General features: G+C 32.3%; 3 protein-coding genes and 1 long non-coding RNA gene across 5 annotated transcripts; 3 read left to right on the top strand and 1 right to left on the bottom strand.

Moving 5' to 3' along the window:
- Positions 1–38038: 38038 nt before the first annotated feature.
- On the top strand, positions 38039–41427 carry LOC120219221 (inactive glucose-1-phosphate adenylyltransferase small subunit 2, chloroplastic-like). The gene is made up of 10 exons (XM_039216069.1): positions 38039–38108; positions 38198–38367; positions 38450–38740; positions 38804–39073; positions 39783–39950; positions 40040–40143; positions 40220–40331; positions 40426–40524; positions 40620–40739; positions 41311–41427. Exons 1-10 carry the CDS (start codon positions 38039–38041, stop codon positions 41425–41427), a joined length of 1521 nt encoding a protein of 506 aa, XP_039072000.1.
- Positions 41428–42698: 1271 nt separating this feature from the next.
- On the top strand, positions 42699–46171 carry LOC120115304. Of its 2 annotated transcripts, none has more exons than XM_039136041.1 (3): positions 42699–42798; positions 43316–44238; positions 46113–46171. In XM_039136041.1, exons 2-3 carry the CDS (start codon positions 43318–43320, stop codon positions 46128–46130), a joined length of 939 nt encoding a protein of 312 aa, XP_038991972.1. In that variant the 5' UTR covers positions 42699–42798; positions 43316–43317; the 3' UTR covers positions 46131–46171. The 2 variants fall into 2 exon arrangements, with proteins under 2 accessions (XP_038991972.1, XP_038991976.1); XM_039136045.1 differs by lacking the exon at positions 46113–46171 and adding an exon at positions 44352–44577.
- A 3420-nt stretch (positions 46172–49591) lies between these two features.
- Positions 49592–54251, bottom strand: LOC120115294 (guanosine nucleotide diphosphate dissociation inhibitor 2-like). Its single transcript, XM_039136033.1, is given in 15 exon segments — positions 49592–49660; positions 49914–49988; positions 50081–50291; positions 50819–50943; positions 51404–51505; positions 51621–51683; positions 51780–51836; positions 51838–51861; positions 51954–52065; positions 52334–52506; positions 52616–52723; positions 52815–52898; positions 52996–53058; positions 53941–54052; positions 54147–54251. Coding segments are annotated over 14 exon segments (1335 nt in total). The 5' UTR covers positions 54028–54052; positions 54147–54251; the 3' UTR covers positions 49592–49609.
- Positions 54252–58125: 3874 nt separating this feature from the next.
- Positions 58126–59694, top strand: LOC120219557. Its single transcript, XR_005525312.1, has 3 exons — positions 58126–58279; positions 58921–59410; positions 59509–59694. It is a non-coding gene; the product is annotated as an uncharacterized LOC120219557 (long non-coding RNA).
- Positions 59695–72089: the final 12395 nt, after the last annotated feature.

Raw genomic sequence — 72089 nt, 5'->3', positions numbered from 1 at the left:
TGACATATCTTGATAAGACCATACAAAGATGTCCATAAACACCTGAAAACAAATCTATCAATTCTTGTCTTATTCCTGCAGACAGAGTAGTGTTGATCTTCACCTCTCTTCTTCCTTATTTGGTCCCCAAATTCATAATCTCAATATTTTCTTTGTGAGGCAAGATCTGTTTATCTTCATTTTTCGTGAGCCTTAGTAATTCGTTAGGAACATCACATTCTACCTCATTCTTAAACTCATTGACCTCTTCTAAATACATGGGTCACTCAAAATTTATCTCTTGATTGGATTCAGAAACGTTCATGCAATTGACATTGTGTCATTTGTAAGGAAAATTTGAATAGAATATATATTTGGGTAGAGACCAAAGTTTATTTATATAATTACCAGATTTTTATTTTATTTATATTAGCACTTGCAATCACTCTATTCCTATATACATATACAAATATTAATATAAATATTCAGTAAAACCCTTAAATATATATATTTATTTATAGCTAAATGATAACTCAATAGTTCAAATTTAATTTAGGACGAAAATAAATGTTTACAATTGCCCATCTTTCTCCATTATCATGTAACGATAATAGGACAAAGACGAGAAAACAAAATATTTTGTACGAAATCAAATTCATATGTTTGAAATTTTAGAGCTAGAAGTTATTCACATTATGAACTTTTTAATCCCTTATAAGGTTAAGCCGTTTTCCTTTCTCGGAAAGATTAAATAAGCTCTCCTATATGCACTCATCGTTCTTCCACAACATGTCGATCCACCTTCTTCTTTGATGGAATCTGGAAAAAAAGGTTGAACAAGTTCTTCTCATTAGGAACTTCTTCTCCCTTATTGGACGAGTTATTCTCATTAGGACCCCTTCCACTAAAAATGCTGAACCAACTCCTTCTATGATGAATGAGCCAAGGTTGAACAAAGTCTTCTCATTAAGAACTTCTTCTCCATGATCGGACGAGTTCTTCTCATTATGAACCTCTCTACTGGAAATGTTGATCCACATCATTTTGTGATGAATGAGCCAAGGTCGAACAAGTTTTTCTCATTAGGAAATTATTTTCCTTGATCGGACGAGTTCTTCTTATTATGAACCCTTCTATTGAAAATGTTGATCCACCTCCTTCTATGATGGATGAACCAAGGTTGAACAAGTTCTTATCATTTGAAACTTCTTTTCCCTGATCAGACGAGTTCTTATTATTATGAACCCTTCCACTGGAAATATTTTATCTATCTTCTATTTGAAGAATTTTAGACCTACAAAAAGAGTATCATGTGTCATTGATACATGATTAAGGTACCTGAAAGTAGTGACCAGAAGGTCCTTGATTCTTGCTGGGATCCACTTTTTCCAATAGTGAAACCGTGGATTGAATTTTTGCTGAAATCTTCTTCTTTGGTCTGAGATCATGCAATGAAGTCTTTGTTGACTTCGTGAATTCCTGTCAAACATCCAAAACTTGATAAAATGAATATGAATGCTCCTATTTTGCAAATGCCTAAATATGAATGCATAATGCCATTTTAGTATTGCAAGCTCCATTGTTTTGTAAATCTTTGCTTTGTTCTATTTTCTATGTTTTTATCTTTGCTTGAGTCACCATATTTACTTCTCTAAAACTTCATTTCTCAATTTAGGCTCGACCTTTTTTCATATTTCCTCTAGGTTTCTACCTCAAATGTCTTAGAGCACATCTTTCAGGTTTTCATCTTTAATTTACCTTTTTCTTTTTCTCTACAAAAATGTTATTTTATCTGTTTATGATAAGATCTTGCTAGAAATATACTTTGTAGTGAACTGAATTGTCATCATTTTACTATCCCTACTGTATTTTGGACTATAGACATTCATTTTGTCACACTTTGTCATACACTTTCATCAATTAACACTAGTGTTGACACGACAACCTACTTTGGATTCTATGCACTTAAAAGGTAACTCAAAGAAATACCAAGAAATCTTTTGTTTTCTTTTGGTCTATGTTAGCCTACTTATAAGATGCTTATAAAAATGAATAAACCTGAAGTTTGAATTGACAAACTTGGAATTTATTAATAAAATCTTAAAATTTATACAAAGTCATTGTAATCACAAAAACAAAAAGAAATCTAGAAATAAGAGACTTGTGCCCTAAGGATCTCTAGCATGAGTGTTCCTGAACCAATCAATTTAAAATAATTTGTAGCATTGAGTTGAGCTTCTATTTGAAAGATATCAACGTTGTGAAGATGTATACAGATATGAAGTTTTTCTAAAAATTCCATACTCTTGAGAGGGTTTAATTATCGAATGCCTAATACCATAATACATTTGAGTTGCCCTTTCAGGTTTTCAACTCAAATCCTTCATTTGATAAGATGTACTTTACGGATTTTCATCTTGAAACCTTATTTTCAATTTTTTCATTTTCAATCAATTTTTATTTCCCTATTTTTTCATTTTCATTTTTCTTATTCTAAGTGTAGTATTTCTTGATAGTCTGAGTTTATTGGGGTTTTGAGATATTCTCCATCTATTTCTGCCAAAATTAATGTTCCTTCGGAAAAAAACCTTTTTGATAGCATATAGCCCTTCCCAATTAGGCATCAATTTCCCACGAAAATCTTTATGAATGACCAAGATCTTTTTAAGCACTAGATCATCCTCTCAAAATTCTCTCAGACGAACCTTCTTGTCATGAGATCGCATCATCCACTACTGATACATTTTTTCATGGCATATAGCTTTCGACTTCTTCTCTTCAATAAGATTCAGAAAATCAAACCGAGCTTGAAACCATTTAGCTTCTTATAAGTCTACCTCTTTCAAAATTTGGAGTGACAGGATTTCGACCTCAATAATTAAGAATACCTCTATTTCATGGACCAAAGTGGAAGGCGTTACCCATGTAAATGTCCTCACTGTAGTTAAATAGGCATAAAAGGCAAAGGGTAATTTCTCATGCTAGTCTTTGTAAGTTTTTCCTTTTGATAATCCTCTTAATGTTCATGTTCACCGCTTTTATTACCTAATTCATCATCGGGCGACAAGTTACTGAATTAACATTTTTTATCTTAAATTGTTCACAGAGTCCATCCATCATCTGGTTGTCCAGATTAACAACATTATTCGAGATGATTCTCTCTAGCAACCCATATCGGTAGATTATCTAATTCTTTATGAATTTGCAAACTGTAAACCTTATGATACTGGAATATGAAACAACTTTTACCTATTTAGTAAAATAATCAATTACCACTAGGATGAAGTGATGCCCATTTTAAGCTTTCGATGTGATTGTTCCAACGAAATCCATTCCCCACATTGAGAATGGCCATGGTGCAATCATTATGTTCAATGTTAAAGGACGCACGTGAATCTTCTCTGCATATATCTGATATTTGAGACATCTTCTTACGTACTTGACACAATATGTCTGCATTGTTACCCAATAGTATCCATATATCATGATCTTTCTAGCCATGGAGAGGTTATTCTCATGTGTTCCACATACTCCACCATGCACTTATTTTAGAATAAATTTTGCTTCTATAACGTCTACATATCTCAATAGAATTTGATCACTTCATCTTCTGTACAAAATTTCCCCATCAAGGACATACCTAACAACCATCCTTCTGAGTGTTCTTTATCAATCTCAGATGAATGTGAGGGATAAGTTTGATACTTGATATACTACAAAATATCATTGTGCCATGGATGGTCATCTGTCTTTTCTTCTATGCTATAACAATGTGCTGGGGTTTTATATACTTGCATCTAATTTTCATTATATTAGCTTTGTTGTTTACTTTAAACATTGTAACTAATGTGGTTAAAGCATCTTCCATTTGATTATCTTGTTGGGGGAAATAAGTGAAAGTTATATCTTCGCACTCTTTTACTAGTTTGAGAATCAATATTTTGTACTCAACTAACTTTGGATCTTTCATCTCTTACTCTCCTCGTAATTGATACACCTCTAACGAGGATATTACACATTTTTCCATACATCTTGAGCAATTTAACTTTATTCTCCATGGCTTATCTTAACCCCATGGCACAAACTTCATACTCTACCATATTATTGGTGCAAAAGAACTCCAATCTACTTGTAAAATGATAGTATACATTTTCTAAAAAATTAACACTGCACCAATTCCTCATCACAAAGCATTATAAGCTCTATCAGAATAAAGCTTCAATGATTTATCATCTGAAATAATCTCTTCTTCAATTGAGATGCACATCAAATCCTCATCTAGAAAGCTAAAGTTCATGGACTAATAGTCATCTAAGGCACGACTTGTAAGAAAGTCTACTATGACACTCCCTTTTATCATTTCTTGGCTAACATGCATAATGTCAAATTCTGATAACAAAATCTGCCATCTAGCCAACCTATTAGTCAAAACTTGTGACTTCAACAGAAACTTTAGTGGATCATGCCCGGATATCAACAAAGTAGCATGGTATAACATGTATTGCCTGAGCCTCTTGGTAGCCCATACTAATGTACAACATATTTTCTGAATTGGCGGGTATCAGACTTTATAACAGTGAATTTCTTGCTCAAATAATAAATGACTCTATCATTTCTTACATATTGATCATGTTGCCCCAACACGTATCCTATTGAATTTAAAAAAAAAAACTATCAGATAAAGAATTAATGTTCTATCAGGAACGAGTGCTACTAGAATCAAAGCGTTGTATAAATACTTCTTAATAACTTCCAAAGTATATTGCCATTCATCATTCCAAACTTTGGGGGTTATTCTTTAGAAGTAATTTGAACAATATATAACATTTATTGGTTAATTGAGAAATGAATCGAGTTATATAATTTAACATTCTAAGAAAAACTTCTTTCTACGTTCGATGTGGTGGAAGATCCTGAATCATTTTCATTTTATCTAAGAAAAACCTAAGAGTTTTCTTGATGTTACTCCAAAGGTGCGCTTAGTCGGGTTAGACTTCAACTGATACTTCCATAATCTTTGGAAAAGTTTTCTTAAATTTTAAATATGCTCCTCTTCAGTTCAAGATTTGGCAATCATGTCATCCACATAAAATTTTATTTCCTTGTACATCATATCATGGAAAAAAGTCATCATTGTTCTTTGATAATTTACCCTAGCATTTTTCAATCCAAATGACATTACTTTACAACAGAAGGTTCACCGCATGGTCATAAATGTTGTTTTTCCCATGTCTTTGGTGCTCATTTTTATTTGAATATACCCAAAGAAGCCATCCATGAAAAAAACCATGAATGTCTTGTTGTGTTTTATACTAAAGTGTCTATGTGAGGTCAAGGAAAGTAATATTTTGAACTAGCATTGTTTAGATCTCTATAATCTAGGTACATGCAAACTTTCCCATCTTTCTTCAGTACGAGGACTATATTGGACACCCATTCTAGGTATTTGGATACTTGAAGAAACTTTGCGTCGATCTGCTTTGTTACTTCTTTATGGCCTCATTCTCCTGAGTTTTTGTTGAACTGGCTTACATTTAGGTATTATCTGAAGCTTGTGCACTATTATATATGTACTCAACCCTTAAATATCTTGATAAGACCATGCAAAGATGTCCATGAACTCCTGAAGCAAACCTATTAATTCTTGTCTTATTCCTGCAGACAGAGTAGTACCGATCTTCACCTCTCTTCTTCTCTATTTGGTCCCCAAATTCATAATCTCAACTCTTCTCTATGAGGAAAGATCTTTTTATCTTCCTTTTCCACCAGCCTTAGTAATTCGTTAGGAACATCACATTTTACCTCATTTTTACACTCATTGACCTCTTCTAATTACATGAGTAGCTCAAAATTTATCTCATGATTGGGTTCAGAAACGTTTATACAATTGACATTGTGAATTTATAAGGAAAATTTAAATAGAATATATATTTTGGTAGAGACCAAAGTTTATGAAATGAATGTAAAAAAATGAAGAATAAGGAATATAAAAAAATGTAAATAATGATTGCCACTTGAGAAATAAAAACATCTTTCATTAGAAATTAAGTAGATTTTAACATAACTGCCCTTACAATAAAACCCCTTAATGCACGCGGGAAAAAGCTTAAAGGTTGGTTCCGAGTATTACTCTGAGTTAATCTTCAAAACTACAAGGATATCCTCTGCAGTCTAGTTCGTGAGCTTTTCCCAAAGAGGCAAGGGCAGATTTCAGCCAAATACTTTCTAACCTTGTTGCTTTCAATAATCACATTGATGAATAGCCCTTCCATAGCTTCATCAAACATGTCGTCGTCTTTCATCTACTCCTTTTCTTGGATGTCATTAATCAATTATTCCTCCATATTTTCACCCCTTCAGATTTGGTGTTTCCTAGGTGGGGGGAAACATACGATCCATCGGGATATGTAACACCCTCAAATCAATACGAGTGGTCCGATCTAATACGAGGTTCCACATTAAGGCCACCAGAGTGACCCACGATAAAAATCCATAAAATAAAAGAATTTTGTTAAATAATTTAAAATTATAAAACAAGTTATAAATATATTATATTAGTTCAGAAAACATTAACAAATTAAATTCAGAATCCAATCATACACAATTTCAAAACAAGTTACAGACTCCGATATACATACAAAATGAGACCTATATGCCCCCAATTACAACTGTACCATCTTCCACAAGCAACACCGAAAGAACTCCCACACTGATGCCGATATTGCACATGAACGATTCTTTAACCTAAAATGGTGAGTAACAGAGTGAGCTTTGGAAAACTTAGTAATACAAAACTACCAGATGAAGCTAAACGACAAGCTGATATACGGAAACATGCTATTTTTTTAGTTATCCAGGAATATACATGTCTTACTAAAGAGTTAAGGTCTCACTAATTAATTCTTCAGGTAACAATAAGGAAACTTACAAGTTCGAGAGAATGTTTAGAGAGGCAGATTCAAAAGATGGAGTTGGGAAGTCTAATGTGTTCCAACAAAACCAGGAATAACAGTTTTTTTAGTAAAACAGATTTTTTAAAACACAGTAATACCCTCCAACTGCATCCATAAGGACTTACCCTATGCCTGATAGGTATAAGAGTCCAATAAAAATGACCAGAATATAAAGGATTTACCATCTAGTTAAACCTCAAAACATCATAACCCTACCCAATCAGTACCCCAATATAGATTAGTTTAATCGTAACCAGAAATATTAGAAATCAAAGGGCAAATATTTTTGTATAAAAACCAGAGTACAAAGATTGTGCCCTCCAACCGAACACCAATATGCATTTTCCCCAAACTATAAGGTCCGTAAGGAATTACTAGCTAGCTGAACCTCAGAACTCCAAACAATTACCTAGAAAATACCCCAATAAAACAATTCAGACAGTAACAGTAGTTCCAAGATCTATCAATCAGACATATTTAGATTTTTTTAGTAAAAATAGGTAACTAGAAATATCATAAATCAGGAGTCATATGTATTTAGTATCAGAAAATAGAGATAGGTTTTTATTTCAAATATCAAAATCATATCTTTAAAAATAAGATAAAATATCTAAATATATAGGGAACACACTAGAGGATTCATATATCTTTCCGGAGGAGCTTGGTAATTATCAGAAAATGAAACACAAAATTTTGTAATTTGAATGGATTTCGAAAATGAGATCTCTATTAAAAGGGTTTGATTACCAACATATCTAATCAGACATTTAGAAATTAATACTTCGTAACTATTTTTGATTTCAAGTGCACTAAAAGCTTATTAGGAACCTTACATAAGATTTATTTCATATTCGGATGTATAGAAGTGATTACATTACTCAGGCCATCAGAGGTATTTCAGTCATTTTGCTACTGTGAGAAAACTTGGTAATTTGGTTTAGGAGGATAAAACAAAAATTTATAATATTCCAAATATATTTATAGTTCTTTGGATTTTGATTCAAATCAAACTATACAGATCTGAAAACGACGATACTTCTCAAATATCTACAATGATATACTTCACGAATATTTACTTCTTAATACCGATAACACTGGTTGAATTGATTACCTTTAGAAACATCGTAAAACATATCTTGAGGAGACAAGTAGTTATTACAGTGGCATTTATTTTATTTATGCACTACAACAGTATCCAAGAGAGACTGACATGTTTGGGTCGTGCTCCAAAACTTTTAGAGGTGATATAACCTTTAGGTTTGTTGGTGTTTTCACAATTATCCAAAGACACTTATTTCTAGGTCACAAGGGTATTTAGGTCATTTCAATACTTGAGGCTATTTTGTTCATTTCAAATATTTCAATTCAATTGTATGTATCATTTCTAACAAATTTAATTATCAGGTGATAATTCTAGAATCGAGATTTATTTCTTTATCATCTCGGAGGTCATAATCAGTTATCAGGGTTTTCTAGACAAAACAAGCCTTTAATAGGTGAAATAATAGTTTTATCAGGTCAAGTATTAGCTTTCGGGGTTATTTACACTTTCAAGGACAATCTTTGTCTTTTTACACAACAAGGGTAATTTTGTAATTTCTTATCTATGCATTTTCAATATTAAAACCTTTTAACGAAATAATCAAAGTTTAAGGATCTTCAGGTAATTGATTTACTGATTAATTACTAGACTTGGATTTATTTCTTATCGGTCTTCCAATTTCTTCTACAAGTCATCCGAGTCTTATTCAATTTCCTAATTAATATCGTATCCGATTTAGGTATAGAAATAATTAATTAAATATAATTGATGAATCAAAATCATTCATACATTAACCAACACCAACGTGTTCCAAAAGCATACATAAGGTAGTAGAGTATTACCTCAATTTTCTAGCCACATCAATCGATAAATTAAACTCCTTTTGATCATCTTTGAACTTGATTTCGACGTCGCATAAAGTGTTGGATACAGTGCAAAATGAATTACGTCAAAAACGAAACTTAATCAAGAAAACGTATTGAATCAGAGGATAAAATATAGAAAAACAACTTATCGGGTTTGAATTTGGTGAAACAGACTTCGGATTTGGACTCAAGACATTGATAAACAATAAAAATGTGACTTTTTAGAAAATTTGACTTTTTAATCGAAGTCAAAGTTAACAAGTCTGATCAAAGGTCGAAGTTAACGTTTCAGGGGTCAGCAGTCCATTATGTTGGTTCAGTTAGATGGTTTGGTTCATTCAGATATGGTTCAGACAAGTTTGTGTCAATTCGGTTTGACCAAACCGGTTTCTAGAAAAATCAAGGCTGAAAACAAGTCCCATGCATGATGGTGGCGCGTGATGGTACGTGCGATGTTCGTGAGGACGATTTCGGGTGGTCGATCACTCCAAAAGCTTCTACTCTTTGCAATCAATCCAAATCAACTCCAAAATCCAAACCAAACACCAAAAAAAAAGGAAAAACAAATTGGAGCTTACAAACGCTGACAACAGAGGAAATGACGATGGTATAGCAACCCACATGTGAGGTTATGGTCGAGACAACGTGAGGACTCCAATGGCGGTGGCGGTGAGGCGAACGGTCGCCGAAATTGAACAGAAATCATGGAAAACCACGATGACACTAGGGTTTCTGAAAAAGCTTCACGGGGCTCTCCAAGGCGATCTACGACGGATCTCAACAAACGACCATAGGGTTTTTGGTCGGACGGGAGCAATGCTTTATTTGGTGGTGCGGTGCAAGACACAACCGGTCTGTGACGGTAGATCAAAGATGGGTAGTGATGGAGTAGTTATGAGCCTTTATGGTTTTCGAGATTTTTAGTCTGATTCAAATCATGCTTAAAATACACAATTTATTATTTTAAGTCACAAATAGTTCCCTAGTAGTGGCTAAAGGCATGACTCCCTTTATTTCCCATAATACATGGGTTTAAGGCTTCTGAACTACATATTATTTATTTTTTCTTTTTCTGATAAGGATGGGAAAATTAAAACTCATGTCCTTGAATTTTTAGAAATTTAAAAATAACCTTAAAATCTTCAAGATCTCTCAATTTGGTCCCTAAAATATACTAATTAAACATTTAAAATTAAGCTTAGAAGTTGAGGTGTGACAACTCTCCCCTCTTTAAAAGAAATTTCATCCTCGAAATTTACTCAAGTTAAAATTGCGAGATCTGAGCTTTCATCAATTCTTCATTCTATCATGTAGCTTTTACATGTCCATGATTCCTCTACTAAGCCTTAACCAATTGAACATGTGTACTCGTCAAAACTTTTTCTTATCATAATTCTAGAAACTAAACAAAATTCTCCTTGAGAAATAATCAGACGTTAATTATCAATCCTTATTTAGAATAACACTCGCTTACCTTCAGTGCAACATGCATACATAATTGTTTTCTTTTATGCATAATAGAATCACATCGGGATTTACACTTTTACCAAGTACACAAACGCTCTCCTTTAATTCCATATCGATCAAATCATTAAGGTACGACTCTCAACACTTATTGGGTTTCAATCTTATAAAATTAGAACAAGAATGATTTTAGAAATTCTTCAATTTAGTTTATCAATGCAGAACTTTAAGGGAAAACACCATGTCAGAGCTTGGACCAAATACCTTTCTCTTCAATCTGCTTGGGGAGCAAATCTAAATATCGAAACTTTACATGTAAGGTTTAGATATGAGCTTATCATCATAAAACATTTTGGATACAAAACTCAATTTCAACTCGGAAATCGGGTTAGGATTTTCGACCAATTTGCTTGTACATTACTCCCGAGAGGATATTTCCCCCAAAATCGGAAAGAATATTAGCAATGTTTCTTTTTTGCAAAGATTAAGTCATAACAAATAAGATACTTAGGTATACTTATTACAGATAGAGGACTTGACATAAGAGTTCTGGCTTAGAGGAGTACAATTATAATCAAGGGGCATGTTTTGACCAGACACCCTATGTCAGTCGATCGACCAATCTACCTAGAAGACTCAACTCAACCTAAGCTATGATACCACTAAATGTAACACCCCAAAATAGATATTAGGGCCACTAGAACGACCCACGATAAAAATCTAGAAAATAAAAGAATTTTGTTAAATAATTTCAAATCATAAAAATAATTTATAAATATATTATATTAGTTCAGAAAACATTAACAAATTTAATTCAAAATCTAATCATACACAATTTCAAAACAAGTTACAAACTCCGATATACATACAAAATGAGACCTACATGCCCCTTAATTACAATTGTATCGTACTCCACAAGTAACACCGAAAGAACTCCCACATTGATGTTGATAATGCCAATGAACGATTCTTTAACCTGGATTTGTGAGTAACGGAGTGAGCTTTGGAAAGCTCAATAATCAAAACTACCAGATAAAGCTAAAGAACAAGCCGATATATGGAAGCATGATATTTCTTTAGTTATCCAGGCATATACAAGTCATAGTAAAGAGTTGAGGTCTCAATAATTAATTCTTCAGGTAACAGTTAGGAAACTTACAAGTTAAAGAGAACATCGAGAGAGTCAGATTCAGAAGATGGAGTTGAGAAGTCTAGTGTGTTCCAAAAAACCAAGAATAGTAGTTTATTTCAATAAAATAAACTTTTTAAAACATAGTAATACCCTCCACCCGTACACCATATGCATTCCCCTAGAACTGCATCCGCAAGGACTTGCCCTATACCCATTGGGTATAAGAGTCTAATAAAAATGATCAGAACATAAAGGATTTACCAGTTAGTTGAACCTCAAATATCCAAAATCCTACCTAATCAGTGCCCCAATATAGATCAGTTTAACCATAACCAGAAATGTTAGAAATCAAGGGGCAAATATTTTTGTATAAAAACCATAGTTTAGAGATCGTGCCTTCCAACCGAACACCAATCTGTATTTTCCAAACTATAAGTTCCGTAAGAAATTACCAGGTAGTTGAACCTCAGAACTCCAGACAATTACCCAAACAATACCCCAATAAAATATTTCAGACAGTGATAGTAGTTCGAGGATCCATCAATCATACATAATTACATATTTCATTAAAAATAGGTAACCAATAATATCATAAATCGGGACTCAGATGTATTTAGTATCAGAAAACAGAGATCGAGTTTTTATTTTAAATATTAAAATCAAACCTTTAAAAATCAGATAAAATATCTAAATGCATAGAGAACACACTAAATGATTCATATATCTTTCTAGAGGCGCTTGGTAATTATCAGGAAAGGAAACACAAACTTCAGTAATTTGATTGGATTTCAGAAACTGGATATCAATTAAAAGGGTTCGATTTACCAAAAAAATCTAACCAGACATTTAGAAATTGATACTTCGGGACCATTTCAAATTTCAGGTGCACTAAAAGGTAATAAGGAACATTATATCAGATTAATTTTAGATTCAAATGTAATATGAGTGATTTCATTACTCATGCCATTAGGAGTATTTTAGTCATTTTGCTACCGAGAGAAAACTTGGTAATTTGGTTTAGGAGGATAAAAAAAAAATTACTGTAACATCCCAAAAATCAGGCTAGTGACTAAAATGTAAATTTTAAAAACTTTGTGCTCAATTTCAAAATAAGTTAAAAGTTTAGGAATTTTATTGGGAATATTTTGTAAGGGATTGTTTAGTAAATATTGAATGAAGTAAGGGGTAAACTGGACTTTTCAAAGGAATACTTTTTATCTTCCCTTTATATAGGATAGTAAGCACATGGAGATGAGAATAAATGAAAGAAAACTCTGGAAACTTGGTTGACTCTCTTCTTCTTCTCTTCCTGTGGCTCTATTAGTAAAGTAAGATGGTCTCAAGTGAATGTTTCCTTTCAATTTTAAGTTGGTTTTAATTATTGAGATGTTAAGAAAGCTTAAGTAAAGCTTAAGGTAGCTTAAAACTCTAATATATATAAGTTATGAAAGATTGAAGGTAAAGAGTTTTTAAGGGAATTATTGAGAAAAAGTTAGTAAATAAGTTTTGAAGTGAAATTTGACTTGTCATAAGCTGGAATAAGAAATTTAAAGTGTTAGAAATGAATTTGGATCATGTTGATAAATTGGTATGATTATTGAATTCAAGTGTGTATATAGGATATTGAATATTATGATGAATTAAAGTGATCTAAGTTGATTTGAATAAGTGTAGTTAAGCTTTAAGGGTTAAAAAAGAGGTTATAGTAGAAGATTTAAGTAAGTTTGGTAAATTTTTGGGTAAGATAAATAAATTCTGGGCAAGGGGTATCGGTATTGTTCATTCAATATCGATACTTCAAAGAGAAAATGAGTGATATTTGGGGCATTAGTATTGATACTTATTGAATAAGTATCGATACCATAAGGCAAAAGTTGATAAATTGTTTAAGGAGTAGTATCAATACTGGGGGTATCGATACCATTGAGCAAGTATCGGTACAATTTTGAAGATGAATTCCAAAATCGATATTGGGTATCGATACTAAAGTATAGTATCAATACCATAGGGAATAAGTATCGGTAATATACCTCAGGGTACCGATACTACTTATTAGAAATCGTTAATTTAGTACTTTGTATAGCTTAAGTTATATTGATTGGTTATAAGTAATTCGAACTCCGTTATTCATATAAGTCATATACCAGTGTAGATATCGATCGAAGACAAGCCCAAGAAGATTCGAAGCTATAAGAATGTACAATAGTATAAGTGTTTGAATTGGCTAGTGAGACCCAGGTGAGTGCATCTTATTTTGATATAGGATTATATGGAAGTTGGACTTGCAATAAGTATATTTTCTATAATTATAGTGCATGAAGTCATGAATACAAGCATGTGAATGACCCGATTTTTATGTGCGCATGATTATATGTGTTGATATGTTCTTGTATGTGCTATATGATTTATGTAAATATACAATTATGTGATAATATGAGAATATAATAGAAGTTATGTAATTATATGATCATAAGAGATAAGTCATGTGACAAGATATATGTGATACATGAAAATATGATATAAACTAAGTTTATGTGATGAGCCATGTGAATATATGTCTATGAGAAGACATTAGAATAAGATATAAGGCATGTGATATGTGAATTATATGGAAATATTCTATGTGTAAGTGAACTATGTGCCTATGTCAATATGCGTAGTGACATAAAAGGTAATGCCCATGTTATTTGTTATGAAAGCTAGGGGTATAGTTGGCATGCCAAGAGTCGAGGGTTCTACGTAGTCCTTCGGGATATATATGTAATCCTTTGGAACATAAATGCGGTTCTTCGGGACACATATTTGGTCCATTGGAATATATATGTGATCCTTAAGGAGTGGTCCTTCTGGACATCTATGTGGTCCTTCGGGACTTATATGTGGTCATTCAGGACATTTCTATGCGGTCCTTCGGGACAAATTCTATGTGCCTCTAGTGGGAATTTATACTAGCTGTGGTGACAACATATGTGCACAACCTCAATGTACTCACATATCTTTAATTCTCAGAAGTATACATGGGCTAATAAAGAGATAACAACAAATACATTGTATGTGATGTATATGCTTTGTGATATGAAATGTATTGTTTGGTTAAATGAGTTATATGATAGTTAAGAATGTTAAGTACAAGAATATATGACTAAAAGATATGAACGAATATAATATTGATAATGAAATGAGGTTGGTGATGATAATGACAAGATATGTATATGTATACATTTGACTATATGTAATGTTATATTGTTTTGTGTGATATCATTTTATGAAATGTTCATGCATGGTTAAGTAGTTAGAGTTTCCATTATAAGCATTAAATGCCTCACTAAGCCATCAACTTAGCGTGTGAATGTTTCATACGTAGGTTCCAAGAAGATTAAGAAGCAGTGATGGTTAAGACAGGTCGGCTTCTCCTTTTCGAAGATTAGTTCAGAAAAGTAATGATTTGTATGTATTGGATTTTTATGAGTACATTTGGCATGTAATTAAAGATTTAGTTGAACATGCTCTGATCGGTTTTATAAAACTATTTGATTGGATTTAATATAAGTTATTCAGTTTCCAATACAAATTTGAATTTTCAACTATTTTGTAAAAGTAAACGGTTTGAAAAGTCAGTGTGACATCTCAGACTCGTATCCGGGTCGGGTACAGGTTGGGGTGTTACATTTACAGTGTTCTAAATTTATTTATAGTTCTCTGGATTTCGATTCAAATCAAACTATACATATCCCAACACAATGATACTTGTCAATTATCTAGAACGATATACTTCACAAATATTCACTTCATAATATTGACGACACTGGTTGAACTGATTACATTTAGAAACATCATAGAAAAGGTCTTGAGGAGACAAGTAGTTATTCTGGTGGCATTTATTTTGTTTCTACAATGCAACAGTATCCAAGAAAGATCGATATGCTTGGGTCGTGCTCCAAAACCTTTATAAGTGATGTAACCTTTAGGTTTATCACTGTTTTTAGAATTAACCAAAGAAATTCACTTATTTCTAGTTCATAAGGGTATTTAGGTCATTTTAGTACTCGATGTTATTTTGGTCATTCCAAATATTTCAATTCAATCATATGCATCATTTCCAATAAATTTAATTATCGGGTGATAATTCCATAATCGATATTTCTAAGTTCTTTATCATCTCGAAGGTCATAATCAATTATCAAGGTTTTCTATGCAAAACAAGTCTTTAACAGATGAAATAGTAGTTTTATCAGGTCAAGTATTAGCTTTCGGGGTTATTTACACTTTCAAGGACAATCTTTGTCTTTTTAGGCAAAAGGGGTAATTTTGTAATTTTTTATCCATGCATTTTCGGTATTAAAACCTTTTAACGAAATAATCAAAGTTTAAGGGTCCTCAGGTAATTGATTTACTAGTTAATCACTAGATTTGGATTTATTTCTTATTGGTCTTCCAAATTTTTCTACAAGTTAATCGATTCTTATTCCATTTCCTAACTTATATCATATCCAATTTCAGTCTAGAAATAATTAACTAAACTTAATTCGCCAATCATAATCATTCATGCATTAACCAATACCAATGTGTTCCAAAAGCATACATAAGGTAGTAGAGTATTGCCTCAATTTTTGAGCTACATCAGTCGATAAATTAAACTCCTTTTGATCACCCTTGAACTTAATTTTCACGTCCCATAAAGTCTCGGATACAATGAAAAATGAATTACGAAAAAATAAAACTTAATTGGGAAAATTGTATCGAATCAGAGGATAAAATGCAAAGAAAAATAGTTTACCGGATTTGAGTTTGGTGGAACGGATTTTGGATTCAGACTCAAGAGGTCTATAAACATAAAATTTGACTTTTCAAAAAAATTAACTTTTTAGTCAAAGTCAAAGTTAACAGGATTGGTCAAAGGTCGGAGTCAATGGTTCAAGGGTCAACAGTCCATTTTATCGATTCAGTCAGATCGGTAGGTTCGGTCAGATTCGATTCAGATCAATTTAGGGCAGTTCATTCTGAACAAACCAGTTTCTAGAAAAATCAAGGTTGGAAACGAGTCCCACGCACGACGGTGGGGAATGGCAGTGCGTACGATGGCAGCGAGGTCGATTCTGGGTGGTCGATCACTCTAAAAGCTTCTACTCGTTGCAATCAATCCAAATCAACTCCAAAATCTATCCAAACACCAAACAACAAAATGAAAAAACAAATTGGAGTTTACCAATACCGACGATAGAGGAAATAACAATGGTGTAGCAATCCACCGATTAGGTTTTGGTCGAAGCGGCGTGGGGACTCCAACAGAGGTTGAGGTGAACGGACGTCGAAATCGATTGGAAATCATGAAAAATAGCAACGACACTAGGGTTTCTGACAAAGCTTCGCGGGGCTATCCTAGTTAATCTACGGTGGATCTCGACAAATGGCCATAGGGTTTTTGTCGAACGGGAACGGTGTTTCATTTGGTGGGGCGATGTACGACACCATCGGTCAGCGACGTCGGATCAAAGATGGGTAGCGACAAAGTGGTTTTGAGCCTTTATGGTTTTTGGGATTTTTACTCTTGATTCAAATAGGCTCTTTTTTAAGATTTGATTCAAATCAAGCTTAAAATATATGTTTTATTATTTAAAGACACAATTAGGGCCCTAGTCTAGTGGCTAAGGGCATGGCTCCCCTTACTTCTCATAATACATGGGTTTAAGGCTTTTTACCTCACATTATTTATGTATTTTTCTTTGGTTTATGACGATGGGAAAATTAAAGCTCAATTCCTTGAACTTTTAGAAATTTTGAAAACAACCTTAAAATCTTTAAGATATCTCAATTTGGTCCTTAAAATACACTAATTAAACATTTAAAATTAAGCTTAAAAGTTGGGGTGTGACATGATCTCATTTCTTTTCAATCAGGCGTTCTTGGATTCACTTCTCTTCTTTATCTCTCTATTTCGTTATTGGAAATTGGACTTGAACCCTAGCCCAAAACAGTCCATCTTCATCTTAACAGCTATGGGACGTAAGATCCCCTACAAATACTTACCAAAGCCCCTTCTATTTTTGGCCCCTCTTTTTTGATTTTTTCTCTTCGATATATTTGTGCAGTTAGATACTCTAGGGTGCAATATTTTATTCCCTTAGTAATAAAGGTTACATTGACATACTCCAAATCTTGGAAAGAACACTCTAAGGCATTTTCATTGGTCTCTATGTATGGAACATCAGTTGTTACAGATGCAGTGATATATTCCTCGGCCCCAAGACTAACCAACTGACTAGCAATGAAAAATTAAGCTTAAAAGAAGGGACGACTCCAACAGAATGAATCCATGGTCTTCCTAGCAAGTAATTATAGGTAGGGTTAATATCCATGACCACAAACTCAACATTGTACACAGTGGGCCCTATCAACAATAACACCTCAATCTTTCCAGTTCATCCATTTGAGTTCCATTGAAAGCTTTGACGACATTTTAATAGTCCTTCGTATGCGAAGTGTCTATAGGTAACTTCTGCAAAATGGCCATTGGCATAACATTTAATAAAAACCCGTCGTCAATTAAGACTCCTGGTATGACATGGCCATGAAAATGAGTGGTGATGTTTAGAGCTTTCACGGATCCCATTACACCTTCAGGGATCTCATCATTAGAGAAAGTGATGTAGTTGTCAATAACTATGTGTCCCATAATTCGTTCCAGCTTGTTTATGGATATATCCTCATATACAAATGTTTGATTGAGCACCTTCAACAAGGAATTTTGATGTACCTCATAGTTTGTCAATAAGTCCAATATCAAAATCTTTACTTGTTGCTTGTGTAGCTGCTCAGCCACACTATACTCTAGGAACCTTAGGAAATCTTGTGCTTGAACCTCAAATATTGGCTCATTAATTACTGGTGGAGGTTCCTTGTTGAATATCATTGGCATTACTGCTGCTTTTTCTTTCATTTTTTTCAGCTTCTTTTGAAGTTTCAAGAGAATAGCATCTCTCACTTCTAGTAAAGTGACCCACTTTACTTAATGTCTCCGCTAATGATTTCTCTTTAGCTTTGATTTTTAATTCTTCTACTACTTTTAATCCTTCAACTGGCCTTGATCCTTCAGGTACTGCCACATTGGCGTCATAATTCCAAGGGACCTTTTGGGTATCCTTGAATGGAAATGGTAAAGGGGTAATAATCACAACCTTCAGAGTTGTTGGCACTAAATTCACTACTCTCGGCTTAACAATGATGATTATGAGTTTCTTTGATCCATATGCCATATTGGAGCTTTCAAACGTACATAAGTCAATCTTTCTTTTGCCTTCATCTTTGCCAAAAAATTCTATTTCCTTGTTATTCATCATCATTTGAAGTAACCCATTGAATTCATGACAAGACTGAATCTTGTGGCCCTCCTCCTGATGACACTCACAATATGGTCCACAATTGTCATGCTTTGGTTTTAGGTTGCATTTGATCAAATCAACTTCATATAACTGTCCAAATACCTAGTTAAGAGAAGACTTGATTTTAGAGTCGTCCATCTTTACCTTCTTGTTATCTTTATCGTTAATTGTATTCACCCCTTGACCTCCATGGTTCGGCAACGGGTAAGCAGTTGTAACTAGCGATTGAATTCTAAATCCTCTGTATTGATCAAATTTTGCACCACTTTCTTGAAGGCCAAGCAATTATTAATGGAATGGCCTGTAATTCCAACGTTGTAGTCGCAGTGAGCGTTGGCATCATACCAACGAGGATATGGTCATACTAGATCTTCCTATAACTGTAAGGAATATGTTTCAGAGTAAGGTATTAGCACAGGTGTGAAGGTCAACTTTTTAGCTTCTTTTCGTGTCCCCTAGACTCATTTTTATTGATATTCGTATCACTCTTTTCAACTCTTGGATGACTGATTGTAATGCTCCTTGAAGTAGCATTCTTGTTGTAGGTGCTTGTATTGTTCACCTCATTTTATTTCTTCTTATAAATGGGCTTCTTAGAGCTATACCTATCTTATTCTTTAATTTTGCCACTTTTTATGACATTCTTAATCAATTCACCATAAATAACCAAGTTAGCAAAATTCTTAGTATAATTTCCAAGTAAGTGGCCAAGGTATTAGGCCCTCGAGGTATTCGTGAAGATAATCGTAGTTTTTTTGTCTAATAGTGGAGGTTGAACGTGGGCTGCAATGTCACGCCACCTCTAGGTACATTGACGAAATGATTTATTGTGCTTCTTCTGTATATTCTAGAAAGCCCATCTATTGGGAACCGAGTCAATGCAATGATGGTATTGTTCCAGGAATTTCTTCGCCAAATCCCTCCACGACTTAATGTGGTTTATAGTCAGTTGATTATACCATTTTGCAGCAGATCCATATAAACTATCTTGGAAGCAATGTATTAGCAATTTGTCATTATCAATGTGACCAAACATTCTTCTATAGAACATCATGATGTGGGATGAAGGGCAAGTAGTCTCATCATACTTCTCAAAAAGAAGTATTTTGAATTTTGGTAGAAGGACCATATTGGGGATCAGACTCAACTCTTTAGCATCAAATCCATAAAATGGCTCCCTCACCTCGACAAATTTCATTCTTTCCTCCAGATTCTTCACTTGTTGAGTAAGCTCATCATTTGCCTTTTATTTCTCTGAAATCTCGTTCAAGTCAGGGACTTCGTTATCAGGATGAAACTCCATTGGTTTAACCTTAATGAAATCGAGATGGTTGATGTGGAACGAAGTTCCAACTTGATGATAGAATGAGTTCTCAATAGCAAAGAAGGCTTTTGAGCGCATTTCTTGGTGCAAAATAGCAAGTACATGCATGTGGAAGGCCGTGAAACTCGGAGGATAAGTAAGATCTTTGGCATCACTCTTCCCAATTATAACTTACTTCTTGAACATATCTTTTATTTTCTTTAGCAAATTGAGCTGAAAATTATCTATGTCAGCCTCGATCTTAGTGAATCACCCTCTAATCTCATTTTACAATTTCTTTTGTTCTTTCTCAACTTTAGTTAGTCTGTCATCCTTTTCTTTAGACATTTTCCTTGTTTCGTACGTGTGTAGGGTGTTTCTTTTAGTAGGGTCAGGATCAATGCGATCGAAAATCTTATCTTATTATTAGAGTATTTTATGAGTGTTTTAATGAATGATTTTAGAAATGTGTAAAAACATAAACAATGTAAATAAAATGCAAAATGCATGTATACAAAAGATATTGATTACAAAAATAACAGTTCATAAAATAATTCTTAAAGATCTGACAATGTCTAGGTACATTAAGAACGCAAAAATCAGAAATTACAAATAGAATCTAGTTTTATCTCATAATTTTTCAATTCCTAACAATAACTAGATGATATGTCGCTCTTCCTTTGACTCTGTCACCACATAGATCTTCAAGGCTTCAACTTCTTGTGATAGCTCAAAAAAATTTCGAGTAATCTTGCGGGCTTTAGTTATTGCTTTTTCCATCGACTCACGCTAAACTTGAATTGTTTCTTTTTCTTGACGAAGCATGGTCCTAACTTCCTGGTCAGTTCGAGGTACATTTTGCTCAAGGAAATGAATGCGCTCATTACATCCCTATAGGGTATTCTCTAGCTTGGCGATCTTGATCTTCAAGGCCTCACTTTCATCTTAAGCCATATTTATATCTGATGCATGGATCAATTCAACCCCTTCTAACTTTGCCACCTTTTTCCTTAAAGCTTAATTTTCTTGTCAGATACTTAAACCATTGCTATTATATTTCTCTTGGAAGGCTTTTTCCATATTGACAATTTGTGCTTTGAACTGCTCTATTTGTGCTTGCCTCTAACCTAATTCATGATTAATCTCATCACGCTACTCAGTCAACTCCTTGATTCGAATAATACCCATTTTTCTATCTTCTTCACTCCTCCTAACGTGCTTCTCAACTCTATCAAGCTTTATCTTTAGGTCCTTGGCTGTGTGGTGGAGATATTGGGCTTTCATATTCGTGTGTAATTCTTTATAATCCTTGTCCAAAGCTTCAAAGATTTCTTAATTATTTTTATACTCTTTCATAAATCGTTTTATAGCCTCCTCTCGATTCTCCACCTCTAGATCCATCTTAAAACTTTCATCATTGAATTATGCTGATCGATTTCCCTATCGATGTTCATCTTCCTTATCTCTTCGCTTAACAGCTCGATCTCAATAGGAACCTTTCTCGGTAGCTCAACCATAGTCAAGTGGTCCTCTAGACTTGGTTTGGGAACATTGTCATTCACTCGGCTACTTCTCCATGCCTCTACTCTGGTGTGAATGATAGTTCGATCATCTTAAAATTTAGGCAATGAGAAACCTTTTTAAGTGTTGTATATTTTAGAGATATGTTCCCTGTAGTTTGCTATGAAGGAAGCAACTTCAGATTCATTCAATCCACAGGTAGCTGGAACAAATTAGCGAGTGTTGAACTACCTTAGAACTACAGTGTATGTATCCAAATGCACCCCAGAGCCCATGCAACATGACATAGTCATCCTTTTCACATGTATATATAACATCCTCCTTAGGTAGCCAGTATGCTCTCCAAAAAAATTCAGTATCTTTAATATTTCTCAAAGCTTCAATCCACTCTTTCTTCTTGCGATGGTCGGGAATCTTACAGTTCTTGAGGAAATCTCCTACAAGAGAGAAATCTACTTTATAGCTTCGACCCCATTATTTCCCTACTATCCAAAAATGACTCCACCACCAGACTACCAATAATGACACACATCCTGTGAATCACCCCTCACCAGATCATCGATACTCATTTAAAGATCTAAACATTTCTTTCAAAGTAGTTGATGCAAGATTTTTTATTCTCTCCAAAACCTCTAATAGATATATCACTACTATGTCAAAATGGCACATGTCTTTAGGGAAGAAGACAAGCCCATATACTACTAAAGCAAATAAGTTCATTTTTCTTTTCGACGGTGGTTGTTCGTAGATCATGCCCTTTAGCTTCACCCAAGAAATCCCATTACCTTGAGTATGCTCGACTATCCATTCCTTCAACTTCTCTGTGAGTAATGCAATTTTCATTACGAATACCTTAGATTGGGTCATCTTGGTGTATACCAGACACTTCTCAATGTTCGGTATATTTAAAAGGGCGGTGTACTCTTCAATAGTCGAAGTCATGTCTACTTTGCCAAAAGTGAAACATCATTAAGTAGAATTCCAGTACTCTACCATAGTGCGGATGATAGCTGCAGTATCAATCGAGACTTTTACGACTATATCCCCATAAGCTAACTTGAATATTTCTTTTTCACTTTCATCCCATTCTTCCCAGATTCGTAGAAGCTATGACCAATGGTTTTGTCTAACAGTTAACGAGATTTTTCTCAGGAAAATTGGATCCCTCACCAGCAATGAGACTATCTCCAAACCAAGCCCACTTGTACTCTGATCGTGGCTGAATTTCTAAAATTCTATCAAACCCATCGGAAGCCTTTATCTTTTCAAAAACCTTCTAATGACAACCAGATAATTCAGGGATGAATATCTTCTATGTGATTTCATGTTTATGAAATAAAAATAAAACATGCAAGGTAAATAATAAAAAGAAACAAGCTAGTAAAATTAGAAATAATTAAAGGAACACCAAGAATTAAAATCAATAAATAAACAATAAGCACAATAAATGAAACACACAAAGAAATTTAAAACCCTAATCACATGCCTTCTAATTCTTTTAGGGTATCCAAATGGTTTTAGAGGGGTAGGCTTACTAAATTCTTTATATAAAGTTTGATTCTAAAAGAGGTTCCAAAACAGTCCTTAGAACCTGCTAAGGTTAATAAGTGCTTCGATTCTGACCCATTACAGACTTTGTGAATCAAATTTAGTCTAGGGGATCACATCACTAAATGTTTTTCATGGAAGCCACTATCTAGACGGAGATAAAGAATGTTTTTCCAGAGATACTTTGCAAGACCTACACGAGGAAAACTAGTATTCCTCATTTGTATAATGTTTTCTCTACATAGGTGAAATGGGGCGAAGCTCGGGTATAGAGCTATGATATGCGACAATCATGATTTATATTCAAACAAGTGAAATCATTAACTAGAGAGAACATCATACTCAAAATTTCCAAGTTTCAAATATAAGGTAATCGACTTGTGGCTTGAATCTCTATTTTGTTTTAGAAAATAAAATTCCCTAGCAGAATCGCCAAGCTATCCCAACTGGCCCATCGGGGAAGAAAAGCCAACTAGTTACGACGATAGAGTTTTTGAAAAGATTTTTAATGAAATGATGAAAGTTGTCACCAATCATTTTTAAGGTGTGATTGGAAATTCTAAAATTGAGTAATTCTAATAAAACATTTCTATTTTATCAAAAATACCAAATTTTGGTCTACGAAATTAGAAATCGAGATCAGGAGTCAGTTACGCGTGGGGAAGGATTAACACCCCCATAGCACCCAAAAATTGGTACCTAGTCGATTACCTTATACTTTAAAAATTGGAAATTTTATGTTCAATATTTTATTTAATTTAAAATCCACCGTGTATAGAAATTTTGAATAGGGTGTAACACCCCAACCCGGATCCGACCCGGATCCGAATCCGAGGTGTCACATTGACTTTTCAAACATTTTTCTTTACAAAATGACTAAACTTTAAATTCCTAATTCAAGAAAATGATTACTTTTCATTTATTTAAAATCAATTGTTTTACAAAACATATCAGAGCTTATACAAATTAAATCTTTAGACTACATGCCAACTACACTCTATATAACCAAACACATATACTCAAATAAAATTTTGATCTGATATGTGGAAAGGAGAATCTGACCTGTCTTGCTCCTCTTCGCTTCTCTTCCTGCTTTCCGGAACCTACGTGTGAAACACTCACACGCTAAGTCTATGACTTAGTGAGGCATATAAAGCATCTAATATAAACTATAACTCTTAACAATGAATGCATGTTTCATGCTATCATATCATACAACCTCATATCCACTTTCATCAAATAAATACATGTATACAAAACTATCATCATATCATATATGAGTGTTTGTTATTTCATATTCTTATAATCATTTAATTTTACACCACTTAGCTTATATCACATTCTATTGTCATCATTTAAGTCGTTTATTTGCATAATTCCTAATCATATAATTTCACTCACAATTTAACATATCTTATCTCTTATTTCCATATGTTTCTATTTAACATTTAACCCATAAATTCTCGTTACATATTCTATATCATATTCTTGTATACTAATTTCTTATAATCTATTAATTCATTTTACACATAATTTTGTTACATAAACATATATTTTCATAACTTATTGTTATTTGATTCCACTGATGTTCTCATATGGTTTCTTAGATCCTTATACTAAATTTCATATCACTTAAGAATTTAACAAGGTTAGATCACAATTCTTATTTAAACGTATAAACCTTCCTACACATCTTATCTAATATACTCTTATAATTATTTATATATTTATTTCCTAGTTAATATACTATCTACTTTATCTCAATTCTCATTAGTCATATATATATACTTATAGAGTTCACTATATTTCTCATGTAATTACTTATAACATATCATATAAGTTTATTATATTTCCTTATATTCAAATATATCATACCAAGATATTTCACATAGAAACTATAACATATGTAATAAATGAAACACATACACTCATATCCAAGTGCTCAACCACATATAAAAATCATATTAAGTTGATTTATATTATCTCTTTATTAGCCCATGTACACTTTGGAGAACTAAAGATATGTGAGTACATAGAGGTTGTGCACATATGTTGTCACCACAGCTCGTATAATTCCCACTAGGGGCACTGTAAATTTGTCCCGAAGGATCACTCCTTAAGAACCATATACATAATACAATGAACCAAATAAGTGTACCGAAGTACCACATATATGTTCCACAGAATTACATATATGTCCTGAAGGACCAAGGAGAACCCTCGACTCTTGGCATGGCAACTATACCTCTAGCTCTCATTACACATAACATGGGCATTATCATTTATCTTATTATACATTCACACATTCGTACCACATAGTTCTTTCACATAGCTCTTTATCACATTTTCATATGATCACTTAGTCACGTAGTTCATTTCCATATAATTCACCTATATCATTTATACTCATTTATAATTACATTAACATGTATTCACTTATATCATATAACATATAACACATACAGTTATATTCAAATACTAAGTCACACACCACAATCATATCAACACATTATCAATCTTAATCATATAATCTATGTCATACTTATGCATATATACAAATCCTAATAAACACATGCTTGTATTCATTAATTCATACACTTTAATATGTAAATAGACTCATCGCAAGTCTTATTTCCATAAAACTTTGTATATCTAGTAGTAAGCACTCATCTGGCCTCACTAGTCAATATCGATCTCTTATGTTATCCTCAATGATTATTACTTGTCAACTTCTCTGAACTTTTCTCTCGATCAATCTTACTTGCCAATTGTTCTGGAACTTGTTTAGGCTCAATATCTACATAAATATAATTCTCAAGACAATTATCAGAAGCCTAAACATTATAACTCGATCCTTAACTATTTAATGAACAAAATTTACATTTTTCACTTAAGTGGTATCGGTACCCCTATGTATGGTATCGATACTTCCCTTTAGAAGGGTATCGATACACAACTATGTATCGGTACAGAATTTAAATTCGATGTTTACAGGTATTGATAGTTGACTGATGGTATCGGTACCTATGGTATCAATACCCCTCCTTTAGGTATCGATACCTCCTTTAACTAACTTTTATCATTCCAACACCTTATTATCTTTCATAAATCATCTAAATTCTTAAAACTAAGAATCTCACTAAATTTTTCATGTAATCCAAACTTTGTTCTAACACTTATAACTTCTTATTCACACCTATGACAAGTCAAATTCAACTTCCAAATTCATTTAAACTTTCTTATTCAAATTTTCACTTATGCATTTATTACATTTAATCCTCTATAATTTCCAATTCTTTGAGTTTTAAACTACCTTAAGTTTTTGCTTAAGCTTTCTTATCACTCCATAAATCAAAACCAACTTTAAATGAAAGAATTAACCAGTTTAAGACCAACTCACCTTTAGCCAAGCACCCACGGGAGGAAGAAGATAACTCCAGAGCTTTCTTTATCTTTTTTCCTTCCTTATCCACGTGGTTACTTCTTCTTATAAGGGGAAATAAAAATATTTCTTGTCAAATGACCATTATAACCCTTACTCCATCAATTATTTACTAAATTATCCTGCATAAAATATTGCCAATTAAGTCCCTAAACTTTTAAATCTTTTAGATTCATGCTTTAAAGTTTTCAAAAATTTTATTTTGGTCACTAACCCAACTTTTGGGATGTTACAATTCTCCCCTCATTTTAAGAAAATTCGTCCTCGAATTTTCACTGCACACACAAATAAGAACATATCTTCTATTGTTCTCATATTTTTCTCCACTACTTACTTTTGACCGTTGAAAATTCATCTCATGTCACTTATCATATAAACAGTTACATTCATTCTTAGCACTCAAGATCATAATTCAAATGATTTCCTTCATCATATATGATTAAAACATGCACTTTTCAAAATCAAACAATCTCTTTATACAACCTTACCTATTTTTCTTATTTCTGTATCAAACTTATAACACATGCCTCAATATAGCTTTTATCATATTTGATTCTTAACTTCTTCAAACGTATGAATCCTTATCTCCTTCACTTTTCAAATCTTCTTACTATATAGATCATATCTTTTCTTCTTGTTTCAAAACTCTTTAATACTCATCTCTGATTATCGATCTTAATCGCAACCTCATAACTTTGACATTTAACTTTTCTTTTACATAATCTCATTCTTTACCATCTCTTGTACTTGTATTGCCTCTACTTAATTTATCAGATACCAAATTTAAATAATTCCTTAATCCATTAAAAATACTTGTTCTACTTCCTTAAAACTCCTTTCAAACATGTAAATCCTCATTTATTTGACTACATCATATCTACATAATCATAATTCATAACTATATTCAAATCCACTCCATACTTAATTAACCTAGCCTTATATCTTTTCCAAATCTTACAACTCTATCACCTTTAATATTACAGCTAGTCAATAGCAACTGTTCAATCTAGGGCACAAGCCCTAATTAACCAATCATATACATCGTTTTCAATCGGAATTAACCCATCAATAGTTTACTTAACTTATCAAATCCGCATTCCTACTCATACACAATGAAATATCCTGAGTTCAAACTCAAGCATTACAACTTCCTATATCTTATAACTTATCACTGATGTACCTATTCTTAAACTCTTCAGATCAATATGTACATCACTTGATCCATTTTAGATACTTCTTCTTCTTCTTCAAATTATATAATTCCTAACATAACGTTCAATCCAATTTAACACTTTCATATCTATACTTAACTTCATATATATCTTTTAACACCTTATTTAATCTTCCAGTACCAGACTCTACTACTTAAGTGGGTCTGACTTTCATCGAATTTGATTTTTCAACATGAAATACAGTTGATTCTAACCAAGGTTGTTTTGGAAACCCATAATCTCTGTCTCTTTTTTATAATACTAATCTTTATAAATACCAGTTCTCTTAATCATTATGAGCTCTCTCTCTAGAAATTTAACACCGGTAACTACTTCTTGAAAAATGAATAATTTCAACACCAATAGTATTCTTTTAATCTGAGTGCAAATCCTTCGCCAACTACTTGCATAAATATTTTCATTTAAACCAGCTTAGAAACTATTCATTCAACATATCAAACTGCACTCTTATCCATACACAATACGATTCCCCTGTTTCAAGCTCATAATCTCTGGCTTTATATATCTGATAAACTTATCACCGAGATACTTATTATCAAACTCTTTGAAACTACTAACCACATCACTGAATCTTCTATCATTCTCATAATAATATATGTTTACTGTGCTTCAACTCATTAATATAGTAACTGATCTACTTCATCTAACTTCTCAACTTTTAGACAGTGGAGGCCCTTTAACATTATTCTAACATGATTTCAACTTTCTAAAATCCACCTTTGATCTTATAAGGTACTTCCTGAGGTGTTCGCTCTTCATCCTGTCTGACCAGGGCAGGTGAATTGCGATCAATATCATGTCCATCACCTCTCACATCTTTCAAAACTCTCATTATCATACTTTCTATTATAATGTATCGATCTAATTCTATTAGCAAGACAATATACTCCTTACACTATCAGATCAGAAATTTTCACTTTATGTTGGCATCTATACCTTTTTAAAACTTGTTTAACATCAGTTTAAGCCAATAATCGGCTAAACCTTAGCTCTGATACCATTAAATGTAACACCCCAACCCGTATCCGAACCAGATCTGAGTCCGAGGTGTCATATTGACTTTTCAAACATTTTTCTTTACAAAATGAATTTAAACATTAAATTCCTAATTCAAGAAAATGATTATTTTTCATTTATTTAAAATCAATTGGTTTTACAAAACATATCAGAGCTTATACAAATTAAATCTCTAGACTACATGCCAAATATACTCTATATAACCAAACACATATACTCAAATAAAATTTTGATATGATATGTGAAAAGGAGAATCTGACCTATTTTGCTCCTCTTCGCTTCTCTTCTCGCTTTCCGGAACCTAAGTGTGAAACACTCACACGCTAAGTCTATGACATAATGAGGCATATAAAGCATATAATATAAACTATAACTTTAAACAATAAATGCATGTTTCATGTTATCATATCATACAACCTCATATCCACTTTCATCAAATAAATACATGCATACAAAAATATCATCATATCATATATGAGTGTTTGTATTTCATATTCTTATAATCATTTAATTTTATACCACTTAGCTTATATCACATTCTATTGGCATCATTTAAGTCGTTTATTTACATAATTCCTAATCATATAATTTCGCTCACAATTTCACATATCTTATCTCTTATTCCATACGTTTCTATTTATCATTTAACCCATAAATTCTCGTTACATAGTCTATATCATATTCTTGTATACTAATTTCTTATAATCTATTAATTCATTTTACACATAATTTTGTTACATAAACATATATTTGCATAACTTACTGTTATTTGATTCCCCTGATGTTCTCATATGGTTTCTTAGATCCTTATACTAAATTTCATATCACTTAAGAATTTAACAAGGTTAGATCACAGTTCTTATTTAAACGTATAAACCTTCCTACACAGATTATCTAATATAGTACTCTTGTACTTATTTATATATATGTTTCCTTGTTAATATACTATCTACTTTATCTTAATTCTCATTAGTCATATAGTCCACCACCTCATTACATATATATATACTTATAGAGTCCACTATATTTCTCATGTAATTACTTATAACATATCATATAAGTTTATTATATTCCCTTATATTTAAATATATCATACCAACATATTTCACATAGAAACTATAACATATACAATAAATGAAACTCATACACTCATATCCAAGTGCTCAATCACATATAACAATCATATTAAGTTGATTTACATTATCTCTTTATTAGCCCATGTACACTTTGGATAACTAAAGATATGTTAGTACATAAAGGTTGTGCACATATGTTGTCACCACATCTCGTATAATTCCCACTAGGGGCATTGTAAATTTGTCATGAATGATCACTATGCCCCGAAGGATCACTCCTTAAGAACCATATACATAATGCAATAGACCAAATAAGTGTACCGAAGTACCACATATATGTTCCACATAATTATATATATGTCCCGAAGGACCACGTAGAACCCTCTAGCTCTCGTTACATATAACATGGGTATTATCATTTATCTTATTATACATTCACACATTCGTACCATATAGTTATTTCACAAAGCTCTTTATCACATTCATATGATCACTTAGTCACGTAGTTCACTTCCATATAATTCACATATATCATTTATACTCATTTATAATTACATTAACATGTACTCACTTATATCATATAACATATAACACATACAATTATATTCAAGTACTAAGTCACACACCACAATCATATCAACACATTATTAATCTTAATCACATAATCTATGTCATACTTATGTACATATACAAATCCTAACAAGCACATGCTTGTATTCATAAATCCATACACTTTAATATAGAAATAGACTCATCACAAGTCTTATTTCCATAAAACTTTGTATATCTAGTAGTAAGCACTCATCTGGCCTCACTAGTCAATATCGATCTCTTATCTTATCCTCGATGATTATTACTTGTCAACTTGTCTGAACTTTGCTCTCGATCAATCTTACTTGCCAATTGTTCCGGAACTTGTTTAGGCTCAATATCTACAAAAATATAATTCCCAAGACAATTATCAGAAGCCTAAACATTATAACTCGATCCTTAACTATTTAATGAGCAAAATTTCCATTTTCCCCTTAAGTGGTATTGGTACCCCTATGTATGGTACCGATACTTACCTTTAGAAAGGTATTGATACACAACTGGGTATCAGTACATAATTTGAATTCGATGTTTACAGGTATCAAATACTTGACTGATGGTATCAGTACCTATGGTATCGATACCTCATGAAGATGTTCTTCAAAATTGGTCTTAGGGTATCGGTACCCATTCATAGGGTATCGGTACCCCTTGCCTAGAACAGGTTGTTTCACCCGAAAAGTCATCAACACTTCACTAAATTTTTCATATATAAAGCTTCTCTCATACCACCAAACTCAACTATAAACACTTTAACTAACTTTTATCATTCCAACACCTTATTATCTTCCATATATCATCCAAATTCTTAAAACTAAGAATCTCATTAAATTTTCCATGTAATCTAAACTTTTTTCTAACACTTATAACTTCTTATTCACACATACGACAAGTCAAATTCAACTTCCAAATTCATTTAAACATTCTTATTCAAATTTTCACTTACGTACTTTTTACATTCAATCCTCCATAATTTCCAATTCTTTGAGTTTTAAGCTACCTTAAGTTTTGCTTAAGCTTTCTTATCACTCCATAAATCAAAACCAACTTTAAAACGAAAGAATTAACCAGTTTAAGACCAACTCACCTTTAGCCAACACCCACGGGAGGAAGAAGATAACTCCAGAGCTTTCATTCTCTTTTTTCCTTCCTTATCCACATGATTACTTCTTCTTATAAGGGGAAATAAAAATCTTTCTTGTCAAATGACCATTATACCCCTTACTCCATCAATTATTTACTAAACCATCCTGCACAAAATATTACCAATTAAGTCCATGAACTTTTAAATCTTTTGGATTAATGCTTTAAAGTTTTCAAAAATTCTAATTGGGTCATTAACCCGACTTTTGGGATGTTACAGAGGGTGTTGATTTACCACGACTAATAATGACCACCCTCGGGCATTTATACGAAGGCTTCGTTATTGATTCCAATAAACAAACATTGCCTCGATATCATGATGTAGGGTTTTGAAAAAGATGTTGATTTACTTCATGAATAAAAAATGGTTACCCCTTGGCATTTATACATAAGATACACAGTTAACTATTGGTAAATGAACATTGTCTTATTTTTAAATCGAAACGCAATCAAACAATTCATTATTGAACCTAATTATGCTAAGTGGGTTAATTAAGGCTTCACTCTAACTTAAAGTGTCAAATTATGTAACTTATAGAACATAAAGGACTAGACCTAAAAATATAGGCTCTAATATTAACCCTATTTGATTTTAACCAATTATTGAATCGAATAGTCGAAATGGGCCCTTAGGCATAAGGCGAGTGTCAAATCAAATATTCCCTAAATTAAAGACTAAAGTGAAAATAATCCTAAAATGGAGGCTCTAATGTGAATTGAATAGTCGAGATAAACCCTCGAGCATTAAGGCGGTGGCCAAATCGAATTCCCTACATTAAAGGACTAAAGAAAATAAGCCTAAAATGGACCCTCGGGTATTAAGGTGGGGGGGAATCAAATATTCTCTGATTTTAAAAAAGTTTGAGGACTAAATCTAAAGAAATCTAAATTTAAGAACTAGAACTATAAAAGAATGTACTAATTAAGGACTAACCTAAGAGAAATCTAAACTTAATAGTATTAAAACTAGGACTAAAATTGAATGAATTAAAATATATTCAAATTAAGCTAACATAGCATGATAGTGACTAAATTAAAATATGATAAAACAATATGTCAAAAGTAGAAAAAAATAAAGGCATTAAGGACACAATGACTAAAATATAAAAATGAAAAGTTAAAAGGATATAAACATAATTTTCCTTTCTAAAGCTTTAATAACTAACAACTAGGAACAAAAGAAATAAATACACATTTAGTACCCTAATTTGAAACTAAATAACAAATAAAAACCAATCATATGAACGATTTGCAAAATCAAGGAAAAACTCCAAGGACTAAAAGCCAAAATTCTATTTTAGTTCTATACTAACAGATTTAAGAAACAAAAGGTAATAATAACCAAATTGATGCTTTGATTCGAGATAAAACATCACAAACAAAAAACTAGAAATTGGTGACCTAAATGTAGAAATAGGGTAAGTTTGAGGGATATAAAGGAAATTTCTCTTCTTTAAAGCTAACACAAAAATAGGAAAATCAAGTAATCAAGTAATCAAGGTTTACATGTTTTAATTAATTTATAATATTAAAGAAACGAGGGACTGTTTTACAAAAACAAACCAAATGTTTAATGTCCTATGTGTAATTACCCCAATTTTACCCCTATAAAACTCATATTTTTCCTTAAACAACCATTTTAACACATGATTCCAAAACACCAATTTTTCCTTTTTGTTTTCTCTCATATCTCCAACCAGCCACAAAAAGAGCCACCGAACCATCTAAAACCAAAATTCCCACCACCATATCTTAGTGATCATTTTTCCCCTCCAACCACCACCAATGATGGTCGAAAAACTTTAATCATACCAAAATAAACCAAAAAAACAACTTGAATCCTCTTATTCTTCTTTCTAAGCCCAGATCTGAGATAAAAACTACACAACTTACCCCCCACGACCTTCAACTCTTCGGGTTCCCTATTTTCAACGACTATAAGGTGATGATTGGTCGCCACTTTTGTTCTAACTCTCCTCTCGTACCTTTAAAACCTCATACAAGACTCTAATAAAACCTTAGAGTCCCTTGTCTATTTGGCTATCTTCCCCGACGACGATAGCTCTGACAAAGGCCCTTACAAACTCATGTAAACCTGATATTTTTATTATTATTTTATTTCTTTGAAACTCATATACACATGCAAGGAAAAACAAAAGAAAATGTATAGAAAATGTCTACCTCAAAGAAGGATTTTTTTTTTTTTGATTTGATTTTTTTACAACAAAATTTGCTTTAAATTTTTTGTTTGTGGGGTTTTATACCCGTTTTTATAGAGGGTTACATGTGTCAAAAAAATCAAATTTTACTAATCTTTTGTTTTTGTCTCTTGTTTGTTGAGTGGTGATAGTGGAGACATGGCAAGGCTCACGTGCCCTGTCATTCGATTGAAATCATAGTAGAAACGGATCCGTGGGGACCAAATTTGAGGCGCGTGGAGAATAGAAAAGTCAACATCAACGTTTGGGATATTCTGGAATCAGTGTGTGCCTCAAACGCGTGGGTAGATCGACCGTTGGATCTCTTGGTGGCATACGAACCGTTGGATCAGAGGTGGGATCCAATGGTTAAGAATTGTTGGCGACGAAGACAAAATGGTTATTAAGGTAAACAATAATCTCGAAAGATTTGGATCGTTGGATTTAGAATAGATCCAACGGTTATCCCTTGGCTGCACGGATTTCCATCTCTTGACTATGAGAACCCTAAAGTCTCATTAATCTGGACTATTGGATTGGGTCAGATCGAATGATTTTGTTGATTTGTTGCTAATACAAAGGGTTATGAAACCCTAATTACTTATGCGTCTACACCGTTAGATCTTCTTTGAATCTGATGGTCTATGTTTAGTGGCGTTTTGGGGAAGAGTGGGAACCCTAATGGTTCTCTGGCGCTTTGGGGAAGAGTGGGAACCCTAATGGTTCTCTGAGTTCTTTACGCGAGACTGTGTGAATTTGGCTTTAGCTTTGGGTCATTTACTTTGTAAAATCTTCGGACTGTATTGGGTTTATTTGCTTGTATTTAAACATGCATAAGATATAATAGATTAGTATCTTATATTTTATTTATATGTTAATGTATTATATATTTATATTTTACTAATCGAAGTAAGTAATGTCTATATAAATATAATTAATCATCAAACCTTTATTTTATTTCTAATTAGCACCTGTAATCACTTCATTCCTATTCACATATACATATATTAGTATAACGTAATATAAATACTCACTAAAACCCTTAAATATTTTTATTTATTTATAGCTAAATGTAACTCAATAGTTCAAATTTAATTTAGGACGAAAATACATGTTTACAACTATTAATATTTTAATATAAAAATAATAAAATTTATCTATTTTTAAATAATTAAAATAAATTATTAAAAATAATAAATTATTTTTTAAGAATGTTAGTATTCAATTATTAAAATAAAATGTAAATATATAATTGAGTGGAGCCCTTGAATTAGTAAGGGTAAAATTCACTCATGAATTAGTAAGGGTAAAATTATAATTTTCTTCGAAACGTAAAGTTGAAAATGAAAAAAAAATCTTAACTTTTGCTGTTGGTTTGAAACCACCGTTTCAACCGCAATTTTTTTACCTATTTGACATTAATTTTACAGTCAAAACGAATTTTTTTAACTAAAAATGTTTTTAAAAAACTTTACCAAACGCACCTTAGTTAAACACGTTTTTGTTAGTAATAATTTTTCATTAGATGAAAGGAGAAGGAACGGATTACAATACGTATCTCTCAATAAAAAAAAATTAAAATTTTATTATTCTTTATTTTAATTAATTTATACTTTTAATTGGTTTATATTATTTTAATTAATAAAATCATCAAATAATTGTTACTTTTATTTTTTTCTCGCGTTTTAATGAACATGTTTAGTTGATAATCTTATTTCATTTCAATAATTAATGTTTACATTATTCATATTTAAATAATTGATATTTTGAATAATTCATGATTAAATAATACATGTTTAAATAATTGATGATGATAATTCATCTTAATAAGTTTTCAACTTGTGATTTGATAAATATTTGAAATAATTATGTTATCTAAATAGAAAAATATTTTTTATCTTAGAATTATTGAGTTCAATATTTACATCAAAAATTAAATTTCCCAATTAAAGATGTTCATATGTAAACCGATTCTACAGTATAATTGTCTTCGATTGCACATTGAATCTTTTTGTATTGGACAATCTTCAATAAGATCGTTATCACAAACAATTTATCCGACATCACCTTGTATTAATAAGACAAATTGATTCATCGATGCATCTGAATTGTACGATGATAAATAATGATTTGTGAAGAATAATAATTGTAGAGACGTCCGACCAACAGTTTCACTGTTGAAGAAATCCACAAAAATCTAAATAATGATATCAATGAATAGAAGGTCAGCAATTGAAATAGATGTGATAGTATAAATAGAGAAGCGCTCTCATTCAAGGACAGATCGAGGGGTGCTGGGAGTGCTCACCTATAAAAGATTTCATGCCACATTAAAATTTATTCATTTCAATAATAATAATAATAATAATAATAATAATAATAATAATATGATTTCTTTAATGGGAATATGAGCTGATTCTTTGTACCAAACAAATCATTTATCACAATTTTTTTCGGTTGAGCCGTACAACGTGATCATGTCAGAGTGTTTATATTATTTAGGAAAATATATACAAAAATTATTAATATTTTATCCCTTTAAATTTATTTTTAATATTTTTAATTTTATAATAGTTTTTTATGTTAACTTTTATTAAATTAACTCAAACATAATGAAACAGTAATATTGTTTTTATTAAATTAACCAATCATGAAAGGCCACATGTAACGAGCATAAGCTACAAGGGAATCACAACAATTATTTTGCAAAATGACCCATCAAATACAGTAAATATTTCATATATTGGTCTCGAATTATTAAGTCAATTTATGACAATCCTTTAAGGGTGGAATTTCGCTGGAGTCAGAAGTAGCCTAGGTCTCTGTCAATTATTTTTTTAATGTTTATCAATATTAATATATATTGAGAGAAATAAATAGAATAAGTTCTATATAAGTTCTCCGTCCAAACTAAAATAAATTTATCACCAACAATTTTTAATTATTTTTAATTTGCATATTTTCTCATACGAATTCAATTCTAAAATAAATATATTTATCTAAAATCAATCTTTATATCAATTATACATTTATATAAATATCATATTTACTTAAATGTTTAATTTGATTCTACGGAGAATATAAATAAATTAATATAAATATCATATTTAATTAAATGTTTAATTTGATTCTACGGAGAACAGTGAACAGACATTATAGCATATATATTATTAATGTTTTCAAAATAGAATTGGGTAAACTACAAGTTTAGTACCCTAGTTATCACTTTTTATGTTTTGATCACTCAACTATTTATTTTAAAATTATATCTCATATTACGTTTTGGTTTTATTTTGATCACTCACCATTAAAAATTAATAAAATTATTGGCGTGATATTTTTATTTTACTTTTCAATTATGATGTGACATTATCTTATGATGACACGTTAACATCACTGTTAAGTTTTTAACGGGTGATCAAAATGAAATCAAACTAAACATTAAATAAGCTTTTTGAAAAAGAATTAGATGACCAAAACGAAATAAAAATAATAGTTGGATACTAAATGTGTAATTTATCTTATAAATTTTTTATTAAGCTAAAGTGATTACAAAATAGTATATGTTCTAAATACTCTCAACCATTTGATAATGAACGCTCAATCACCCCTACTACAGTTGTTGATGCTTGAATTCGAGACCTAGATAATTTGGTTCGTGCTATCTTATAAAAGTTTGGCTAAACCAAAGCTGACTTGCTTACTTAACAACATAAAAACCCAGCGCTTGCCTTGATTACGCGTGCTTTGCCTTCAAGCCTTTGGAGGAGGATACTTAATTCGATTTCTACCACCACGATCAAGAACGAACGTATAATTTTATATTAAAGAACAAGTTTATAAAATTTTAAGAATAAAAACATATTAATAATAAAATATACATATAAAAATTCGTAAATTATATGAAAATTTTAAATTTGTAAGAGATGATCGACCTTTCAATTCTTCGGTTTGTCCCTCTCTATGACACTAGCTGTGGAGCAGCTTTCTACTCATCATGCTAGTTGTTCATGTGACAACTATGTATGATTCCTTTCTCTAAATTCTCAGAAAATCAAACAAAGTGAAAGAAATGAATCAACCAAGAGAATAAATGAAAAAAAGTAATTGCCAGAAGCGTGGAACCCAAGTCATATCGATAATTAAATGTGCATGGATGCTTCATTACCAAGCACAGCCATATTGATCACAAAATCTAGCCAAGCAAGGCAGATCAATCCGAGTTAGCCATGAAGAAGAAGAAGAAACCAAATTATTCTCTCTATTTAACTCACTAATAGACTTTTGTCTCTGTCTGCTTGCATGCTATAGACTTTGTGATGATGACATTGCACTCTTCCTCCTCCACCCTGGTAAATATCCAGGCAAAACACATCCACATTGTTGGATCGGATCGATACGATCGGAAGTATTCACTAAAGCTTACTTCTAAGTTCCTCAGAACGCCCATATCCAACTCTCTCCAACCTCCGGTAAATCAGGTCAATCCTTCTCACACTTTGAGTATTAGTTCTGTGTTCCCTATCGTCGTTTCGCCTAATGATCGAACTCGTTCGATGGCAGAGTGTTGCAGCAATAGTATTCGGAGACGGATCGGAATCGAGGCTATACCCCTTGAAAAAGAGAAGATCAGAAGGGGCTATTCCCATAGCATCAAACTACAGACTCATTGATGCAGTCGTTAGCAACTGCATCAACAGCAACATCAATAAGATATATGCCATGACACAATTCAATTCCACATCCCTCAATTCACACCTGTCAAGGGCCTATTCCGGCGCAGGTCTCGGGAAAGAAGGGTTCGTCGAAGTGATTGCAGCGTATCAGAGCCCCGAAGATCAGGGTTGGTTTCAGGTATCACACTGCCATTACAGTGCACATAGTAAAATCAAATGATTCTAACTTAATGTGTACCAGGGAACAGCTGATGCTATAAGAAGATGCCTGTGGGTACTAGAAGAGTACCCGGTGGTGGAATTTCTGGTCCTTCCCGGCCATCATCTCTATAAAATGGACTACCAAAAGTTGATTGAATCTCACCGGAACAGCAAATCTGATATAACTATTGTTGCTTCAAATACTATGAGAGATGAAGATGCAGGTTTTGGTGTACTCAAAATAAATGCAGAAAATCAAGTCATGCAATATGGTTTGAGGTCAGATAGAGAGCCCCAGAACTCTAAAGTTGTAAGCTATCACCATCGACTTTACTTTTCTCTCATTTTGATCTCCTATAATTACAATTAAAATAATTATATAGAATAGGGTAAACTACTACCAATTATTCTTGCATTTCTGTTCTTATCATCCAACTAACTTTTTTTTCGAAATCATATCACTTGCCGTTAAAAAATTAATGGTGTATGTCATGACATCATTGAAAAAATTAAAAGAAATTATCATATCCTCAATTCTTTTTTATTAACAACGGGTGACTAAAACAGAACCAAAACATAAATTTAGGTATAATTTTAAAAAAAAATACTTGGGTAAATGGAACTGTAGAAATAGTTGAGTGATTAAATACGTAATTTACCCAAAAATAAATATCCCTAATGTTTGAGTAAATAGTTATTTTGACCCACTATTTTTCTAGAGCAAACAGACCCCTCAGTGTATAGAAATTATTGGTCAAACAAATGCTCAAAGCTCCAAAATATTAGATTTTTGTCCTAAAATAAAACGCAAGGCCAAATTGCTCAAAAAAATTAAGGGTTAAAGTGACTATTTCGTCAAATGTTAGAGGTCTTCTTACCCTAAAATAAGTCGTTAATAGTCAAAATGCTAAAAAAAATTAAGGCAAATTATTTGTTAAACGTTAGGGACGTATTTTGGCGTTAGGACCTTACAAATACAAGAACTCCCCTTGATGATTTCTTGTGAAAATTGTTTTCAGGCTGAAGCTTTGACTAGATTGAGTGAAACCAATTATAGGTGTATTCCAAGTATGGGAATCTACCTCATCAACCGAGCTACAATGGTGAATCTCCTGAATCAACATTTCCCCAAGGCAAAGTACTTTGGGACAGAAGTGATACGAGGTGCATTATCTCTAGGAATGAAGGTCCTCAAACTTCACTAATTAATGAATATATATACATAAATTCATTCATTTCACCACATAATGAGAGGATCCTGTGCATTTCTCCACAGGTTGACGCATATCTGTTTGAAGGGTATTGGGAGGACATGAGGAGCATTGAAGCATTTTACCAAGCAAATATGAATTGCATTAAGATATCAAACGTGGGATATAAGTAAGAATCTGTGACAATGTTAATGCACCATTTTGCTGAATAATTTCCCCCAAACTAACACAAACTTTGGTTGCAGCTTCTGTGATCGAGATTCTCCGGTCTATACGATGCCTCGATATCTGCCTCCGACGATCGTAAACAACGCCGTCATAATGGATAGTGTGATCGGAGATGGTTGCATTCTCAACGTATGTATGCATGTTTTAGGTGCATCATGCATGAGCAATCGAAGAGATCGCTTTTGTTGTATTTGATCATGCTTTTAACTCGATGTGACAATAGAGGTGCAAGATCAAAGGTACAGTGGTGGGCATGAGGACGAAAATTGGAGATGGGACAACCATAAAAGACTCGGTGATCATGGGCTCTGATGTCTATGAGGTACGTAAGTATGCATGCATGTATGTATTTAAGGGTTTTTCATCCACAAACTTCATATTTACATATGTTGACTAGTGAGCTGGTGTTGGTAATAGATTGAAGATGACGGAGAGAGCAACACCAACAGTAAGAGCGTCCCGATTGGAATCGGTGAGAATACTGAAATTAAAAAAGCCATTGTAGATAAAAACGCAAGGATCGGAAAAAACGTTAAGGTATGAACCTACTCTCGTTGGGACTCTAAATGAGACGTGATATACTAAAATCTACTCGAATTTGAATAGGTTAAACTTTAGTCAACATTCAAATTGAATGAACTCGACTGAGTTCGAACTCGATTTGAAATCTTAACGAATCAAAGTGAATTACTTGACGCCCAACTAAAAAAACTCGTGGATAACTCAAAAAAAATATTAATTTTTTATTTTTTTAAAATTAAATTATTAATAATATTAACATTTATAGATTGTTGTTTTTAAAAGTAATATAAGATTTTCATGTACTTAAGATTCAAGTTTGAGCTTCAACCGAGCTAAGCCTGAAAATGTTTTGAGTTCAAGTTTTTACGAGCTCGAGTCGAGCTTTAATTTTTCATTTCGAGTTCAAGTTGAACTTGATAATTTTATGCTCGTGAGCTTTCGAATTAAGTCTAACTCAACTTTAAATTTTTCGAGTCGAGTCGAGCTCAATGATATTCAATCTCGACTCGACTCATTTACGGCCCTAACTCCTATGTGGAAGCCTTTTTCATTACTTACAGCTGAATGATGTTTTGTGTACGGGCAGATAATCAACAAAGATAATGTTGAAGAAGGGGAGATGGAGGGCATTGGTTATATAATCAGTGGTAGAATAATGGTGGTTCTTAGGAGCGCAGAGATTCCAGACGGCAGCATCTTATAGTCATGACGACTAAGATTTAATTGTTTATTCAAAACCAAAATTGTTCATTGTTTAGTTCCAAAGTGATTCTCTATGTCCTTTGACACAAAACAAGCACATACTGATGGTTGTACAGTACATCTCAAGTCTCAACACACCCATCACTTCCTCCTCTACTAGTCTACTGCAATAAATAGCACTTTGAAAGTTTTATGTACATAAATAATAATTAAAGCCAAAGAATAGAATTATACCTTTCATTTCTTTATTTTAGGGTGTTGACTTGCATTTACTCCATCTTACGGCCGCATAACCTCTCGAGGGGTCGAGATGTCTCTGTTACGATGCTGAGATACATTATGTTTTGACTAAAATTGAACGAATTGATAATATAAAGGGTTAACAAAACTATTTGTTTTAAATCTTTGACCAAAATTAGATAAAATGAGAACATAAAGACCATTCGTGTAATTTGCCTTTTATAATTTTATAATCAATTATCATTATTGCTTCAACCAATCAAAATTGACACGTCATCAAACATTTTTTTTTAAATTTAGTTCTTCACTATGTCTACATCATTAATTGAAGATTTTATTATTTTAACGAAGGGGTCTATAATGTCATAAATTATAAGATTTTTTTTTAAAATCTCATAGTATTTATATTGGGTAAAGATAATTAATCTCTCTCGTCATGAATCATGATTGATTTTTGAATTGATAAACAATGGTTAAATATGTTCAATTTTTATAAATGGCGATTAAAACCTTGATCATGTGTTCAATGGATAAGGTGATCAATCATCATGTCACGTCTCTTGATTTTACATAGGATAAATTACATGTTTAATATTTAAATTATCAATTTTAATTTATTTTATTATCTAAACTTTTAGTTTTTTCAAAATCATACCTAAACTTTAATTTTTGTTTCATTTTAGTACTCGTTCAAAATTTAACGTTAAGTTTTGAAAAAATAAATTGAAAGTTTAGGTACTAAAACGGATCCAAACTGATAGTTTAGGTTACTAAACGCGTTAAGTTTTTAACGATGGATATTAAAGTGAAACAAAAATTAAATATTAGGCATAGTTTTAAAAAATTGAAAGTTTAGATACTAATACTAATCAAAACTGGTAATTTAGATACTAATTATGTAGTTTACCCTTTTACATATTATAGTTTAGGTGACTGGGTCGAACAAAAAATACTTTAGGTATTTACCCAAACAAATGCTATATTTGGAGGACTTATTATTGAATTAAGCTTTTTATTTTTTCCGATCTAATAAAGTCCCCGCGTCCCTTTGTAAACACTCTGCTGGCTCTGGTTTTTAACCACAAAACATAATCAAGATCAAAAAACAAATTCTCTTCTTGGCTGCTTGCAGGTAAATCTCAGAGCTATTCTCTGTAATGCTTTTACTCTTTTAATTTCTAATCATCAATACTGGAAAGATGGTGGATCGGATCGTCATTCCTCTACCAAAAAGATGAGTGATTTGAAGTATTTGATCAAAACAATCGTCCTGTAAGATTAGGAATAGAAGTAGTATGGTAGTACATGAAAAGTGTATATAATGATATTAGCATTCCAGATCTATATGTTATTGTTGTTTTCGTTGACATTTTTTCAGTAGTATGTTAGAAATTGTTACGTATGAAACGATGATGATCTGGATCTGGATCTGAATGTTTTGGATGCTGTTTTACGATTTGATGATTTTTATGTCTCAGATCACTATCTTAGATCTAGCCTCTATGTTTTTCGATCTTGCTTTAATTGACATTCGAGGAAGGATTAACGATTTATGTTACTAACTTATTATTTGGTATTTAAGTCTTCCTCTACTTTCTCTTTTCTGGATTACTTGATTTGATTAATTACTTGTAAGCTTTGTGATTAAGGTATGTCATCGTCCGATAAGCCAGAAATAGTTGACAGGGGTTTTAAGGACAAGGAGGGTGACGATGACAAGGGTGGATTTATGGATAAGGTCAAGGACTTCATCCATGACATCGGTGAGAAGATCGAGGAAACAATCGGCTTTGGGAAGCCGACTGCAGATGTAGCTGCGATTCATATCCCTTTTATCAATCTTGATAAAGCAGACATTGTGGTTGATGTCCTGATCAAGAATCCGAATCCTGTTCCAATCCCCCTCGTCGACATTGACTACCTCATTGAGAGTGATGGAAGGAAACTCCTATCCGGCTTGATCCCAGATGCTGGAACCATCCATGCTCATGGCGAGGAGACTGTAAAGATACCAGTTACTTTGATATATGATGATATCAAAAGTACATACAATGACATTGAGCCCGGAAGCATCATTCCATATAGGCTGAAAGCTGATCTCATTGTTGATGTTCCTGTTTTTGGAAGATTAACTTTACCGCTCGAGAAAACTGGGGAGATCCCCATACCTTACAAGCCTGATATTGATCTGGAGAAGATACACTTCGAGAGATTCTCTTGGGAGGAAACTGTTGCAACTCTTCACTTAAAATTGGAAAATATGAACGACTTTGACTTGGGACTCAATTCACTTGACTATGATGTCTGGCTATCTGAAGTGAACATTGGAGGTGCAGAACTCGAAAAATCCACAAAGATAAGCAAAAAAGGAGTCAGTTATGTCGACATTCCTATCACCTTCAGGCCAAAGGATTTTGGATCTGCCCTTTGGGACATGATAAGAGGAAGAGGAACGGGTTACAGTATTAAAGGTCATCTTAATGTTGATACTCCATTTGGACCAATGAAATTACCCATCAGCAAGGAGGGCGGCACAACTCGCCTTAAGAAGGATGATGATGACGATGACGAGGTATGTTAGTTCTTTGGCTAACCTGTTAAGTATTACTGTTTCAGCCTTGGTTGGATTGTGTTTACATTGCTATTTATAGAATCCACGAGTACAATTTTTCATTCTAATTGCAGGATTAGAGCAAGGCTGGCCCCCTTGAGCATGTTTTGCTTCATTACAGACAGTTGATGGCTATAATACATTATTAAATGGTGTGTTGAAGTTGATGTTTAAATTCTGATGGTAAGGATGTACTGCAATCGTGGAAGACTTGGTACCTATAACTATGCATTTTTATATATTATGCATTACGTATGTCTGCATGAATGGGAGACTGAACCCGGTGTTTGATTTTGCCTAGCAGCACTCATGAATTTGCATTTGAATCAACTGTTATATTTATTTTAGTTTGATTCAGGCCGTCTTATCTTAACCTTTGCCTTCTGCCTATTTGAATAGAGGGTTATATTTGCATGCGGTTCATTTTTTTGAAAAAAAAGTGTTTTATACTATATCTAGGCTTTTGAAATCTAAATATCACCAAAAATAAAATAAAATAATTATGAAAACAATACTCATTTCAGATTATTTCGCAGATTGACACTATTTTCTATTGGGTAGGGGTATAAACGGGCCGAGTCGAGTTCGAGTATTGTTGAGCTCGACTTGACTCAAAAACTTGCGAGCTTAAAATTTTCAAGTTTGACTCGAACTTGAAATCTTGAATTGAAGCTCGTGAGCAGTTTGAAAATGTTCGAAATGAAAAAAAAATCTTAAATCTAACTCGATTGAAGCCTCAAACTCAAATTCGAACTTGAACCTTAAATACATGAAAATGTTATTTTATTTAAAAAAAATCAATGCATAAATGTTAATATTATTAATAATTTATTTTTTAAAAATTAAAATTTTAATATATTATATTTTCGAGTTGTTCACGATTTTTTTTAATCGAATATCATATAATTCGTTTCGATTCGTTAAAAATTTGAGTTAAATTAAAGTTAAATTCATTCAATTCAAATATTTATTGAATTTTGAGATAATCGATCTCGAATAATTTAGTATCTATCTATCTCAGATTAGGTAAAGGCGTTGCGTGAAAAGGACCTTTAAAAATGTGTGTGGGACACGCCTTCTACCTATATGGCGACATACAAGTGGTGCTAAAATGAAAGAAAGAGAAAGAAGGGATAAAAAATTGTGTCAAAAGAATAAACACGGCCGATATGTCAAAGGCATTAATTGCACGTGTTTATTATTTTTTAATTAAATTTGTATATTATTTTCATATTTTTCTTTTATTTTCTTTTAACTTATTTTTTAAAAATTTTGATCCATTTTTGTCACGTTAGCTAAAGACTTTTCTTATAAAAAATATATTATTTTATGAAATCTGTCTCTATTTTATATGAAAACAATGAGTGTCAATTTGAAAAATAATCTAAAACAGATATTATTATCTGTATTATTTTTTATTTTGATGATATTTAAGTAAGTGGAAAAAGTCGGCAAAATTGGCTCAATAAGATACATGAGTTTTTTATTTAGTCTATTAGAACAAGTTATTACTTATTTTGGGATTTATGGTCTTTTCTATAATGACATGAAACTTATTATGTCGAGATGATAAGTTTTAATAAAATTAATTTTTTTATTTTAACTTTTTAACTCGATGTGATAGATTTTAATAAAAAAAATTATTTTATTCGAACTCGTATATTTTTTATTAAAACTCGTCATTTCGATGTGACGAGTTCTAATAACACTGTAAAAAATGTGATAGATCTCAAAATAAATTTTAACTTGTCCTAATGAGTTAAATAAAAATCTGTTATCTTTATTGGGTTAAATCGACCGGAAAAAATAGTATATTTGAGGAATAGAACCACAAGGAGGATTTGTTTTGCTAACATGCCTCCCCAGACAATACTCTTGACAATCAACAGTCGCACGTGTCATATAAGGGTCACATTGAAAATCTATCTAGAGACATTTATAGGACGTTCCCTTGTTTTGCTAATATTATTTTCTTTTAATTATACAATCATCCACAATTTCTTAATAAATATAACGATTTATATATTGAATAAAATTTTATTTCTAGCGTTAATTTATAAGTAAATATAATATTAGATTGCGGTCTCTGGCTCATCATCAATCTAAGGCGATCCTTGAAAATTCATTTAAATTATAACGGATGAACCTGACAATCAATTTTTTATTGGGTAACAAGAAAAAATTATGTTAGCAGTTTCCTTTGTTTTTGGTTTGACTGACTTTGGTCATTAAATTTTTTTATTAAGTGCGTCTCGTTCATTATGTTATGGTATGTTCAGTTTAAGTATTTCGATCGTTAACTTCCGTTAATCTATGAGTTAACAATTAAAAGATTAACAAAAAATCAATAACACCCACTTGTTTCTTCTTCTTCTTCAAAAATTCAAAAACACCATCTTCTTCCTCCTCCTCGAGCTGGAGCTATTCACCATTAAATGACACCATAGAGACTAATAGCTACGTGATGAAGGCATTCGCCGCACGAGGATGGAAAACACAAACTGTAAACTTAAAAGTATCAGAGAGATCAAACCTGCATATATTGATTATGCGCAATAGGTTTATAACAGTAGTAAAACTCAACCAAGAAAAATGGAAAAACCTGGTTTTCTCATATATGGTCAATTAGTACAAAACTATTGTATATATACAACCATGCTAATCACCATGACCAACAGCTAAGATATACAACCATGCTAATCACCATGACCAACAGCTAAGCTAACTTCCATAACAAACTAAAACATATAACTAACAATATAATATATATCATAATAAGGTTCCTTGACTTCTGTCAACTTTCTGGCATTTGTATCACCTTCATTCTCACTTTTCCTCTATGATTGTAGACAGACCAGTTAGCATAAAAACCAACTTATTCTAGATCAAAGAATGCTTGAACTGATAGCAGAGGATAATAACCTTTCTTCATGAGTCAAAAGAAAAAGTAGCAATATCGTTGTTTTTGAACCGACAACAACGTCATCAAAATTCTTTGTCCAGAACAGTAGAATATCTATTACCATTGCAAACTAAAAGAATATTAGAAGAGAAGGTTGCAAGAAAATCAGAAGAGCTATTACCTTGAACACAGTGATAGTGAAGATGGTTTCGAAACCAAATAGAATATTAACATTGAGGGTGGTAGAAGAAAAATATGTTGAGAAGGCTGTTAAAACTAAAAGATTATTAAAAGAGAAGGCTGCAAGAAAATCAGAAGAGCTATTACCTTAAACACAGAAACATCAGGTGCTTCTTACTATCATAATTAGGGCCAACGTCCTTCTCAACATATTTTCTTTTGCCACCCTCAATGTTATTCTCTTTGGCTTCGAAACCATCTTCACTATCACTGTGTTCAAGGTACCTTTGACAGTTATCTTCTTCCATAGCTTCTTCCTTTCTTTTCTTCATTACACGTACCTAAACACATAACAAATGAGAGGTATCTTCGACAATCCAAATGAAAAATGCAGCAACAAATATCATGAAAGGTAAATAAAGAACTCCAGAATTGGGCAATTCTTCATCGTCTTTCAATACTTTCGGTATTTTCTCTTCTTTTTTTTATCCAGCAACTCAAATGCCCTATCCTTGTTTGAACCCTCGTCACTAATGTTATTATTCCTACTACTACTGTCATTAACAGTGTTAACTTTTCTCGTCAAAAGAGCATGATGGTGAAGCTATTCAGCCCGTATAATGATGATCTCCTCCCCACATTTATGAACGTTGTTAGCATTAACATATATATATTATGATCACAGCTATATATAGGTGAAGAAAATATGGATTATAATGAGATATATGGACATATTAAATTTATTTTGCAGGTTTTTTTTTAAGAAAGTATGAAAAATAAAACAATACATTAAGTATGTTTTGATTGATGTATTTGGCATGTAGTTCGCATTGACTTTGACCACGACGTTTGGTGCAATGGTGGTGACCATTGTATACTTGGCTCATAATGGTATCCTAATACAAAGTAGCTAGTTATCTGCCAACAATTCGGTGATTTTTACCAGAAAGTGAAGAATCCGTGGTAGCACCCTTCGTTATTGTTCCTAAGTATTTCCAAGGATTTCAAAAAACTTAATTTAAAGAAGAAGAAGAAACGCATGGGTGTTTTTGAATTTTTTTTTAATTACCAACTCAGACTTTCGTTAATGTGTTAATGAAAGTTTATGGCCGAAAGACTTAAAACGGACGGACTCATAATGTAAGGTACTAAATGCACTTAATTAAAAAACCAATGACCAAAGTCAGTAGACCAAAAACAAAGGGATTATTGGCATAGTTCCCCCTCAAAACAAAGATGTTGGTCTAGTAATTATGCTTGCATACATAAAATGTTTAAAGTTAAAATAAAACTCCAATTGATGTTCAGTTGATTTAGTGGGATGAGATAATAGATTTTTTATGTAAAGTCAAAAGTTCGAATTCCAATCTTATGAATAAAACAAACTAAATTGAAAGAGTCATCTCCACAATAAGTATTTGTAAAATACAATCCGAAATAATCACTTAATTGATTGAATATCAATGGTTAAACCAAATCTAGAACGGATGTACTTCTATATGACAATAGACGTTTGAATTAACCAGATTGGTATACACCGCGCATAGAAGATTTATTCTTTTGAGAAGACAGAATTGTTAGATATGGCAATCAAAATTAACAGTTTTTTAAAAGTGAATTGGAGAGCACTGAATTTTTTCTATTTTGTCTCAATTTTTGTTTTGGACTTTTTATATCTTAGCCATGTGTTATCTCAAGATGTCATGTGACGTACAAAAATTGACAAGTCAATGATAAATGAATTCATGAAAATAATGTAGATATTCTGGTACCATGATTTGGTCTAAAAATTTTGGGGTTAAAATAACACAGGACCATAATAAGGTTTTCAAACTTTAAAGTTTTGAGAGGCTAATTGAGAATTTTCAAAATTTTATAACTTTTTTAAAATTATTAAAAATGCGGACTCAAGAATTTCTAAAACTTTTTGGAGCCTAATTTTTTCAAATATTTGAGGGGGCTCAAAACAAATTCCCCAAAATTTGCCATATCTGCCCTCTTTTCTCGAGTCAAAACTGTTATAAGAAATTTACCTTCAAAACAAACCCAATGCAATGCAAAGCTGACATTTTGGTGCAAGTTGTCCTTCAGTGACATTTTCATCCAAAAACAGAGCCCTGGTAAACTTTTAAATATCATTTAGTATGAGTGACGGTGCGAAGTAGACAAATAAATCCCACCAGCAACATTTCAAACTGTAAGAAACAGAAACAAGCACCAGCGGCATCAATCCTTTAGGGTAACAACTAACTACTCTTCTGCAGCACTGGCAGCACTCAAATCCACACTGAGGTCAACAACCTGTTCAACAAAAATATTCGCGGCATTAGTCCAATCACAGACAAAGAAGAGAAACCTCCTGAAATCATGTGGTACTAAACGAATTGTAGCTCTATATTGTTTGGTGTACAAAATAACAATACCAAAACTACACAAGCCCTCAACTTAATTCTCAAGTCCAGAAGCTATTTATGTCCATTAAACTGACTGAAATTTGAGCAATAACTTTTTAAATATTGGTCATGGACCGGAAACAAATGACAAACGCCCTTACCTTTCCGGTTATCATGGTATACATGTTAAGTACATCAGTGACAGTTGACTCAAAATGTGTTGTAGCATCATAGCTCTGTCAAAGATAAACCAGATAGTAATTAGCATTCACCCACAATTATTCTGAGCAAACCACTTAAACAAGCTAAAACAACTAAAGATTCTCACTGTTGATATGAAACAATTATCAAGAGAAGGTTCATTGACTGGTTCATATCTGTCATAGATATCAAAGAATATCTCGTCAACAGGACCTAGAAGGTCAGTTCCAGGCTTCAGTTCAGTCTCGGGGTGATCTGTCTCAGCTTCTGTAGACACAAATGCGATGAATTTGCCCTTTGGAGCAACATTGTGAGAATATGAACAACAGAAGACATACCTGCTCAGACACACCACAATCTTAAATTTTAGATTAAAAACAAAAGAGCAGCAGTAAGTAACCATAATCAGTAATGATATATTTTCAACTTTCTCAGCTTGTCCCTCAAACTGAATTATCTTCAACAAAACAGAAGCTCAGTTCCAAGACGACAAGCCTAAAGTTGAATTATTCTTGACTTTCTTCTTGGAATATTAAATCCAAAGAAAAGTTGGCAAAGCAAACAAGGGGAAAACAGCAGATGCAAATCCTACTTAAAAATATTTAACAATAAAATTTGCTTTCTGGATCTAATACTAGGAAATAAGCCCAAAACAAAATAAGAATAGAAACATATTTCTTTTTAGCTGATCTAAGAACCTGAAGAAGGGACTCTACCCCAGAATCAAGGATACCAGGGACAAGAGAGGTGCCAGTTATAGTTCTATTCAATCAAATGACAAAATTAATATATCACAATCAATGAGAAACACCCATATTTTACTTTAAATAAGCTTACTGTTAAGAAAAATCCAATGTTAACTCACATATCTGATCTTCGACCCAACTGCTTTTGTGGCAGGATAATCTGCACGGAATGAGAATCATTGGTGTTTGGAATTGAGTGACTCATGATAGCAATTGCCCTGGCAACCTTGCCTATCTTCCTAACCTGTTTGTGTAGAAACAAGTTCATGAGGATCATGAGATAATCAACTTCTTATCTCATATTTACTAGTACATAACTAAGTCAAAATGGATTTAGATTTCGCAATTGTTTCAATAAATTTATAGCACCTAGGTTCCATTTGATACGAAGATTTAAAAAAAATTGTCTTGTTAAAATTATTGTAAAATAGTGATTGCAAGCCAATGTCATTTGCCTAGGCCAAGTTCTAAATGCATGGAAATTTGACCCTTCTCATTGGCAAAGGATCGTCAAGATCAACTGCAACTAAGAAGAGGTTCAGCAGGAAAATGAAATATTTGAATGCAGGCAAGTGAAACTGTTGAGAAAGTGTTTTTTGTTCAACAATCTTTAAAATGAAGGCGAGCAGTTCTATTAGATCATGAGTTACTTTGCTTCTTTGTGGAAAAAGCATGAAAAGTATATAAAAGTAGTGCAGTAATACCTTGTTTGGCAAGTAGGAAGGGTCACAAACCACTTTCTTACACCTGGCAGTTTCACCTTCAGATGTGACACCACAAGCTTTACCTTCATCGTCATATTCCACCTGGAAATAAATAATGATGTATATTTAAGGTAAAGTAACTGATTCCAGCCACAGAAATGTCATGAAAAAACTATCAATAACATACAGGAAGAGATAAAAAAACACCACTATATACCTTGCACTCAGGTTTATTCAACATATATGTTCCACCATAAACAGCACTAAGCCGTGCAAAAGCCTGAGATATTTCAAAGGAGAAATATAATAAGTTCACATAACTGCACTTCATAGCAGTTGAAATGAACTTGATAGAGAGACTGATAGAGATGAGAACCTGGGGCAGCTCGCCTAATCCATACAGTGGATAAATGTATGGAGATCCACCTTGAAAAACGTGCAAGAGACTCCGCATAAAGCTATCAAATAACAATGAAAATTAATTTCGACCGTAAGTAATTATGCTGAAATTTCAACCAAGCATAAATCAATAACTCAAGAAGCCAATCACCTTCATCCTCTTCACAGTATCCAATGCAGGCTCATCCAGGTAGCGGTCATCTCTATGAAGTGCCAATGCATGACCAATGAAATCCACAGTATTATCATCAAGCCCATATTTCCTGTAAAAAAAAACTTTAAGACATGCAAGATGGGCTAGGGTGGTCTATTATCTAAGAGCCGGTGCCGAGCAGGTAAGGGCAACAGAAGTCCATAGAAAAATGCAGGTTTGAAAGAAACTTGGAGGTATAAAGATACAATGAATAACTTTCATCCAAACCAAAAGTATTGCCAACCAAAAGGAGAGAAACATATGAAAATATTTAAGTTTCTGAGTCCATATTAGGAAATCAGACAAAGGAAGCCAGTTAGAGGGGAAAAGGCACTTACGCAATTAGATCCCTGGTTGTGATCCTCGTCAAGTCCATTCCCTCATGAGTTTTAGGATCTTTTTCATCATAACCTTGAACGTATAGGAAGAACTTCCGTGCACGACGCTTCTCAAATAATCCCATAAGTGGAGACTTCAGTGCCTCCATATCAGTTGCTGGTACCTTATGAACCTGTTAAAATTGGTAGAAACCAACGAATAGAGGGTAAATCACAACATATATATTAATATTTTGAAGCCCAAGTAGAAACAAACCAAAATGTCCAAAGAAGATGTTCTACCTTTCCTTTATTGAAAACATAGCTACCATCCACAGCTTTGAAGTAAAGATACTTTGTAACATCCGTATGAATGAGAACTCGCACAAGTGTGCCATTTGCCATCATAAACTAGTGCAAATAATAAAATAAAATGTTAGTAATATTCAATGCAATAGAATAAAAGCTACAAAAAGTTAAAACCTTAAAAGGGAAAAATCACCTTAGGGACCATGTCTACATTATAATCTCTACTAGTGCCCAAATGAGCTGGAGGTTTATCATTTCCTCGAAACTTCTTCCAAAGCTACCAACAAATAATTTGAAGACATTAATCAATAAATAGAAAATGGAAAACTGATCAACAGAGTAGCCAAGCATTTGGACTTTGCAGAAAATGGAACCTGAATGAGGTTGAGTGATGTAGACTCTCCTCCATAGTAATCATTCCTATCCATGTGCAGAACCTAAATGCATGATGAACAGCACCCAATGAAATCAACAAACAACAAAACAATATAATAAATATATAACATCATTTTGTAAAACATGCAGTTTCGGAAAGAGCGAAACAAAAAGCCTTGTCTACTTTGGAATCAACTTCATAGAATAAGCAAGTTGCATTTTCCTTTCACAAGAAAAGTGTATACGAAGGCCAAGCTTATCTAGACGACTTGATCTACCTCAGCTCAAACATTTTCAAGAATTATACAGCTAAAAAGCCAGGCAAGATTAGTACAGCACGCAATTGGGCATGTTTTGATTATACAGAGGTTTTTGAACTTTTAAAAACCAAATTGACAAAGCAACTGTGGTAGCCATATTCCAAAATTACTAGTTCCGGTTATCAATTACAGAAGCAGGGTCATAAGAACCAATTGTTCACATTCCATGCCAATAGTTGGCATCCCGTGATTAGATTAAAGTGGTTTATTTCAGTAAAATTGCATCATTACAGAAACTGTTTACAAGAGGGCTGAAACTTTTGGGGGAAACAGGTCCTATTTCTAGCAACATAGAGATCCTTGCCTTAATCAAAGGCACCTCGATAAGTACCTGTGCAGGAAAAGGATGAGGGAGATGATAACAAAGATAGGCAAAGGCGTGGTGTTTGCCTTAATCCAGGGCAGGAGATCCTTAAACAGATCTACGGTGCACACAAAAGCAACGAGATCCAACAGATCCTTACACAAATCTAAGATGTAACCAGATCCAACAGATCCTCAAACAAAAATAAAATGTGTCCATCAAGATCTAGGATCAGAAATCAATTATTTAAAAGAAAATAAAGAAAAAAGAGAATGGAAACACTAAATCGCAAAAGGTAAATAGAAGGAAAAAAAAAAGACCTTGAGTCCATCAACAGAAAGAAGACCGCTGAGGATGCATTCCTTGAGACCAGTTCCCAGCACTATGACATCGTACTCTTCATCCATGGCTGGCTATGAGATGATTCTAGTGCTGTTCAAAACGATTAGCAAAGACAGTGAATAGTTAGGAATTTAGGGTTTGATCATCAATTAATTCAGATGTACTATACACTAAAGTGCCTTACCTAGGTGGTAGTAGTTGTTGCTTGTAATCTTTTTCAGTTGATTGATCGAGAAAGATTCTGAAATGAGAGAATTTTGGGTTTCTTGATTGTGAGGTGAAGTCAATGAAGCAACGGAATTGAATTGGCTAGTATTCTTATTTATATGGATAAACTAGGCAAATCGGCCATATAGGCGGTGGAAAGAAAATTCAAGTATGTTATTTTTTTTCTTAATTAGGAAAAATTTTATAATGTTCTTAAGAAATGATAGGGTGATACGACATCTTTTGTATAGTATACCCAATAAATTATAGAATTAATATTGATTTTATTTTATCATTAAATTATAAATTTTATTAAGAATTTTAATTAAATTATGAATTAATAATTGTACGTTAATATGATAATTTGTATAAATTTATATCATTATATTTTTATTTTTTGGTGATCAAAGGATTAAAACTGATCAAAATGTCTGCTCAAAGGCAGTAAAATGATTGAGATAATGTGCTTGAGAAAAATAAATTTCAAAATAACCTACCTTGAGTATTATTTCTCGGACTAGGACGATTGTAGTTAGGGTTGTAAAATCGGGTAATCGTTCAGGTTTCAGTCGGATCCTGACAAGTCGGGTAAAATCGGATACAGGTCAAGTCAGGTAAATTTGACACCATATTCAGATCGGGTTCAGGTCAGGTCAAATCAGTTCGGGTTATTTTCAGGTTGATTTGATACCAGATCCAGATCGGGTTCAGGTCAGGTCATTTTCAGTTCGGATCGTTGCCAGTTCAGGTCCGAAGCAGTTAAAAAGCAGGTTAATTCAGGTTCGGATGGACTTCAGGCGGATCTCGTTCAGATCGGGTCACATCATTGGCAGATAAAATTCAGGTCGGATCTCTATCAGATACGGATTGGGTTCAAATCGGGTTAATTTTTATTTTTGGATTAATTATTTTCGTCTTTCGCGAACGTTGAATTGCAATTTGTAATTGTATATGATTTAGAGTAAATTACTAAGAATATAAATAATCATGGTTCAATTTTATGAAAAATACAAATTTAAGAATTAAATTGAACAAATATGAAATTACAAATAAAAATTTAAATAAATTAAACAACACACGTTGATGAGGGATCAAATCGAAATAATTTTAAATTGTAAGGTTTAAATTAATACAAAAAAGTACTAAATAATACCCATTTAAAAAGTTATGGGCCAATTAAAAAATAGAATTAAGTAATAATTATGGATCAATTTCATATGCAGATAAAAAATGGAGGACTAAATTGAACAAATATGAAATTAAAAATAAAAATTTAAATAAATTAAACAACACACATTGATGAGGGATCAAATCGAAATAATTTTAAATTGTGAGGTTGAAATTAATACAAAAAGTACTAAATTATACCCATTTAAAAAGTTATGGGCCAATTAAAGATATAAATAAGTTATAAGTATGGGTCAATTTCAGATGCAAATATAATTTGGAGGACTAAATTAAACAAATATGAAATTACAAATAAAAATTTAAATAAATTAAACAACACAAAGGGATCAAATCAGAATAATTTTAAATTGTGAGGTTTAAATTAATACAAAAAAGTACTAAATTATACCCATTTAAAAACTATGGGCCAATTAAAAAATATGAATAAGTAATAAGTATGGGTCAATTTCAGAAGCAAATATAATTTTAAGGACTAAATTGGATAAATATGAAATTACAAATTTAAATTTAAATAAATTAAACAACACAAAGGGATCAAATCAAAATGATTGCAAAATGTGAAAAAATACTGTAAATGAACTAAATTGCATTCATTTCAAAAGTTGAGGAAAAAATAAAACAACTATAATATATATATATATATAATATAAACTATATAGTTTATATATAAAGTATATATATTATATATAAAAACTATATAGTTTATATTTATATTATTATATACTATATTATATATATATATATATTATGTATAAACTATATATACCATGTATAAACTATAATACCATATAGTTTATATATGAACTATTTAACTATATAGAAACTACATAGTTTATTAATATAAATTATATAGTTTATATATAAATTATATATAAATTATATATAAATTATATATAAATTATATATAAACTATACAATTTATATTTATATATTACGTATAATTATAAATAATATATATTGTATAAATTATATAGTTTATTAATATAAACTATATAGTTTATATATATAATATATATGGTTTAGGGTTTAGGGTTTATGATTTAGGGTTAATTTATAGAATTATATATAAATTATATAGTTTATAGATAGTAGTATTTAAACTATATATAAACAATATAAACTAACTTATACTATATGTATAAACTATATAAACTATATATATAAACTATGTAAACTATATAGTTTACATATGACCTATATATAGTTTATTAGTGAACTATATAAACTATTTATATAGTATATACTATATATAAATTATAGTTTATATTTATATACTATATATTTATATACTATAATTTATATTATTTATATAAACTATAAAAATATATAGTTTATAAAATATAATTTATATTAATATAGTATATATATATGTATGTATGTATGTATATAAACTATATATGTATAAACTATATAAAACATATAGTTTATAAATTATAATTTATATTAATATAGTATAAATATGTATGCATAACTAATATAAGTAATCTATAGAATATATATATATATAATTTATAGAAATACTATGCATAAACTATATAAAGTAACAAAATATATAGTTTATAAAACCCTAAAACCTAAATCATAATACCTAAACCCTAAACAATATGCATAAACAATAGTTAATATATGTAACCTATAGTATATGTATACATGTAAACTATATATGTAACTTATAGTACATGTATGTATAAACTATGTATAGTATATACAAACTATATATATAACATATAGTATATGTATAATATATACAAACTATATATATAACATATAGTATATGTATATATACAATCTATTTATATGTTATATAAACTATATCTGTAACCTATAGTTTATAAACAATTACTCGTATTAGTGTACTATATAGTTTATACTTTATAACCTATAGTTTAGGGTTTAAGGTTTATAAACTATACTATATTAATATTAATTATATTAACTATAGTTTATAAACTATACTATATAATTTATAACATATAGTTTATATTAATATTAATTTTATAGACTATATTTTATATTATATTAATATAAGTTAATATTAATATTAATATTAAGTATAATATATAATTATTTTAATATTAATTATAAATAGTTTATTAATATAAATTTTATAGGGATATGTATTGAAAACAGGCACGGATATCTCTTCCTTTTCTCCCGCCTCTTCCCGGCCAAACCTTCCCTCCTTTATTTTCGGTCTCTCTTCTTCCCTGCTCGTTAAGAATACTCGAAACAAACTTCCTAAGAAACAATAATCCGAAGCAGATGTACTGCTACTGATTTGCGCAGCTTCACAAGGTTGCGCGTGTACGTGGGTAACCTAGACCCACGGGTCTCGGAGCGGGATCTTGAAGATGAGTTTCGTGTCTTTGGAGTTTCGTCTCTGAGTCCGCCCGGTTATTTTAACCCCCTCTCGCCCTATTCTCACACTCTCTCTCCGATTTTCTCTGCTTCCAAACAACGTTTGTTCTCTTTCGTTACTAATAATCTCTTTATTGTTCCCTGTTTTGACTAAACTTTTTGGGTGACAAAGAGGCTCAAGTTGCTTGCAAACGGAAGCTAACAAAGGAAGAAGTCGCCAAGTTCAGAACAGCCGTCTCAAAAGATTACTACTTCCAAATGTATTACGACGACCTTCCCATTTGGGGCTTTTTAGGTAAAGTTGATAAGGAAGGCAAGGTTGATAAGGACGACCTTCTATTAGATGTTACTTCTGTTCTATTGTTTCTGAGGTATCTGTTAACTGTAATTGCTTGCATGCTTTCCAGTACAATTTTCATTTTTATCCTTGCTCTAGTGGGAGTCTTTTATCCATATAATCGAGGAGTCTTGTTCACTGCTCTGGTTGTCATTTATGCCCTTACATCTGGAATTGCTGGCTACACTGCTGCTTCTTTCTATTGTCAGCTTGAAGGAACAAATTAGGTATGCAGTACTGGTCCCTTTTACTAATATTCCATATCTACAAATTATTATTATTTCGGATATGATTTGGAGGACTCCTTATCTATTTTATAATAATTGTCCTATTAACTAAAAATAAATTGGCTCTCTGTTCAAACCAAGTGAGATTTTCTGCTCAATGTGTGGGTGTGTATTTGCTTTTTTATAATTTAGAATTGATATAAGCCATTAGGGAGAAACAAAGAAGATTGATTGTGGGAGGAACAAAGGGTATGGGATAAAACCATAAATACTTTTCATGAAAAAAATAGTAAATATTTTTGTTAACTTTAATGAATTTTAGTTCCTTAATTACTATCATAGTTGATTTTTTCAAAATTTGAATTACTAAATTATATTTGAGTCATATAGATCTCTTTCTTGAAGCTAATTTTACAGTTACTATTGTTCTAATCTAAGCATCGTGCAATGGAAATTGAGCCATTCCCTATCTTATTCCTTCCCCCTCTTTCCTACTGAATCTCAATGATAGAATGTAGGAAGTTGGAACTAAAAAAATGCTAGCCTACTAGTTTTAGAATGGGCAAAAAAATAAAATGTCTTGTTAGTATGTGAATATCCTTTTGATCAAATATATTGAAAACTTCTCTTTTCCATGAAAGGTGAGAAACTTATTACTAACGGGAAGCTTGTTCTGTGGGCCTCTTTTTGTGACATTTTGCTTTCTCAACACTGTCGCAATTGCTTATCAAGCCACTGCAGCATTGCTATTTGGAACCATTGTGGTGATTTTTCTGATATGGGCTCTGGTCACGTCTCCTTTATTAGTATTAGGAGGTATTGCTGGAAAGAATAGTAAGGCGGAGTTTCAAGCACCTTGTCGCACCACAAAATATCCCAGAGAGATCCCGCCATTGCCTTGGTATAGGCAAACTCTTCCTCAGATATTGTTTTCTCTAAAACTGTCTCATTTTTTAGGTCGCATTGAATGAAATCAAAAGCAGTCCCTTGATATTGTTTGTGAAAGACATAGAGAAGTCTATAGCTGGAAATACTGATATATATACTGCCTTGAAGAGTAAGCTTGAGAATTTGCCAACAAACATTGTAGTAATTGGTTCTCATACACAGATGGATAACCACAAGGAAAAAGTAAGCAAGTTACTATATTTTGTTTAGCTCTGCTTCTTTCTTTTGTGCTTTACAAATTACTTTTTAACGGATTGTTGTTGCTAATTGTGTTTCTGCAGTCCTACCCTGGCAGTCTTCTGTTCACAAAGTTTAGCTTCATATTCTGATCACGAAAATGTTGTTCCTCTTTCACTACAGTGGTGAGGGCCATGTGAGTTGTTTGAACTGAAATAGTGTTATCGACGGTCTTCGACAGAGATAAGCTTATTGGTTCTATCAGTGTGCACAAGAACATCGGGATTTTGGATTTCGAAGCATCAAATTTATTTTACCATATGAGTTGTACCAGATTTGCAGGTTATACTATTAAGTCTCTTTTATTTTATGAATTTTGAACCGGTCTATTCATAATTTGGTATGTTTGCTTTTGGAAATTGATGTTTTTTCAAATGCAGTGAAAAATACAAAAATTTGTTTGTTTTGATATAGTGCCAGGCCTATCTAATCTAGAGTCTATTTTTAATTGATAAAAAGATTTAGGAGTTTATAATCTTATTTTTCATGTCAGGGTGGTTTTGGCCGAGTTTGGAACCATGGTTTATTGGCAAATATCATTGAAGAGGAGGTTTATGTTCTAGTCATTGATGAGGTACACTCTTGGCTCTGTTGGTTTTTCACCTGCATGCTTGGTTGCTTTACGAATTTCTAAGTTGATTTTTTTCAAAGTCGGAAATGTTTGGCACTGTTGGCTATCAAATTCCCTTTGGCTTTACCACTGATTGTATGTTTTCTTAATGCAGGATGCTTGCTGAATTGATGCAATAATGCTTGATGAATTGGTACATTGATGCTTGCCTGTTGCTGTTGTCTATTACTCATTGATGTCTTGTAAATTATTGTTGTTGGTGTGACTTAAATCAATTTTTAAACATTATAAATTTTTTAACATTATAAATTCTTATTTAAATAGTTACTCGTGTGAAATTATGTTGGTCACATTTTGATTTTTAAAGCTAGAAAGTTGCCCATAATTAAACATGTTGACAACATTTTGATATAAAGGCTCGATGATGATATTTCTGGTAGTTTAGTTAGGTTTTTAACCTTGTAAAACTTTAGCTATAAGATTTGAGATCATTTATTTCAACATAAATTTATTTTGTTTAGTTGTTTTTATTGTAATTTTAGTGTTTTCAAGTATAATAAAATTAATTTCATTTATAAATTTTTTGTTTTAGTATTTGTAATGTTATTCAAGTTTAAATATTTAATAAGTTCATCATTTCAACTAATATATTTTTTGTAACACCCCCAACCCGTATCCGACTCGGATACGAGTCCGAAGTGTCACATTGACTTTTCAAACCTTAACTCTTAAGAAAAATCCCGGGAAATTTAAAACTTTATTTAAATCAAAATAAAGACTTTATCAGAGTGCTCGTACTTAATGACTTATTACATGCCAACACTTTATACATAACTAAATACATACTTTGTCAAATATTTCTGATCTGATCTTTTGGTAAGGAAAACTGACCTGTCTTGCTCCGCACCCCTCCTTACTCTTCTCGAAACCTACGTGTGAAACAATCACACGCTAAGTCGAAGACTTAGTGAGGCATAACCACTTATAATGCACTTTAAAACATATATTGATACATGCATGTTCTGTTCTATCATGTTATAGCAATTCCAGGCATTTTTCATATCGTATAAAATCATATCAGATTAATCGCAGTAAATACATACATACACATAATTCATCATTCATAGGTTATCATATAATCACATACTTTTTCAATCAAACACTATACACACAACATCATATCATTTCTATAGCATTTATCATACCACTAACTTATATTTGTTCATATCTCTGGATTAGCCCATGTACATATATGAGAACTATCGATATGTGAGTCTATAGAGGTTGTGCACTATGCTGTCACCACAGCTCGTATAAATGTACCGAAGTGCCCCGTAGAATTGCACCGTAGTGCCATATAATGATGTCCATAAGGACCACATAGAATTCTTTAAGAATCATATACATATGCTAGGGATCAAGTATGTGTCTTTCCAGACTTCACACATGTTCCAAAGAATATACATATGTCCCTAAGAACCGCGTAGACTTGCACCGTAGTGCCATATAATAATGTCCATAAGGACCACATAGAATTCTTTAAGAATCATATACATATGCTAGGGATCAAGTATGTGTCTTTCCAGACTTCACACATGTTCCAAAGAATATACATATGTCCCTAAGAACCGCGTAGACCCTCGACTCTTGGCATGCCAACTATACCCCTAGCTCTCATGACACATAACATGGGCGTTATCATTTATTTCATTCAAATATTCATATAAACTTGTAATTCACTTTCACATATCACTTATCACATAGCTTCTTTCATATGATCACATAGTCACGTAGTTCACTTACACGTAGATCATTTCCATATAATTCACATGCTCATCATATCTTGTTCACATATGATCATATATTTCATATAACAGATAGGAACACTTTCACGTAGCTTATAATCATAAGTTGTCTCGTAACATATACTTGTTTTCACATAATATTTCCTATCAATTCTTATACCATCACATAATTCCTTTAACATACATAACATATCATGTAACATTATAATAGAAATACTTATAAGTCATATCACTTAAAGCACATATACTTATAGTCACATTGCTTATATCTTAATCTTATGCCTTCTCTTAGACATATATATATATATATATATATATATATATATATATAATATATATATATTCACATGTTCAGGTAATTCACAATTTCATCACATAATTGTGTATTCATATAACTCATTTCATTTCATTTCATATCTATCTATATATATATATATCCTCAAGATTATCCTAATAAATCATATAGCACTCTTATATTTCGTATTCATCTAGGGCAGACTTATAAACATATTTCACTTCATATTTCTCTATATATAATCTAATATGTTTACTTAATTCAATTTCATATACTCCTATAATCTTCTCATATAACCTCATAAATTTCTATCATACAACCAATGTGTTATAGTTTTATTTAAACCTATGAATCTTTCCCATCTAGCTTATCTTATACGTTCATCTTATCATTTATGTTCAAATCCCCTAGTTAGTGTACTATTCTCACTTCATCCTATAGATCAATATTATCCAGCTTATTCACTTATCATATAATATATAATTATATTTTACTATAATCACATAGTTTATCTCATACTTTGCTTTCTCATGTTCACCTATATCATATCATATGGCTCATATCTTTCTCATGCAGTCACATAGTTCAGTTTCACATATGTATCTATATATACATTATATAGCACATACTTCTCATAACATTACATTCAAAAGCATGTCAACACATATATTCATGCATACATACAATTCATGTCATTCATATACGTATAATCATATATTCATGCATTCTAACATAGGAAATAGACTTGTCGCAAGTCTTGTTTCCATTTAGCACCATAACTAACTAATATGCACTCACCTGGCCTCACTAGCCAATTCAAATCTCTTATCTTTCCCTTGATCGATCTTACTTGCCAAACGTTCCGGAATTTCTTTATGCGTAGAATCTACATAAATGTACATTTCGAGACAATCAATAGATACCTACACCTTGTAATTGGATACTATCAATTTAAATGAACTTATTAAATCCATATTCCCAATTTTCCTTTAGGGGGAATCGGTTCCCCCCCCCATGGGGGTATCGGTTCCCCTGACATATTGGAATTCTTGTTCGTTTGAAGGGTATCGGTTCCCCTTGAATGGGTACCGATTCCCCTTGCCCAGAAATCATATTTTCAACCCGAAAATTACTTCATTTCCTCTCAAACACTTCATATATCATCTCCTTTTCATTCTTAACTCTAGTACACATACTTAAACCAATCTATATTCATTTATTTCATCTTAACCCTATCAAAATTCCATCTTAAAACTCATATTGTAAATTCCTTCATAATTCCTTTATCTTATTGTTTAAAATCCTATATAAGCTTCCTTAAGCTTATTTAATACCCAAAGATTCAAAACCAACTTATAAATTCCAGAAATTAACAGTTAAAAATCAAACTTACCTTTAAGTTGGAGCTACGAGAAGAAGAAGAAGAAGAGAGTAAGAAGAAGGCTTCCAGAACTCTCCCAAAACCCACGTGTATCACTTGTATTTAAAGAAAATACAAAATATTCTTTAAGCTAAAAAGACTAAATTGCCCCTTTAATTATCCATCTATGCTATTAATCCATCATCAAAATTCTTTACTTAAATCCCAAAACTTTTAACTTATTTCAAAATTGAGCACTAAATTTCCCAAAATTTACATTTTAGTCACTGACCCGGCTTTCGGGATGTTACATTTTTATTTTAAAATTTCAAGTTAAATTATACTTAAATTATTAATCAATTTTCACATTAAAAGTAAATTAGATTTATGAATATTTTAACTTAATTAATATAATTTAATAAAATCAAGTTCAATAAGACAATATTTAAATTTAATTTAGTGATTGTAAATAAAATTTATAATATAAGAAATATAAAGAATATAAAGAATTGAAATTAATATAAAAACCAAATTTATAATATATATAAATTATAATTAATATAAAAACTAAATTTCAAAAAGTAATCATATTAATTTAATTATCATAAGTTTATTATAAATTTAAAATAACATAATTATATTAATTGTAACTTCACTTATAAGTCAAGATAATATCATATCATTTTAAAAACATGTCGGATCATTTACAGGTTGAGTCAATTACAGGTCAGATTGATAACAGGTCAGGTTGAAAACAGGTCGGATAATACCAGTTATTTACCAGGTCAATCTCGGGTTCGGGTTTATATCAGTCGGATGCAGTTCAGGTTCGGGTATCATATTTTCGGTTCAATTCGGGTTCAGGTCATTCTCAGGTCGGATGCAGGTCGGGTTCAGATCCACAATTTCCAGGTCCAATTCGGGTTCAGGTCAACACCAGTTCCGGTTCGAATCGGTTTCAGATCGTCACAGCGCAGGTCAAAAACAGTTTTGACTTGAGTCGGTTTCAGTTAGTTTTACAGGTCGGATCAGCTTTTTACACCCTTAATTGTAGTAATGTAAAGGAGAATATGTATGGTGGTCCATGTGATTTCAGAAGACTTTAGAAGTGCAACGAATCTGTAATACCTAAAAAATTTGACTAGTGACTAAAATGTAATTGTTTAATAGTTGAAGTAATATGCTAGAATACAGATGTTACAATGTTGAATTCGATATTAAAATGTCAAATTGGACTAATTTGGAAATTTGATAAAGTTTTGGGACTAAATTGTATATTATGAACAAGTAGAGACTTAAGTGAAAATTTTGTAATTATTGAGGTATTAAGTTTTAATTAAATGTTAGAAATTTTGATTATGTTAAGTGAAGCTTGAATTGAAGTTAAATTGTAAACTTTTTTAAAGATTGATAACTAAATTATAAGTTGTGGGTTTGAAACAAAATTTTGGTACAAGTTAATGAGTGAAAATTTAAAATATTGTTGGAATGTTCGAATTTGTTTTATGATGCTTGAATTCAGGATTAGATAGTAAAAATGACTATATTGAATAAAATAGAAAAATTAAGATAAAATTTTAAAAAGAATTTATCCTATGATTAAATTTATGGTATAATGGATTTAGAATTGAATTTGGAAAGTTGTAATGGTATAAGAGTTAAATCATAACATGGAAAGAGATTGAAGACTTAAATGACAATTGTATAATTGTTAAAAAAAGATTTTAAATAATATATTGGAATCGAATATTAAAATATTGATTTAATATGAAAATGTTGATTTGGACTAGTTTGTTAAAGTTTGAGAACCAAAATATAAAATGCTTAAATGGTAAAGCTTAAAGGTTATAGAATAAATAAGAATAATTAAAGTACTTGAACAGTAAATAATATAATGGTGACTGGTATTAAAGTATTATTTGAGACTGATTTGGAAACAAGCCAAATGATCAAATTGAAAAGATGGAGAAATCATTGGATTAAAATAGAAATTTAGTGTAAGATGATATGAGAGGTTTAAGTGAATAGTAATAATAAATGTTTATTAGAGGGATGTAAAAGGCAAATTGAATTATGGTTAAGTTGTAAAGGACCTTTTTACATTACTTGAAAAATTGAAAAATTAATTTGTAAAGTTTGAAATTTTATATGATGAAAATTATAATTAAGAGATGATAAATTGAATTTAGAGCAATATGAAAAGTTGTTTAGTTAGTAAGTTTTAGAAAAGTTGATGGTAAAATGATAATTATATATAAGTTAATGCATTAGATTGAAAATAATGTGAAAATAATTTATATGTATTTAAACTGAATATTAAGGAATTGATTTGGTTTTTTTAAAATATTGAAATTATAATTGAAAGAAAATTCTATTGGCGGCTAAATGTGAAATGTTGGAAAGTTAAGTGAATTGTTGTGGAAATAAATTATTTAAGAGAGTAAGAAAATTTATTTTAATAGAGTTAAAGTTAGTTTTCGGTTTGGCAAAATAAATTAATATTGAATATACATTAATGAGATTTTCAGAATATTTATACGATTATAAATTTATTATATTAATTGAAGTATGAAGTATGAACACATGATTAAAGCAGTAAACAAATTTGATAATCTTTCTATAAATATTTTTATAAGAAGAATGATATAAGATTTCAAATAAAAACCCAGTGTATAAGACTTGAGAGATAGTGGTACGCGAGGAGGAGTATTATTGATCGAACATACAGAGGTATATTTGTGTACAACATAGTTACTGGATACATTTATGTATTCGAGATCATAGGTATAATGTTGTTGTGTTCTACAGTACTTATACATTCACAATGCACCTGCGATGCAATCATAGGGCAAAAAATATGTCATACAGCTACAAACCACATACAATTATGTTGCATACAATACAGTACACTGCACCTGCGGTGCAATCACATGGCACTAAATATGCCATACAATCATAGATTACAGGCAGCTCTGTTGCACACAGAGCACAAATGTGACACACAATTATAGACAATTTATACTACACATAGCATAAACTCACGTGCCATGTATTCTCATGATTATACATTGGGCCATAAAACAAAAGTAAAAGATATAGAACAGTAAATGATACAGTACATTAAGAGATATAATATATTAAAAGAAATTATACAATAAATGAATCATCACAAAAAAGGAAGAGAAAATAACCTCAGTGACAAAAAATCCCATATAATATACGATTTTAACCAACTTTTTCCGGATTTGCCAAAATGACCAACAAAATCGCAATGCGATCGATAATTCGCAACGCGATCTCCATTATCGCAAATCAGTTTTCAGATTCGCAACGCGATTATGACTATCGCAATGCGATTTTTCAATTTCGCGTTGCAATTTTCCCAATTCGCAATGCGAATAAGTAAATCGCAATGCGAATTTGGAAAATCACAATGCGATACTGACTATCGCAACGCGATAATACAAAATCGCAACGCGATACTGACTTTCGCAACGAGATAATACATAATCGCAATGCGATTTTCAAAGCGCCATTAGTATAGCAACGCGTATTTTATTTTCAAATTCCAAACACGAATATTAATATATTGGAACACTGAACCATCCACAGTATATCCCGTAATCGCAACTCATAACCTAAAACCTAAAATCACATCTCAGTCCCATCTCCATCTCTCACTCTCTCACCCATCTCTGACGAAATTCATCCTCATCTCCGAAAAAATCCGTCTATCTCCATCTCTCAGAGCCACCCTTATAATCAGAAATGGAAAATCAATCAAATCAACCACCGAGGGTTAGGTTTTTTAATTATTTTCTTTTTAAAATTTTTGCATTATTATTAGGTTTTTCATATTGAAATTGATGATAAGTTTACTGGTAATTTCAATAATAGATTAACCATTTCACTTAGATTGCTTATTAAATCAACCGAGAATCGCAACGCGATTTTATTCTCTCGTTGCGATAGTCAAATTCGCGTAGCGATTGTCATTTTCGTTTGCGATTTTCATTTTCAGAAACTATTCTTCTTCTGCAAATTGAAACTTGAATGAATTGCATTACTTCAACCAAAAAACAAAGACAAATAAGAAATTCACAGTGTTGCAAATTTAAGTTTGAAGAATAAACTACTACTCTTTATGTTTTATTATTGTTTTTGGTATATCTTCACAGTGTAGTTTTGGGTATATCTAACTTAGTATGTTTATTGTTTTTGTAGAACTTTTATTCGGCTCAATTGACCTTAAGAAATAAAGTCAGCCTGGCCAAAACAATTGCGTCGAAGCTTTCACATGCACAAAGAAAAATGTTTGAGGATACTTGCGGGCCATGGTTGAAAGTACAACATCCCGGTGGAGATGCGATGTTGACACACCTATTTTTTCAAACCATGACTAGGGATCTACCAGATACTATACAACGTCATGATGAAGAGATATGGTTTGATTTTCCACCGGCGTATACGTGTTTTGGGCGGGAGGAGTTTTGCTTAATCACCGGTCTACGCTTCGGACACGATGATGTAGGTCGGTACACTAGACACATTACCCGCCCATCATGGTTATCCCGGGTTTTTCCTGAGCTGGAGAGGCCGAATCTACACGTGGAAGACCTGACGAGATTATTGAATAAGAAAGATGGTTTTACTCGGATGGATGACGTCGATGTTGTCCGAGTATGCCTTCTAATACTTTTGCATGCCGGCTTTTTAGGCAGAGAGGCCAGACAACCTATTCCGAATGATCTAATCAAATTGGTAGAAGACCTAAATGCGTGGAACCTGTTTCCGTGGGGCTCGTATTTATGGAAAGCTACATGGAATAAGTTATCGTCTGCCTTGGATGATCGAAAAAGTTTGCATGGCGATGGTTCCAAATACACTTTGACAGGCTTTATCTGGGCCTTTAAGGTAAGAATTTTTATATAATGTTTCCAAAATTATAAGTAATTATTTAACAATTACTAATGTTTGTTATTATATTGTTTGTAGATTTGGATATTTGAGGCCTTTCCCGCCATGAAGACATATGCAATAAAAACTTCAAATGATATTCCCAGGGCTATTTCCTGGAAGAGGAAACGGACCTTGCAATGGGAAGATTTACTACGGTATACGACAATAAATAATGTAAGTTAACATAAATACCATATTTATAAACAAGTTATTACTAGTACACGTTTAACTTTGTTTGAGCTTTTATATTGTTAGGAGGCCAACACTCCATTACAGAGGCTGACACCCACGGAAGCTGAGCTTGCCACTGATTGGTGGCAAGCTAGTAAGCGATTTTTTTGATGGCACGGATGATGAGCAGCCTCCACTTCGGGAGCCATCACCTCACCCAGAGCCATCACCCGATCGACCCGACTATACACCTCCACAAGACAACCATCACCTATTCTGTCACATCATCGAGCCTCTTCTCCACCATCACCGCAAGATAGGCGACCGGCAAAGATGCCACGACGTTTATCTCCCTGTTCTCCACCTCCACCTCCATGGGATGAGTTAGGGGAGTTACGTGATGAGGTCAATGCCTTGCGTGAGGAGGTCGGTACTTTATGCAAAGACGATGGTGCATGGCGTGTTGAGGTGTCTACTTTACGCGGTGAGGTAGCCGCTCTACGTGAGATGGTAGCATCGTTGCAGAATGAGGTTCATACTCTACGCAACGAGGTAAGTTTAAGATTTTTCATATTTAACTTGATAAATTTACTCGTAATTTCACTTAGATTAACCATTTCACTTAGATTGCTTAATAAATTCATTCGGTTGCTGCCAATACTGCTAAACTGTTTTTGTTAGTATTTGTTTTTGGTTTTGTTTTTGTCTTTTGGTTGAAGTAATGCAATCCATTAAAGTTTTCAATTTGCAGAAGAAGAATAGTTACTTTCGCAACACGAAACTTACTTTTGCAACGCGAAAATGACTATCGCAATGCGAAAATGGCTATCGCAACACGAAATGAAAATCGCAATGCGAAATGAAAATCGCAACGATAAAATCGCAACGCGAAATGAAAATCGCAATGCGATTTGTGTTTCGCGTTGCGATTTTATCGTTGCGATTTTCATTTCGCATTGCGATTTTGTAGTTGCGATTTTCATTTCGCATTGCAATTTTCATTTCGTGTTGCGATAGCCATTTCTGCGTTGCAATAGTCATTTTCGCATTGCGAAAGTAAGTTTCGTGTTGCGAAAGTAAACTATTCTTCTGGAATGTTATATGTTGTCCTTTTAAATGTTTATATAAGTGCTTACTTCTGGAATTATCTGATGCATTTTGTGAACTATGATAGAATAATGACTTGGGGTGAATTCAATGCAAGTTTGAAACATATTTGTCTTTGTTTTCACTGTTTAAATATCATGTCTGTTTATTTACTGATTTTTGTATTTAATTATTTAGTGGCCCGATAAGGTGGATGCTTTACGTCGGGTTTTTCTTGCACGACAGAGTTCACGCATCAGACGGCGTGCACGTGCTATTAAGTCTCCGTACACCCCAATAGTGCGAAGACACCGCAAGAAGAAGCCCGACTCGCCTGTCATCCCTCAAGAGTCCACTCCTATCGTTGAAGAGGCCCCTATCATTCCTCGAGAGTCCCCTCCCACCGTTCAAGAGGCCACTGTCATCGTTTGAAGAGGTCCTCCCACCATTCAAGAGCCCGATTCATATGGCGTCATATGTAGGATTCTTGAGAAACCCTCTGACGTGCCGGACATGATGGATTCAAGTTGGCTCTCGTATGAGTTACCGGCCAGTACCATACCGGTATCTGAAGTGAAGAGGAGACAACTACTGAACACAATTCTGGATAACACCCTTTGGGCTAAGACGCAGTTGATTTTTATCTACATGAGCGGAGCCAGGGGTGTTTCACTGACATATGCAAGCTCAACGATGATATCTATTTGTTGCTTGATCGTCTTGGTGGGGCGTATTATTAGAGGTCGAAGACAATGGCTATTTCGATGGAGGGGTAAGTCTTTATTTTTTTATATTTCAATTTGATTATTTTTTTTTAAATTTATGTAAGTTACTAATATATGTCTTTTTTTGTAAAACAACATATCGATGCGTAGGTGTCACGTCTTCTAATAATTAGGAAACTTAAGGAAAATAAAAGAAATACACGATATACAATTATGCCGACGTCTTTTAACGACGTTCACTTGAAGAATCAACGAGATGAATCATTTGCGTTGGGCAATGGACAAGCTAAACTTTATCCTGCATGGTGGGAGGTCGATAAGGTTAGTATTTATTTTAGATTGAGTTTAAAGGTATTCATAAATAAGTGCGCAAATGAATGAATTATTACTTATGATTGCAGGTGTTTATCCCTGTTTTGGAACGTAAACATTGGCTTCTCGTCGAGCTTCAGCTCACATCCCTTAAGGCAATAGTATATGACAGCATGATAAATTACATATCATTGGCTGATTTAAGAGATATTATTAAGGGATGGAGCTCTCATTTGGCTAAATTCTTGGATGCGATAAATTATTAGACTCGTTCTGGAAACAAGAAGCCAAAGAAGCTCAATATTACAGTTAGCAGAGATGAGAGCGCACCACAACAAACGAAAGGACCCAGAGGGGATTGTGGTCCTCTCGTATGCTTGGCGTTGGATCGTTTGATCACAGGAAGTATAAAGTATCAACCTCCCACCGATAGAGATAGAGCTGCAGTAGGCTTATGGTTTCGGCATTATATGGCTAGATCGATATATACGAGACGCTGCCTACTTGCATCAGCGTTATAAAAATATGCATAAACAATTGGTAAGTTTATAGGCTTGTGGTTTGAAAATGTTTGGTTAAGTACCTAGAATTCAATAATTTGCTGTTTGTAGGTTTTAGATGTGTAGAAAGTGTTGTTTGAGCAAATGTTTGGTTTCTGCAGGTTAATCTCAGAAGTGAGCTGCGTGAAAATGATGTATGGCTGCAAAAGTTGATTCAATAGTAGATGAGGAAATAAGAATTATTGCTTATTTTTTGATTGTTTAATTGATTTGTAAAAGATAATTTGTAAAATTTGATTTGTTTAATTGATGTGAACATAATCTTATTTGTGCTTGTTAATTGATTGAAATGTAATGGTTGATTTTGTTGATTTCAATCTGCATTATGTTGAAGGCAAAAATGACTATCGCAATACGAAATGAAAATCGCAACGCGAAATGAAAATCGCAACGTGAAATGAAAATCGCAACGACAAAATCGCAACGCGAAACTAAAATCGCGTTGCGATTTTCATTTCGCTTTGCGATTCCCTCGTTGCGATTTTCATTTCGCATTGCGATAGTCATTTCCGCGTTGCGATAGACATTAAGATGATTGCGAACGTCATTTCCGTGTTGCGATAGTCAAATGATTGCCTAATAAGTGATAACAACTGAACAGATCATAACAATTTTCAAAATCAAGTTACTAATACATGCCTAACTGAAAATGTTAAAAGTTCACACATAAAATCTACATAATACAACGTTTGCATTTAAAAATTACCTAAGCTAACAGTCCCAAAAGGTGAAGCCAGTTGTGATTGGGATTTTAAAGATGATTGCGATTTTGATTGCCTTT

Source organism: Hibiscus syriacus, unplaced genomic scaffold (assembly GCF_006381635.1).
Source record: "Hibiscus syriacus cultivar Baekdansim isolate YM2019G1 unplaced genomic scaffold, ASM638163v2 tig00000778_pilon, whole genome shotgun sequence".
Lineage (NCBI taxonomy): Eukaryota > Viridiplantae > Streptophyta > Magnoliopsida > Malvales > Malvaceae > Hibiscus > Hibiscus syriacus.
This window is presented reverse-complemented; position numbering and strand designations above follow the sequence as displayed.

What these genes read in the sequence shown, in the direction of transcription:
- LOC120219221 (XM_039216069.1), top strand. Translation starts at nt 38,039, where the DNA reads ATGGATGCTTCATTACCAAGCACAGCCATATTGATCACAAAATCTAGC. An exon ending in CATTATCTCTAGGAATGAAG is followed by an intron (nt 39,951 to 40,039) that starts GTCCTCAAACTT and finishes ATTTCTCCACAG; the next exon opens with GTTGACGCATATCTGTTTGA. An exon ending in TGGGCTCTGATGTCTATGAG is followed by an intron (nt 40,525 to 40,619) that starts GTACGTAAGTAT and finishes TGTTGGTAATAG; the next exon opens with ATTGAAGATGACGGAGAGAG.
- LOC120115304 (XM_039136041.1), top strand. Translation starts at nt 43,318, where the DNA reads ATGTCATCGTCCGATAAGCCAGAAATAGTTGACAGGGGTTTTAAGGAC.